This window comes from Coffea arabica, chromosome 9e (genome assembly GCF_036785885.1).
Source record: "Coffea arabica cultivar ET-39 chromosome 9e, Coffea Arabica ET-39 HiFi, whole genome shotgun sequence".
In the NCBI taxonomy this organism is placed as follows: domain Eukaryota; kingdom Viridiplantae; phylum Streptophyta; class Magnoliopsida; order Gentianales; family Rubiaceae; genus Coffea; species Coffea arabica.
In genome coordinates, this window is record NC_092327.1 from 28,792,207 (window position 1) to 28,864,295 (window position 72,089).

Sequence of the window (72,089 nt, forward strand, 5' to 3'; positions counted from 1 at the left end):
ATCCTTATCAAGAAGGTTTTATCAAAGAGTAGTCCACCAACTCAGGTCGTGGTGAATCTACAAAGGGTGGCTCCACCTCATGAGCCTTTTAACCATATGATTTGAGATTTGGAGTTGGCTTACCAATCTGAAGTGTTTCATAGATATTACCTTGCATTAGCAACATTCGAGAGCTTATTAAAGGATCCTCCGTATAGCTTTCTTGGGCAATAATATCCTTAGAACCTATACTTTCAACACACTCCTCAAGAGGGGTTAAATGTGAGCCGTTAATGCTTATCTCTTGAGGTTCAAAGTTAATTCTAAAAATATGATCATGTGAAATGGACATTTCCTCATTGAAACACAAATTAAGTTCATCATTTTCATCAAAATACAATCCACTTTCACATACAACATTTCCACCATTCACAATAGGGTCAATTTGCATGTCACTATTTGAAATAACTTCATACAAATCATGCAATTGGTAAAGTATTCTTTCAAAATGTGAAACTAATTCCTCTATTCTTCCTTCCACCCTATCAAAACGATTGAAAATTGCAATAGTTAGCCTTTCTATATCTATATTCACTCTTCTATGGCAAGCTCCCATTCATTCTTTTTCTCTTCTATGGCTAACTCCCAAGACAAAGGTACATTAGCTAACCTTTCAATAACTAACTCCCAAGATGGTTTAGACTCATAATGGACAAATTCGGGTTGGTAATCATAAAAATATGGAGAATGATTATAAACACCTTGATTATCACAACCATAGTTTGAAGAATTACCACAATTATGGCCATATTGATCAAAATAAGAATTGTAATGCCCAATGCATCAATTGTCCAATTTAGCATTTAGCATGATATAGTTAAATTTTGCATTCAAACTGCTCAGGCCATTATCAAAAGACTTACCTGCAACTCTTCCTTGATTGCCACAATTATACATTGCACATTGAGGAAACTGTGGATTATAGCCCCAACTTCTTTCTCTCAAACATTGTCTGCCCATTTGATCTATCATTCTCATGTTGAGTCCATTAGACTCATAATGGACAAATTCGGGTTGGTAATCATAAAAATATGGAGAATTATTGTAAGCACCTTGATTATCACAATCATAGTTTAAAGAATTACCACAATTATGGCCATATTGATCAAAATAAGAATTGTAATGCCCAAATTCATCACAATAATCCACATGTTGTACTTGTATACATTGATAATTAGAATGGCGGCCTCCACACAAGTCACAAACCACATGATTGGAATTCAAAGCATCACACTCCTATATAATTCAATCAAATGCATCAATTGTCCAATTTAGCATTTAGCATGATATAGTTAAATTTTGCATTCAAACTCCTCAGGCCATCATCAAAAGACTTACCTGCAACTCTTCCTTGATTGCCACCATTATACATTGCACATTGAGGAAACTGTGGATTATAGCCCCAGCTTCTTTCTCTCAAACATTATCTGCCCATTTGATCTATCCTTCTCATGTCCTAAAAATGGCTTTTAAACAACTGAAGAGTAAGATTAGTCAAGGAGAATAGATGATAAAACATATAAACAAACTAAACATAAAAATAAAAGACTATAACATATAAGACTCACAAGACTCAACACACAAAACAACTAGACTCAACACACTTGCAAAAGACTACACTGAGACAAAATATCAAACACAATGCATGCAATAAATATAACTAAAATGTCTAAACTAATAAAGTTGCTCTTCACGCTAATATTGCCACAAATCTTCCCCAGCAACGGCGCCAAAAACTTGACGAGTACAGGGTATGTATATAACAATTAAGCTCAATCCATAGTCAAGTTTTACATTTATAAATTTCTAAATATCCCACATGCGATTTTTCGCAAATATACGAGTATTGAGCGAGTATAGGGTATTAAGGGTGATTCCTCAAGGAAGACGAGCAACTACCGATACTACTAAAGTTTCTCTATTATTTAGACTATCAACAAATTAAAACAAATAAACTAAACTATAAATGGATAGATAAATGCAAATAAAAGCTCCTTGGATAATGGAATTCCTACCTATTCGTGCTAGTGCAACTCCCTAACCAAATGAGTACCAAAATTTCGACAAAATTGTGGCGTAATTTCCTAATATACGTGATACTTGCTTTAGCCAGCGTACCAACTATACCTATAGTTAATTTATACCTACTTTTGCGGTTATAAAATCAACTACAAGTTCATTAATTTTTATGAAATCACATGGTAAAAGTCATAAAAGCCACAAAGGTATACCTCTACTTTCGTGAATGTACTCCCTAGGTTTAACATTTCTATGAATTAGTGTCAAATTCTAACACCTTTAGATGATCATAATCAATGTCAGTTAATCATGATTATAAAAGCAAAAGTGCTATAAAACTCAATCAAGATAATAGCATCAATTAGCCAAGAAATCAATACCAAACAATCATAGAAAGTTCAATCAAATACCAAGGCATATACTTTAAAATAACATCACAAACACAAACTACAAATCTTGCATTAACAAACTTGGAGTTCAATACAAAGATAAAGATATGGAAAGAAGGCAACCCTTGTCACTAGAGCTTCTTGGATCACTCCTTCTTCATCTTCCTTGACCTCCTTGTTGAGCCAATACAAACATGGATATACCACAATTAACTTACAATACTACACTAACCTACACTAAATCAAGAGAACATAAAGAGAGTCACATTTGTTAAGGCCTTGTGTTTTGCCTCAAAGGGCAAGATACAACCCTTTGGTTATTCTTCTTCTTTCTCAAAACTCTTTCTCTTCTCTCAAGCTAACTTGAACTTTCTCCCCTCAAACAAGAAGAACTATGTAGTATATATTCTTGGTTTTCAAGAGCTAATCTCTCTCCTCAATAATGTGTTTCTTTGTTGTTAAGAGTCAACAAAAGAAGCTCCTAGATCCTCCAAAAGTTGGTACAAATTGTCCTTTTGTGTCTTGTCCAAGATAAAAAACGAAGCATGCAAGTTGGACTTGCAACTGCCAGGAATCCCTTGGACGAATCAATGGAGGGATTCTCCTAGGGATTGTGCAGAGCATCTATGAAACGACTTCACTGCCTACAAACCGTGGAAGAAACCGCGGGCAGTTTCTTGATGATTTCTTCTTTTTTTCTTTTTTTTTTCTTTTTCTTTGCACCACTTCTTTTAGCCATTGTTGCGACGTCTCAATCTTATAATCTTCACTCATTTTTGCTTCCAATTGAGCTTAATCATTTCATCTACAAAAATAAAGAAATTTTGCAATTAAAATGATAAAAATCACAGATAATTCATTTATCAACTTAAATTGCAAATTAGTGACATAAAATGGACAATTTATACCAAATAATCTTACAAATCAACTCAAAAACAATATGAAACACATTCAAAAGGATAACAAATTTGACCATTATCACTTCTTTCATGGCAAATTTTAGTTAATGTATGATTTTTCCTTTCAATTTGCATTAACTTTTATCATTATCATTGTCATTATTGTATAAGAAAAAGTATGTTGAATCTAAGCATTAGCCCAAGATTTTAGTTGGGAGGGGAGGAGAATGATCAATGGTATAATAGCAAAAATATTCTATAGCACATAAAACATATTAAATATAAAATGAAAGTTCAATAGACTATAATTAGGAACAAGAAATTTTTAAAAAATAAAGAAAAAATACATTAAAAAATGTGAAGGAATAGACTCTATGCTTTTTTATTCACTATTAATGTGAGGCATTCAAAACCATAGTTGAAACTTCTTGAATTTGTATGATACTTGAATATATATATAATCTTTGATTTCCTGTATAACATGTACAATGTTACCTTAGTTGCTATTTCAAAGTTATAGTAATCAAAGAAACGAAGAGTTGGTTTGTTATAAGAAATTTAGTTAAAAGAAAACTCAATATTTTTGTAATTGTTATTCAAAAGTAGTACTAATATATTATAAAATAGATATTAATGGTATACTTTTATAAGAAAACTAATTGTTAGTTTGGTGTAAGATGCTTCATTAAGATAATTTAGACAAAATAATGACAAGAATTACTGGTAAATGTTTAGAGGGCAAAATAATATAATTTTAAGTGACAACTAAAATTATAGGGAGAATTTTAAACTTCTGAAAATTTTTAGGGAGGTGGCTGCCCCTGCCTATCCCCTTGTGTCTATCCTTGAGTGTAAACACTCTGTGATTTTAATTTTTATTATACCTATAGTACTGATGAGTGTGGGGTATACATATAACAATTAGCTTATCCACAGTCAAGTTTTACATATATAAAATCCTAATACCCTACACGCGATTTTTCGCAAGTATACGAGTCGTTTATTGAGCGTAAGGGTATTAGGTGTTGATCCCATGAGGAAGATTGTCAATTATCGATGATTTTAGAACTCCTTTATCATTTAGACTATCACAAGCACAAGAAATTAAGTCTAACTATAAAAGTAACAAAAAATACAATAAAAAACTCCTAGAAGTATCAAATTCCTTACCATTCTTGTAAGTGACGTTACCGGTTAATTGAATGCTATTATCTTGGTTAGTTGTGGCGTAATTTCCTCATGTATGTGAAACCTACTCTCGTAGTGAATCAACTATACTTGTAATTAAGTCATACTTACTCTCGTGGTTATGAATTAATTACAAGTTCATTTCTTCTATGAAATTACATGAAACAAGTCACTAAAGCTACAAAGGTACTCCTCTACTCTCATGAGTGAACTCTCTAGGTTTATCATCTCCTTGAATTAGTGTTAAATTCAAATTCTTATTGCAAACTTAACACATTAAGATTATCACAATTAATGACCGGTTAATCATGATTAGAAAAGCAAAAGTGATAAATAACTTGCTCAAAATAATATCATCAAACAACCAAGTAAACATCACTAACAAGATATAGAAAGTTTATCCATAACTCTAGGCATAAACTTTAGCAAAACATGAAAACAAACACCAAACTTGTATTATAGCTAAACATGAAATCAAATACAAAAGAGAAAGTGATAGGAGAGAAGTCACTCTTGTCATATGAGATCCAACTCTCCATCTTTGCTCCTCAAATCTTTATCCAAATCTAACTACAAGTACAAGATGGAAAACTACTCTAACTATACTATACTAATGAATTAAGAAAAACTAGTGAAGACTACATTTTTTTTGAGTTTCTCTAGCCTTCCAAAGTTGTGAAAGTGTCCTCCAAGGCCTATATTTATAGAGGAATTCAAGAGCCAAAGAAGTTGTTTCTAATTGTCATTTTTTACTCTTGAAACTCTCAAAGATTGCTTCTCAATGTTTCCATGCTCATCTGATCATTTCCAGTCGGAATCTTTGCAGAAAAAGTGGTAAAAAAGGGTGTGTGAAAAGAGCACAAGTTGCAAAGCAAGTTGCAACCAAAATCCACTAAAACGCGGGTAGAAAATGCGGCCTGTGCCTGCATTTTGACCCCCCGTTTTACTCTTTTGCAGGTTTGCACTTTTCTGGGTAGAATTCTTCCTTGCTCTGTTTTTGGTCCAAATTCAACTAATATTTTCTCGATGTTGGAGGCTGAACTAGCTCTTGTGTAAAACATGAAAGTTGTAACCCTTTGAACTAGTTTTCCAATGCATAAGAAGCATCCAATTTGGAGCTTTTTGGGCTAAGAAATGATCAAAATACCCTCGACTAGTCAGAACTCTTTTTCAACTTTCGACCATGAAAATGCACTTCTGTATTTCGACTTTTTGACAAGGAAAACGATTGAACTGGACTTTGATGTCTATACCAAATGTAGATCTATCTCTTAGTTTCAAAATAGTACAAGAATCACCTCAATCCAATGCATGTAGCTCAAGGCATAACCAAAATATCACAAGGTGTCAAAAATGGAAAACTTGCATTTCATCCTTTGAGTATTTGCACTTCATGTTCTCTTTTTATCACTTCAAACCCTCATCAATCATCCAATTATCTTCTCAAATCACTCCATTTGATGATTGAATCCTTAAACCTATAAAAACATGAAGTTTGTACCATTAAAATCCATATAAATGCAATTTTTACCACTTAAACCATAAAATATATATTTTCACTAGAATCCTAGTTAATTAGCTATAAAAGTAGTTAAAACACACCAAAACTAACTAATAAAACAACTAAAAAAATATGTAAAATATGCATTTATCAATTACCCTTATGTATTGTTTATTAAAAAACAAATTTCATTAATGAGATTGTTACAAATCGTCTAGCATGATTTAGTTTATATCACAGAAATATGCACTAACTAGAAATAACAAATCTACAATTTAACAAATATAATACATTTGAAAAATTATGATCAAATCTGAAATATACAAAGAAATTCCAAAATGTCTTGTAATAAGATAAATTGATGCAACTCACTTCTGTATATGTTACAGTTGTCAAATCTAACTAATCAATTGCTTTAAACTCCAATAATGAAAATGAGATATGTCAAGATAAACCTAAGATCGGATCTAACAAGCCTATTTGAAATAAGTTCAGATCTAACACCAAAATACATAAGAGAACAAAAAAGAAACTACACAAAAATCTCACTATAAACTCTTAAGAGAATAGAAATTTCTCACTAGGAATCTCTAGTAGAAACAGAAATCTCTTGCTAAAAAATCGTAGGAGAGACTTTATTAGTAATACAAAGTAAAAACTGAGTCCATAGGAGAAAGGTCTTCTAAAAAAAAAGAGAAGAAGTAGAAAAATGTTAGACAAAAAGAGAGGTAGAGAGGGAGAGAGTAGCCTACCCTCATGTTTTCTAATTAAAGTTATTGTATTTTAACTATGGTACTAATTAAAAAATGAAACATTTCACTTGATTATATCTCAATAATATTGGTAATTAAAATTGAAACTCTCCCTTTAAAGTTATTTACAACCCTCTATTTCCATTTATTATGTGTCAAAATATCTCACTCAAAGCCTTCATAAAAAATTTTCGTTAGCACAATTTGAGATTGCAAAGAATATCAAATAAAAAATAGATGCTCTTAGGAACAAAGAGAAACGTATGAAAAGAAAAGAGTTCATATTCATCTATATTTTTTCATATAAAAGTCATGAGCCAATTGTACAATTATGTACCTTTTATCTTTATTAGAAAAAACAAAAACAAAAGCAAAAAGAAAAAACCCAACTATTCTACCAATCTAGTTTCAATTGATAGCTAAACAACCAGCCTAAGATAATTGAACATTATGAATTACTTGCACTCTCATTAACAAGCACAACATTTAGATAAATTGCAAATGGTTTAAATTCAATGAACATTGCACTTCACTTTATCCGATTCAAATTCATAACAAAACTAAAAAGTTGAACAACTAGTAGGAGATAAAAGAGAGCACTTAAATGTTAATGCAACCAATGAACATACCAACAATTTAGTTAATTTGAAATGACAATTGATCTCACCCAAATTCAAGAAACATTTCATATACTTCACCTGTAAACAACCATTTGATTCTAGTTTTTCAAACTTTAGTTTATTCTTTTCTATAAGATTAATAGGAAAATTGAGTCCTTGTTGTTTGTGCTTTATGTGGCATTATCTTCAAACAAAATTATAGGAACAATAAAAGATAAATAAAAAAGGAAAAATCCAGACATCTTTGCCAATGAAATTTCAATTGATGACAAAGAATAGCCATATAGATATAATTACAGTTAAATATGATAGATTACAAGTATCCTAATTAAGTAAACACAATTTTGACAAAAAGAAAATAAGTAAACACCAAGGACACATATACAAAAAAGTATATATTTATATGAAATAAAAAATGGTGCAAAAAAATAGTGTAGCTCACTTCATAATAAAGAATTTTAGCATAATGCTAACAAATTCAACTCAGATAATATTAACAATTAAGGGTAAGAACAGCCACATTAGTAAAAACATGAGAATATTAATAAGGGATAATTTTAGTAACCTCCCTCGAAGTTTCTAAAAATTTCACATAAATACCTTTGAATATTGAAAACTATACTTGCCTCCCCTTAATTGACATGTTTGTTATTAAAGTCAACCCCTGTCATAAAAATGACTTCAAAGTGAAGCAAAAGTACTTTACACGTAATTTTCTTCCAAATTTACCCTCCTTGTCTCTAGAAAAAAAGTAATTACACTTTTTGGTGAGAAAATGCCAATAAAATAAAAAGGAAAAAGATTGCACCAGTTTGATCCTCTCACGACTATAAAAAAGTAAAAAAAACATAATAATCTATACTTTTAATTGTTATGCCCAAGAAGATCCATTGCCAGAGCTATTGGTAATGGAATGGATTTCTCATGCCAGCACATAAGCCTTGTGAAGGTGCCAAAAAAATTCATGCAATTTTTAAATGAAGGTATTTATAAAAAAAGTCATCTCTAACCATCATCAAGTAGCATAGAGGCACATTCACAAGCACAACATATGATCTTCTATGAAATTTAAATCTTACCCATTGCAAGAATTAACATGATAAATAACAATCAATACTTAGAAAACTTGTAAATAGGTTTAATAAACCAAAAAAGTTTTGATCTTTTACTTCTAATGATTTCAGTGGAGCCTAAATTGTGGTATATTAGTCACCTTTTTGCACAAATTCTTCACCAGATGAAGAATCACAAACAGCTGAGCCTCTAGTTCTTAAGTTTTTTTTTTTTTCTAAAAAGCTATTTTAGTTTTCTTAGATAATGCTATTACAAGCGCTACTTGGCACATTAAGCATATATACCTCCAGTTATTTCGTGCCAAGTAGCAAAGAAAGATATTTTCAAGCAATTTCTTTTTCTCATATTTTCAATATTTTTTGGCACAAAGTTTTGAGGGTAATTTGGTCATTTGAAGGCTCCTGATGGAGACATTTGGTCACATCCACATGAAAGGGACGGTCAATGCAATATTAAAAGGTGTTTCTATGAAATTATCAGAAATCTTGAGGGAGGTTTCTAAAATTATCCCTATGAACAATTTTGACATAGTTCGATCCGTAATGCATCAAAAAAGTCTCAAGAAAAGCTCAAAAAAGTAGATCAAAGAGTTCAAGTATAAATAATATTTGTAATAACAATCAGTTAAAGCAGCTAAAATTCATAAAGATATTGTATTACAAGGTGAACAATCAAAATTTCATAACGAATTTTAGTATCAAAAAGATGTTATATTTGGGTTATTAGAAGTATTACTTGTGGGGCAAAATGTGCATGGTGTATCTATTAGTCGAAAGTAGAATAAGTTGGTTTAGTTGATAAAATCGAGCCACTTCTTTAACAAAGATTGTATATTCTAGTCCTACTGTCAAAGTAAGGAGACGTGAATAATATCTTGGTAGATAATATATATGTAAAAATATCTATAAGCGACTTATAGTCTTGAGAGCATAGTGGTGACTAATCGAACCGCTTAAATTTTTTTTTTCTACCCAAAAAGTTATTTTAGAAAAAAACCTACTAGTCAAAATGGCAAAGGGGAGAAATAAGATATCAAGGAAGAAGACAGTCTACAAAACAAAAAAGACAGATCATGTTAAATTTCTTTAGGAGGAAGGAATGAACTCAAACTTGGGTGTAAATGAAATTCTGATTAAGATTATATCATAATCGTTCTAATGAAGGTGAAGTTGATAAATCAATCTACTTTTCTATACGAAATTAGAAGGCATACAAAAAGTAGTCTAGAATGAGTAAAAATTCCACCACTCACTAGAACTTAACTCACTACATGGATTTGGTTGTGACTGTCTCTTGTCGTTGGATGAACTTCTGGTGGCTCCGCTCCTGCTGTATGTACAACGCTATCGCTAATCCAATCATGATGACGACAAATGCAACATTGTGTGCTCTAGAAGTGAAAAGCAAGTCCAAATTCACAAATGCAGCCTCATCAGAGTAGGGATCTATTACTGGATCTCTTACAGAGTCATAAAGATGTGTAACAACCCTCGTCAGAGTAAATCCAATGTAGTAAAGTTTCCGCAGGGGTCTAAAAGGAGAATGGGATATCACGTTTTCAACAATTTGAGGAAGCAGAAATAGATCTTGAATGAAGCCCATGAATTCCTGTGTTTTGTATGTCCAAATTTTCTCCAGTTGTGCATCTCCAATTCTGCTCATGTCCTCGTTCTCAAAGATACTCCTATAGAGAAGGCAATAACTCAGCAACCCAAGTTTAAGAATTACTGCAATAATTTGGCAAACTCTTTTATCCTGAGGAACTCCTATGGGTTTGAAAGGGGAACCAGGATGAGGTTGTTTACGAAATTTTGTCACCTTACGCATAAGAGTTGCGGTTATCACCAATGCAGTTAAAACAAGAAGCTTGGCAGTGTAATCAAGGAGAGTCAACAGTTGGTCATATTCAAGGAGGCCATATGGGAATTGGCATTCTTTTTCTTGCAACAGAAATTTGGTGTTGAAGAGCACTGGGTATAGGTAGCCAAGACATTGCAAGGAAAGAATGATAACAGATGTATAAGGAATGCCATCCACATTTTTCTTCAAGTAAAGCAGCTGGCTTGAAATAAGTGCAATAGATGCTATGATCATCAGATTCCGCAGGATCTCTTCAAAAACTTTTCTAAAGACTGCATCTTCTTGGTGTTCGTTATGCGGAAGCATAGAGGTCTGGAGTTCTAATGGATGAAAATACTGTTGGGGAAACCGGATAATTTCTCACTCAAAAATTCAACTAGTGATTTAAACCGATTCAGTAATTCTCAGGAAAGATCGTCAAAATAATCTCCTTAGACAGAATTACCATTCCAAGTAAATTCTCAGGAAAGGTTGGAAGGGTCATAAGTGGTCCCACTTAAAACCCAGTCTCCAAAACTGAATTTACGTGCACGGTGTATTATCACAACTAGACCCGTGTATATATAAATATTACATACACACGAATAAGAAAATACAGCCAAATGAATCGTATAAAACACTACAAATAAACCCGATAAATATATTGAATACTATATTACAATTGAAAGGAAACTACCAAATAAATGTGAAATAAATAAAAGAGATAAGGAAAGAATGCACTCGAAAAATTGATAATGGAGTTTGGCCAATTTTGCCTAATCTCCGAACACCGCTCAAACAGCCTGCTCTTATAATTTAGGAGAAAAAAGAATTACAAAAGAATTCCTTTTGTTGGTGTGTCTAATTTGGGTTGCTTGAGAGTTATTTTACAGCTCTCAAGCAACCTCTCAAATGTTAACCTAACCGATGTGGGATTAGAATTGTGCCAAAAAATACAACTTTTTTTGCTTGGAAAAGTTATCAATTGAGGCTTCAAAATCAACAAATCTCCACATTGGTATAATTTCTAATCCCACCCAAAAATACAAATCTTCTCACCCAAACAATAACAAATGGTTCTTGCGGTGCTTCCAAATTTACGCCCTCAGGCGCCAAATTAAACGTGCAGGATATTAACCAAGTGTAGACAATGTTCAAATTTGGACCTTGTAACCACCTTGGTCAGTATATCTGCAGGATTCTCCGTAGTTTGAATCTTCTGGAGAAAAATCTCCTCTTCTTCGAGAATTTCCCGTACAAAGTGATAGCGAACATCAATGTGCTTCGTTCTTGCATGCAAGACTTGGTTCTTCGCTGAGTGAATAGCACTCTGACTGTCACAAAACACGTAAATGTGTTTTTAACCAACTCCTAAGTTTTCAAGCAATCCTTGAAGCCAAATTGCCTCCTTCACAGCTTCTGTAATCGTCATATACTCTGCCTACGTTGTAGACAAAATCACCGTTGATTACAAAATAGATTTCCAACTAACTGGCGCCTTAGCAAACGTGAACAAGTAGAACGTCGCTTATCCAAGTCACCGTATAGTCAGAATCACAATATCCAACTACACATTTACCAAGTGATTCATCCTGCTCAAATACTAATCCAACATCTACAGTATTTTGGATATACCGTAAAATTCATTTCACAGCTTGCCAATGACCCTTGCCCGGATCATGCATAAACCATACCACACTAATTGCCTATGAAATGTCGGGTCTCATACACACCATTGCATACATCAAGCTACAAACTGCATTAGCATATGGGACTTTCGCCATGTATGCTCGCTCTTCATCCGTCTTTGGAGATAATAGACTACTAAGTTTTAAATGAGGAGCAAGCGGAGTACTTACAGGTTTTGAATCTCCATTCATACCAAAACGTTGTAGTACCTTATTCAAATACTGCTTTTGTGTCAGACAAAGCTTGCCTCTCGTTCTATCCCTGCTTATCTCCATGTCGAGAATCTTCTTGGTTTCTCTCAAATCCTTCATCTCGAACTCTTTATTCAATTGAGCCTTCAATTTTTCAATTTCAACTTGGCTCTTTGACGCTATCAGCATATCATCAACATATAAGAGTAAGTAGATGTAGGACTCATCTCTAACTTGTGCAAATACATACAATGATCGTATTTGTTTCTTGTGTACTTCTGACCCATCATGAACTGATCAAATCGTTTGTACCATTGCCTCGGTGATTGTTTCAATCCATACAACGATTTGCTCAGCTTACAAACCCAATCTTCTTTACCAGCAACTTTGAATCCATCTGGTTGAGATATATAGATTTCCTCCTTCAAGTCACCGTGAAGGAACGCGGTCTTCACATCAAATTGAACTAGCTCCAAATTCAATTGTGCTACCAAGGTCAACAAAATTCTAATAGAGGAATGTTTAACAACTGGAGAAAATATTTCATTATAATCAATTCTCTCCTTCTGAGCGTAGTCTTTAGCCACCAATCTTGCCTTGTAGCGAACATCATTCTTATCAGGAAATCCTTCTTTCTTTGCAAATATCCATTTGCATTCAATTGCCTTCTTGCCCTTCGATAGTTGTGTCAATTTTCACGTCTTGTTCTTCTGAAGAGATTGCATCTCTTCTTCCATTGCATCTTTTCATCTATCATTTTCTATATTTTGAACTGCTTTAGAAAAGGTAGATGGAATATCATCAACAACTGGAAGTGCATAGGCCACCATGTCAACAAAACGAGTAGGTTTTTGAATTTCTCGTCTTGGCCTATTGACGGCAACTGACTCTTACTGCTATTGAGGTTCTTGGTTCTTAGGTTAAAACTTCTTCCTCATCTGACTCTTCTTCTGTCATAGGAGAGTCATTGATGGTGCTGTTTGCTGGACTCACCATTATTTGCTCAAACTCCATTTGGTTGGACGTACATTTCACCTGTTGTGGAGTACCACTGGTCCCATCTTGTGCTACCTTATTCAACATGGCAGATTCATCAAAGGTAATATCCCTGCTGATAATGGTCTTCTTTGATTCTAGACACCACAACCGGTATCCCTTAACTCCAGCATTAAAGTCCATAAAGAGAGACTTCTTTGCTCGCGAATCCAATTTTGATTCATTTACATGATAATATGCAGTAGAATAAAAAATACGCAAAAAATTATAATCTGTTGCAACTTTTTCAGACCATATCTCTAATGGAGTCTGGCAAGCGATTAACGAGATGTTGAGCGTATGTTACAGTCTCAGCCCAAAACTTTCTGCCTAACCCAGCATTAGACAGCATACAACGTACTTTCTCCACTAGTGTCTTGTTAATAAGTTCTAACACCCCATTCTACTGCTGTGTTCTTCTAACTGTGAAGTGCCGAACTATACCACACTCTTGGCATATCTCTTGGAAGGGATCACTCTTGTATTCTCTACCGTTGTCTGTTCGGAGAACCTTGATCTTTCTTCCCGTCTGGTTTTCAACCTGAGCTTTTCATTTAAGGAAAACCCCTAACACATCATCCTTGTTCTTTATAGTAAATACCCAAACTCTTCTGAAAAAATCATCAACAAAAGTAACAAAATAGCACCTGCCTCCAAGGGATGGAGTCTTAGCAGGTTCTCACACATCTAAATGTACATAATCCAAAATACCCTTGGTATTATGGATGCCAGTGCCAAATTTCACTCTTCTTTATTTTTTCAGAACACAATGCTCACAAAATTCTAATTTGCAACCTTTCGTACCTTTCAAAAATCCTTGTTTGGCAAGATTTTGCAAGAATTTTTCACCAGCATGTCCCAATCGCATGTGCCACAACTTTGTTGCCTCCGCATCCTTCTTGCTACTGAAAGATATTGCTGTTGCTGCTATCCCAACAACTGTACTATCTTGGTAGTAATACAGATTATTCTTTCTCACACCTTTTAACATCACAAGTGTTCCCGAAGTTATTTTAAGAATTCCATCTCACATCTTCACTTTCAGGCTTTTTGACTCCAAGAGTCCCAAGGAGATGAGATTTCTCTTTAAATTCGGCACGTACCGAACATCTTTCAAGATTCTAGTGGATCCATCATGATTATGCAGCTTGATTGAACCTATCTCACCTGTTTTACATGGATTGTCATTTTCCATGTAAACAACTCCACCATCAAGTTCTTCAAATTCAAAGAACCACTTTCGCATGGGAGACATATGGTAGGTACAAGTTGAATCCAAAATCCACTCATCTGGATTGGATGTTAAAGGTGATACAGTCAAAGAGAAATCTGATTCCGCATCACTTTTGCATTCTGCAACATTTATGTTTTGCGGAGCTTTCCCTTTCTTCTTTAACTTTAGACAGTCGTTTTTCCAGTGCCCTTTCTCACGACAGAAAGCGCACTCATCTTTGGTAACTCTGCTTTTCGATTTGGACCTTTCTCTTCTCCCCTTTGATTGGCTTTGTTGACGACCTCTTGCCACTAACGCTTCATCTGCTGTAGCTACTTTCTTTTTCATTTTATCCTACTTTCTTAATTCATTACTATACAAAATTCGAACATATAGCATCTAAAGACACATTCTCCTTCCCATGAAATAACGTAGTTTCCAAATGTTCAAATTCATTAGGAAGGGATGACAACAACAACAAAGTCAAATCTTCATTTTCAAATTTCACATCTAAATTTAGCAGATCTGCTACTAGCTGATTAAACATAGTGATGTGTTCATTCATAGTAGTACCTGGTTGATAATCGAATCGGAACAATCTCTTCTTCATAAGGAGTTTATTCTGACCACTCTTCTTCAAAAATTTCTCCTCCAATGCCCTCCACAATTTTCATGCAGAGGTCTCATTTTTTAAAGCATACTTTTGCTCTCTAGACAAACACGATCAAATAGTTCCGCATGTCAACCGATTTATGATATTCCACTCCTTCTTTTCTATGTCATCTGGTTTCTTTTCTTCAATGGCAATGTCAAGACCCTGTTGGAAAAGGGAGTCTATGACCTCGCCTTGCCACATGCCGAAATGGCTAGTACCGTCAAATATCTCCACCGCCAGCTTCGAACTTGACATTGGAGTCCTCGACCATGTGGACGAGGAAGCCGATGCTCCAGATGTAATTCTTGACGTGAAATTGTCTGATGCCATTACAGACTCAAATAATAGTATTCAATATAAAAAAATTACAAACAGGTCAAAAGACGAACCTTCGGCTCTGATACCACTTGTTGGGAAAATCGGATAATTTTTCACTAAAAAATTCAACTAGTGATTTAAATCGATTCAGTAATTTTCAGGAAAGATCGTCAAAACAATCTCTTTAGATAGAATTACCATTCCAAATAAATTTTCAGGAAAGGTTGGAGGGGTCACAAGCGATCCCACTTAAAATCCAGTCTCCTAAACAGAATTTACATGCACGGTGTATTATCACAACTAGACTCGTATATACATAAATATTACATACACACGAATAAGAAAATACACCCAAATGAATCGTATAAAACACTACAAATAAACCCGATAAATATATTGCACACTATATTACAATTGAAAGGAAACTACCAAATAAATGCTGAATAAATAAAAGAGATAAGGAAAGAACGCACCCGAAAAATTGATAACGGAGTACGGCCAATTTTGCCTAATCTCCGAGTACCGCTTAAGCAGCCTGCTCTTATAATTTAGGAGAAGAAAGAATTACAAAAGAATTCCTTTTGTTGGTGTGTCTAATTTGGGTTGCTTGAGAGTTATTTTATAACTCTCAAGCAGCCTCTCAAATGTTAAGCTAATCGATGTGGGATTAGAATTGTGCCAAAAAGTTCAACAATTTTGGCTTGGAAAAGTCATCAATTGAGGCTTTGAATTCAACAAATACAAGGACTAATCTTCATTCCTCAGGCTTGTGATGGTAATTTCTACTTCAGGATTGACCAACCACCTCAGTGCTTCAGCTGGGTACCGAATTTTTACCCCAATCAAACAGTCAAAGCCCCTCTCAAGGTTCAATGTACTAGTTTGAACTGTGACCCTCCTGCAACCAATTAAGTACATCTCACCTGCAAGTGCATCATATACGCCTTCCAAAAACAACTTTGATACATTCTTGTAATTCTTCTCCGTGAATTTGAGAGGGTCTTGTGTGAACATGAGAGAAAGTGAAACATTCAGGACTTCAGACTTGAGACTTTGACATGATTATCCGAAAAAGCAGTATCTTCGTGCAACCAGGGACTACGGGGACCCATGGCTAGAGGACCCAAAGCAAGGATCTCAAGTTCAATGAAAACGTTAGGCTTATGGCTGTTATACGAAGATACAGGAGTTCCATAGCATGAAATACGAAGGTCATAAAAGAGAGAATTTATCTCATAATGAGCAAATACATCTTTGGCTTTCCACAAAGCTGAATACCTCAGGACCAAGTGGTTCAAAGACTCGGACTCGGCCGAGTCATCACCATCTCAGGCCCTTCCGATACGATACCGCGACGATACGATTTCGAGATACTTGACTCGCCGAAAAATTGGTCGAAACATCACCGTGAAGGGTTGAAATGGCCGAGTCATTTTGAGTCATCCCGAGTCAACTCGAATCCAACAAAAAACCTTTAGAAAAAAAAAAAAAGAAAACCCGTGGCTTTACAAAAAAAAACCCTTTAGACTCTGAACATGAGGATGAATCCTTATTGCTTGAATCAAGTAAATGCCCTGTATATTCTTCCTTTCTTTGGACAAATGCGAAATGCTTTCATTTCATGCATTTAGTTCTGATGCGATATCTTCCTTTCGGCAGTGAAAACTATTGAGTTTCTTAATTGTCCACAAAATTTGTAAAACGTCAAGTTGAGAAGACCCATGGCTTAATGGTTGGAATCAGAATTTGGGTGTAAACCTGTTGTATATTCCAATTTCTTTGGTGGTAAGCAGGAAGAAGGTCTGGCAACTGCCATTGAAGGCCTGCTCAAAAAGACAAATGCTTGTGAACTGGCTGCAATTCATGCAATTGCTGTTGGTGGTCAGTCTTTAGTTATTGTCATTGGAATCTTTTGTGGTAGACTGAATATTGATAAAGCCATTGAGGTTATTAGACTAGAAAAAGATTTACAGGTTCTAGTTTATGTTGTTTTGTTTTGTCCTCTTGCATCCTTTCCAAATATTCATAGTACCTCAAGTTGTTGCTTTATGGTGTTTCTGAAGGTAGACAGCTGGGGTCTAGTTGAAGGTGGATATGATGTTGATATTGCAGATCTTATAGTTTAAGTTGCATCCGCTGCTGCTGTTTTCCTTGGACTTTCTACGAGAAAATGACTTCGGTATGCTTTTTCTCTTCTAAGTAAGCGTATATATTCTTTTATTACTTTTGCTTTTCTTGCGTTGTTTCATCAACACTGCCCCACACCGCCCCTCGCTCCCTACCCACCCACTGATGGAGCCAAGGGGGCTAAGAGAGTGAGGGGGCATGATCCTCTTAAGTTTTGAAAATTTTAATTCAAAGTACGTGAATATATGTATAAAATAAAGTTGATTTTTTCTAATTTTTTCTAATTTTAATTTATATAATGAAAGTTTATATATATGTATGTATGAATTAGTCACCTTTGAATTATTTTTTCTTCAAAAAAAAGTTGTTTATTTTTTATTGTGCTAATAATTTAACTTTCAACAAATTAAACATATAATTTGACGATCCATAATAAATTGATCCAATTTGATATATTATAATAAAAAGACCCAATTCATAATTATCGATGGATTAAAACAAAAATAATTACTTTATTGGCACATATACAAATGTGCAACTTAGCCCTATTGATTAAATTTGTTCTCAATCTTCTTCCTGTATCAACTGCAACAGCAAAAGGGGCATTGCCGATTATGAAGTTAATCAAGACAAAACTCCGATACAAAATGAAAGATAATTTCATGAATGATTGTTTAACTGTGTACATAGAAAAGGAAGTTACTAGACAATTTAGTACTAATTCAATCATAGATGAATTTAGTTCTATGAAAGAACGTAAAATTCATTTTAGTTTTAAGAAATGAGGTTGGCATTTCAAGGTATGTTAATATAACATTTATCTTTTTTTCAAATTGAAAATACTTATATTTATATCACACATATATATATATTGCATAAATGACATATTGGAGCATCTTCTCATAATGTGCAACTTGGGTGGTTGGTGATGTTATAAATTATTTAATCAAAGGTTATTTCTTATCTTGGTTTTCATTATTACTATGATGCATATTTATAAAATAAATATACCTTTATAATTAAAGTTAATATTTAATATTTTTAGATGTCATATATTTCTTTTTAGATGCCATTGTATTAAATGATTAAAAGTACTTATTGTGTTTAATATGTATAAAAATAGTACATTTTACAAATTTTCTTTTGCTTTTTTTTATTATTTTTGTTTAGCTTACTTTTTTAATATTATTAACAACTTTTAGAATATTAAATGCTTCAAAATTTGCGTCTCATCAAGATCGTGACCAATATATCGAGACCGATGTGGAACGTTTCAGGCCGCAACCGCGGCTGCAACTTTGAACCATGGGACCAGCCTTTTGACATCAGCTACCAATCTTGGAAGCTGGATTATTTTCGCAGGATAGGACAGGAAAAATGGTTTGATAAGATTGACCAATCCAACACTTTGAAGGAATCTGGAATAGTTTAACCTATTGATCGGCATAGAATCAGGAATAGACATTGAAGAACATGGTTGTAACTAGCAAGTATTTTATATGGTTGCCTGCTGGAAGAACTGAATGGTTCATTGTTCATTCCTATGTTTGACTTAAGGAAGCATTTGGTAATTAAACTCAAATTTTCTTTGCATGATTTAAATTGTTATTCACTTTTTTCAGTGAGCCACTACTCTACCCTTGAACGTTATTGATTGTTAAAATCTTGAATACTTCGCAATTTGATTTCTCATATTTAGTTGAAGGCCCAAAGTCCAAACCGACTCTAGTTGTGAAATTTGAGTATGCAACATAAGAGTGGCGGAGCCACATTTACCTAACTGCACCCTCTCAATTTTTTGAAAACTCTAATTTGCCTATAAAAATTTTAAAAATTTAGTATTATCCTGCTCTCTTTCCTCCTAATTTTTGTACTAGGAGGGGTTCACCGCGCAAGTGCGCGGTGGGAAAATTTGAAAATGTATATGCCCAGGTAGATTCTATTAACGGAGATAATCGAGAAAGGCAAGACGGTGGAATGAAATCAGACAATAATACATAGAGCATATAAATTGCTGTAATGTAGTTGCAATAACTCATAACAGATGGATGGGGGAATAATTAAAAAAAGTTCAAAGTCTAGTAGCCATCTGGCTAGAAATAGCTTAAAAATTAAAGGCAAGCCAAGAAAAGCCTAGTCGTTGATGTCAAGGCCATTGAAGTTGATGTGGTTGATGTTCATGGGTTCATCCACAGCGTATGAAGTAATTATTTCATAGGCTGCACATTTGATGCCAGCGAATCTGGAAGAGGAAGGTTTAACGTAGAACAGTTTTGTTCTTCCTTGCAGAGCACGCATGAGGTGTGAAGCTAGATCAATTTTCTGGTCCAAGAAAACGAAGGGAAGAAATTAGTGTAAAGAAAACATAAAGGGAAGAAAGCACTCGTGACTGGATAGGGATGAATAGGTACCTGTTCGTATAAATAATGGAGTTGAGCAGTTGAGTAGTTAATTAGCTTTTCAGCTTCAGTTCCCATAGCAGTAGCAGCCAATGATCCGCTTGAATCAGCAATGAAAATGGTAATACAAGCTCTGTAAGGGAGAAGATGGTATAACAGTTATGAAAAAGTATGCATGTCATGAATTGATTGAGTAAAGGGATTGTATGCACTGAAGAGCTCTAAAAACCTTGGCAAGAGTTCAATGTTAGCCTGACAGTATTCGCATTGAACTATCAACGTGCCTGCAAAGCTGTTTGGTTGATGACATTGGGGGCATGCCATATAGAATAATTTTTGGGGTCTAAAGGAAATTTCAATGATTCCTCTAATCCATGCAGTAGTGGTTCTCTGTAAAATAATAATAATAAGGATAGAAGGGAGGTAAACATGATTTATAAAATATAAATAGCAACAAGACAGTGACCTGTTGAAGTGCAGCACTAATATGAAGAATTCTATTATTGGCAACAGGAGGGAGAAGAATTCGTGGATCAGTGTAACTTCCATTATCGATTAACTTGTCTATTGCAAGTGCATGACTATGGTACCTGATATATATAAAATGGGAGAAATGGTCTTTAAGTGGCTCAGTGTAAATGGGAAAGCGGTGTATCATATATTTAATAGTTCTGACCAGAGATCAAGATTCATTGTTTGTTGCGAAAATGGAGCCACCGTAATGGCTGAACAATAAGAAGTCGAGAAGCTCAAGTCTGGTATTGAAATAAAAGAAGTGTTAAGACCAACAGCTTTCTAAGAAACAGATGCATGTAACGTTCTTGAAGAAAAAGAGAGCAGTATATAGCTACAATTGTTTGTTGTCACCCTGACTCTTGTCGCAATAATGATGGGAAAATGGCGCTCAGGAGCTCTAATGATGGGACCATCCAGTTCTTCGAATTCTTTCCAAAGGGTTAGAATCATCGGTTTCATACTGGGAAGAAAAAGAGAGCATAAAGTTTACTGATAAAGGCATTCTGATTTTATAAATGATGATAGGAAAAGAACCAGATGACTTAGCAAGGGTTTACCTCTGATCAATAATCACATAATCTCGAGAAATGGAAGGCGATCCGTGACAGGGTGTTGTTTTAGGAGGTAAAATATGGACAACAACTCCCATGACATCTGATATATATTATTTAAAAGAAAATATTAGAATATGCTTGGTAAACTTTGGCGGGAGCGGAAGAAATGGATTGTCAAAGCTGCAACTTACTCAGCAAATGATGGGTATCAGCATAGATATCTAGCATAGAAAAAGGGTTTAGGTGAAAATAAAAAGGAAATGAAGGAACAGGTTCCTGTATTTCATGTATGACGGTGTTTGGAGTGACGAGCCAACAAAATGGATATTCATCAGTATTGGCACATGCTCGTGGTTGGCAAACAGCAGCTCTAGATATGTAGTATTTTTTGAAAGGGACAAGCAAGTTGGCAAGCTGTTCAAGCATATCTTCAGCAGCATAGACGGTAACTCGAAGACCCTGGAATAAGGGAAAAAGTTATGCTTCGATGAAATAAAATAGCCATAACGGAAAAGAAATATCTAGATCAATGTCACCTGATCATCTGCTAACACAAACGTGCGGAGTATTCGATGAGAGGAGGAATTACTTTTGGTATGAGTGACTTCAATTGCTCGGAGATAAACACTCCAATTCAGTAGAGATGGATCAATAGCAGATAAGGGAATGTCATTTGGTTCCATGGTCAGACCCTCTGTAATGAAATAGAAGGTAGTGGCGCTCAAGTTTAAAGAAAGGACTGAAGTATTAAAGGTGGAGAACTTATAGTTGTGTTTATGGAAGACACAAATGGAACTGAAATAAATTAAAAAACATGAGGCGAAGATAAAATACGCAATGGGAAAGAAAAAGCAGAGGAGCAAGTAAAAGGAACTTTGTTTTATTTGTACGGTAAAAAAGTCATGTTAAGCAGATGTCATATCCATCACTAGGGATGAAGTATGAATTGCAGAGCTTAGGTTGCGCTGTCAATAAATTATAAGAGAAGTAGGACTGAATCTATAAATTAAAGCTGATACATAGTATCAGATCGAAAAGACGCTTGAAAGTAAAGAACATAGAATAGATGTCTGTGTTCATTTTTTACTTACGGTTGCTCATATTACATGATGAACATATTTGTATAGTATTTGCAAAAAGGGTGTGTTCCTCTGTTCAGAGATGCAATAGTGAAAAGCAATTTTGAATTGATGGATTCAGGAAAAGACGTTTGAAAGCAAAGAACATAGAATAGATGTCTGTGTTCATTTTTTATTTACGGTTGCTGATATTACATGATGAACATATTTGTATAGTATTTGTAAAAAGGGTGTATCCCTCTGTCCAGAGATGCAATAGTGAAAAGCAATTTTGAATTGATGGATTTAGTTTTAAAGTTCGAAAGAAAAGTATTGAGCATGACTTGTGGAGTCCTGCAAAGAGCAGGAAATATTTAGTAGCTTGAAAAGATGTCTGGAACGAGGTGCAGGTTTCAATGTAATGTCTAATCGTTTGTTTATAAACTGCTAAGTTGTTTAAAAGATGTGGAAGCCGTTAAGCCTATTTTAATTATAATAGTTCATTGTTGTGAACAAGTCGAAAGAAGCTAACAAACACAGGAAGATGGAATTGCAATTGTAATAAACTTAATTTTAAAGATGATCAATAGACAGAAGGAAAATTTTATTTCTTTAAAGTCTATTAAAAGGTACAAGGCTGTGATTAAATATGAAAAAGTTCAGTAAATGAGCATGGCAATAGTCTAATGTCCATACAGATCAGGCCAACTGGAAACGATACACCAGGCATTGAAACTGCAACTTTGATCATTTGATTATATAGAGATTGTGTGGTACCATGGAAATATTTTCTCAGTTCCATCGTAATCAAAAATTAAAACTGCAAATGTAGTCTGTGATTCTGGAACAAATACAAGAACATCGTTATGCTGCAATTGGTGCTGAAGAACGAAGGATCTCCAATTTTTTTTGAGCTTGTTGCGCTTAACTCCAATTTCTGCAATGCTATGTCCTGTCTTGATGAGAATACTGGGAGTCTTTACACCATTCAAGAAGTGATCAGTGAATTTTGGAATTTTCTGGTAATGATCGGTGAGAGTTAAGATGGAAAGCTGAACATGTAAACATGGGTGAAATCAAACGAAAGAAAACGAACATAAAAATAGCTCACCAGTGTGTTTGGAGTAGATGCGCTAAAAATTTGGTAAAAACAATATGAATCAGCCATGCATTGACAGAAATCTGGTTTCAATGATGAAGTCACTCGATGCTGGCTAATCAGTGAGGATGTATCATCTAAGTACATTAAGTATATAATGAGTAAGAAGTAAAACAGCGCAAAGTGCTATATAAGTGAAACTGAGATATGTACTGGCCTTGTTGATGACAAGCAGTATTTTGCAAAAGACTTGGTAATGGAACTGTCCAAGGCAGGTAAACCTGTTGTTGGAGTTCACAGAAATGAAGAACATCGAAAATAAGGCCACCGGTATGTCGAAGCATCAGCATATCATGGGTTTTAACGATATTGTCACGACAATATTCATCCCATCCATTCTGAAATGAATTGTTATTAACTGTGACAGGCCAAGTTCGTATTCCATATCTGAGAACGATGACATTTTTCTGGTGATGATTAAGCAGAGATGTAAACCTGGAAGGTAAAACCTGAATTCCGCAGATTCAGAACATAAAGTCAGGCAAGCCGATTTAAGCAATCTACATATAGAGAGACTGAGAGGTACGCTTGCAAAAGGAAAAAAGGTGTACCTGTCCTCTATGGCTACATCTAAATAAAAAACAGTAGGGCCTGGAATAAGCGTTAGGTAGTTCAAAATCTGCCGGAGAAACGGGAAGGCCTTCTGCCATTAAACTAACAGAAGAAGGTTAGACAAGAGAAACAGGAGTGAGAAGGAATAGATACAAAACGAGCAAGTGAATGAATGAGTTGAAAATACAAATAGCCAAGAGTACTTGTTTGTATAGAGCTGCAGTTTTTTGTTTGAGTTGTATGCTACATAAGTGTTGTACATGACACAGTTAATAAAGTAGGCATGATATATGAAGAGCCGATGTGTTGTTAGGTCAAGTATTTTATTGATATCAGTTTTAGCCTGTCATACTTGTGATAATTTATAAGGCGCAGAAATGAGCAATTCTGAAAGAGGGAAAAAGCTGAACAAGAAGAACAACTTTGAAAGAGGGAAAAAGTTGAACAAGAAGAATCGAATAAGATCTGTATATAAACCAGCATGTATTTGTTAAACACAGTGAATCATGAACAAAAGAAGCCAGTACAATTTTCAGAGGCGCATCAGTAAAGAGGATAATAAAAAGTAGATGAGGTACTTTTGCTTGAAGTGACACGAGACCATAAGAAATGCAGACAATGTAAATATTTATAGGTTTCGATGGCACATGAAGTAACTGTAGTTAGTATCAGTAGCATTAAAACAATAATGTATTTGCTTTGCAAAAGCGAAGGTTGCATTAAATTATGGTATAATTAGGAATGAAAGAAAGTAAATTGATTGAGGAAGAATAATAACAGAGAATACGACAATTCACAGGTAGTCAAAAGGATAATCTGACATAAAAGATGGAAATGGTTCAAAGGGATGTTTCATTTACATTTGCAAACAAAAGAAGAAAGTGCAAGGAGACAGTTGTAATTTCTGCAATGAAGTGAGCAAAAGATAACAGTTTGGCTCATTCAGAAATAGCATCTGTTCCAGCAGAAGAAAAACGAGCAGCCATGATTGACAAAAAACAAAAAAGATAGGCTATCTGTTGAACATTGGAACGGTTATTCCAATCTTGCTTTCTTTGCTGAGTTGTTATCAGTATATTCTGGCTGAATCGATTGCAAGGCTGCTGAATCATCTGTCTCAGTATCATTAAATCTGTCAAGGAGGCAAAGCTTTCTTTTTGATGAAGAAGTTCCTGCATCTTGAAAGAAATCTTGAAATTTAAATCTGGGAGAATGTAAGAATTTGGAGGAAAAAAGTATAATGATAAAGAATCAAAGCATACCTTCAACAATAGTTTCAGCAGATTCAATGTTTGTGCAAGTCAGTGGAACCATACCGCTTCCCTCAGTAATAAGATTCTGGTCGGTTTGGTATTGAGACTCTTCACAACAATATATAATAGTATACCGCTGCTTTGCATCTGCAATTTGACTCTGAACAGGTTTTATATGCGCAACAAACCACTTTGTTTTTAGAGATTCATGGACATGATCAAGCTGCAGCTCTATGTCCTGAAAAATTGCATAAATAGAATAGGGAACAAGGTGACGCGAAGAAAATTTTAAAAAGTGCATTGATTCATCACTAATGCAATGTAGAGATAATAGAGGTACCTGGCTAAAATGATCCATTGCTTGAGCCGCGCTGAAGGTAAGCAGCTTTTCAGCCAGTTCTCCAAATATGGAAGCTGTTACTGTGCCAGTTTCATCTGTTAAATCAACGTCAAAGCGGCATCTACATAGAAACATCAGTCATATACGCAGCGTTGCAACTCAAACAGAAAAAAAATAGATGCTATTGACAAAACAGACTCAGCCATATAAAAGGCTGCAGGTAAATTGAGGTAAAGGCTTGTTATTGTGTAATAAGTTACCTTGGTTGAGCTGAGTGTTTTTCTTTACATGAATTACAGAGGAAAATAAATCCATGCATTGCCGATGTAGACCGAAAGCACTCACTACAAGCCATGTACCAGTATCGTTGAAAAATGTCTTCGAAAGAGAATCGAACTTTGACCCATGCTGCCTGAAAGAGTCAGGTGAGCTATTATTACATCGAGAACCATACGGATAAATAATCATACAAGGGAAATACATGTATTATACCTTTTGCATTCCTGTCAGATTGCAAACCTGAGTAAATTTCTGGTTTGGCTGAAACGAGAGCTCTGGATTATAGTTCTCGTATACTTTGTCGTTAACTATATCCAAAAGAAGGTTTTCATTTCTCATTGCCCTGTTGCAAAAAATGACAGGTTACATGCAAACAGGGAACTAAAAATGAAACCTGAACACCGAAACTAAGAAGTATATGTTTGCGAGATTACCAATTTTTCAGTTCTCTTGCTTCTTGGACAGGTGGATCAACAAGAATGACAGAGTCAAACCATGTAGATAAAGCTACACCTAAAAGAAAATAGCATGTATGACTTAGGGAAAAAGCACTACGAGGGAAAAAATGTAACAGTTAACTGTCGACAAAGTGTTTGCAGGTAACCATTATAACAGCCAACTCTGACTCTTCTGCATACAACGACCGGAAATCTGTGCATGTTCTGTAAAATTTTCTGGCCTTCATCATCGACAAAAGCATCCCACATGGACAGTTTGACAGTTTGAAAGCTGTTTTTTAGAGAAAAGAATGAATATCATAGTGGAAACTCTAAAAAGTGAATGTAAGAAATGATTATAAGCGAGAGAAACTCATACTCTTCGTTAACAAGGACAAACTTTTGCACGCTGGATTCTTTACCATCTTTGGTAATTTGTTTCCGGTCCAGCGCAGATATAACAACAGCTAAGATGTCTATATAAAAAAATATATATTGTGATCAGATTCCCTGTGAGAAAAGAAAGAACGTATATGGATATATTTTTAATCAAACAAGCTTACCCACAGATTGATCTTTAATATCCATGTATTTGATTAGGTCGGTAAACTTGGTATAGGCGAGCTTCACAGGCAAAACATCTTCATCATCACTAACCTCTTCAACAAGTGTCCTAGTGGATATAACCCACTGTGTTTGCAGACCGTTAGACTGAAATTTTGGAGGAATTGGTCTCACAACTGCATTTGTGATAAGATATTTCTTATACACTTGGAGAAGAGGACTCATTTTAGGGATGTCATTATTGAAAATGATCCCTTCAACCAAAGATCCCTATAAAAAATAAAATGAGGTGACAACGCTGTTCAAAGCAATAAACTTTTTTAAGGCAGTACAAAATGGAACGGGAAAGTCTTTGAAAGTCGCAGTTGATAAATTTAAACATAAGCATTACAGCTTTTTAAAGCTCTAGTTATTCAGTTTTGAGCATAGAATTGAGATAGTAAAATGGCTAGCTACGCACCTCTGAGTCCAAGAAAATGAATTTCTGTTTTTTTGTTAGAGTAGCAAGTGACGATGTGACATGTTGTTTTTCCTGAACTGTGACCTTACATGTCCAATTTTTTGTGCCAGGAAGAATCTCTTTCATTGGAAGAATCTGTGACATCCTGAAGTAAAAAAACAAGAATGAAGGTGAAGGAATGAAGATGAAACTGAGGGGAATAACAATAATAAATGGCAAACATTTTATATAAACTGACCTTGACAGAGCATTGTTACATTGTAGCTAAATGAAACACTTCACTAAAAACAACATTTCTTGTTTTGTTATCAATTTTGATATCGTCAAAAGTTCCAGGAACAATCAAGATTTTAACTGTATCAGGAGTCTTGGCTCTAGACAGTGCAACGTAAAGTTGGCCATGAGAAAACACAGGCTCACGCAGATAAACTCCAACATAATCCAAAGTCTGTCCCTGAGACTTGTTAATCGTCATAGCGAAACATAGACGGATGGGGAACTGCGTTCTTATGAAAGGAATACCATTTTTTTCATTTTCAGGGGTTTGCAGAGGAATTCTGGGAATGAAAACTCGCTTGCCTCTGTGCTGACCAAATACAATCTCAGCACAGATGGTATGCTGGCGTAACTCTCTACATATGAGCCTTGTGCCGTTGCATAGGCCTTCAGCCGGGTTCAGATTCCTGAGAAGCATGATAGGACAGTTTACTTTGAGGAGCAGCTTATGTGGAGGAAGTCCTTTTGGATTCTGACTATTTAGAAAGTCTTCATAATCTCCCTGAAACCTCTGGTTAACAGTTTTATCTGAACTTATATAGGTATAAAGCTCTCCTGAAAATTTCTCAATCATCATATCGTTAAGCTCATCAACAGAGCTATTTCTAGGAGAAAGGATGCATCTATTGATCATTTGATAAGGATCGGTTGAATAGAGATTCAGATCAGGGAAAACACAATGCATTAATCTGCATTTAATTTTCAGAAATTTGGAGTCAAAAAAAGTCTAACATAGGAGTTAAACAGCCATTCAAAGGATAACATGAATGATAGACACTGAAATCACCTGTCCAAGGACTCGTGTTTGTCATGATAGGGAATTACCAAGTCAGAAGGGAGCGTTACATCACCATTTTCATCAACAGGCTCCCGTCCTTCACCAATTCGTAACAAAAAGTCAGAAAAGCCTGGATTTAAAAGAGCTCGCATATTTGTCTTTAATGTCAACTTATGCATACACAACCACAACGGGGAACTAAGAAGGCTCGATTCAATTAAATCCTGTTCACAAGCATGTTCAATAACTGGTAGGGTCTGTCGAAAATCTCCACCAAAAACAACAACATGTCCACCAAAAGGGAGATCAGAATCTTTCAAGTCCTGCAGTAAACTGTTAAAAGCCTCAATCGCTTGCCTCTTAGCCATAGACGCTTCATCCCAAAGAATCAATTTAGACTCACAAATTAACTTAGCTGTGCTGCTCTGTTTGCTAAGCTGACAAGTTTTATTGGTTGAGAAATCTAAAGGAATTTTAAACCGAGAGTGCGCAGTTCTTCCTCCAGGAAGAATGGATGCTGCAACACCAGAAGTAGCAACAGCGATAGCAATGTAACCTTGAGACCGCAGAGCAGACAGAAGCGACCTATATAGGAAAGTTTTCCCAGTTCCGCCAGGACCATCAATAAAAAAAACTTTACCTTCTGAAGAGAAGACTGATTGTAAAATTAAGTCAAAAGCGTATCGCTGTTCAGGATTCAACTTCGAAGGCAACAACTCATCCTCAGGATCAACCACAATGCTTCTCTCACTCTCCATTTCTCTGGTACTCCGTTCAGGCATATCAAAGGAATTAGCAACTAAGTGAAACTCACCTATATTCTTCCCCATTTGTACTAATGACCTATTAATGTCCTCCAAAACGCGTTTTTTAATATCACTATCAGAATAATGAGTAAACTTCTGAGCATGCACATAATCTGATGAGAGATCCTTTTCAAATCTAGTCCACAAGAGTTTAGGATCAGCAGGAGAACAGTAGAATAGAAGAGTAGCAAATAGTAACCGCAGAGATGATGGCATTTGAAAAGCTACAGCTTCTTCTAGAGTTTCTTCAATATAGTTATCAGATTCCAATAAACCCATCTTAAGAGCAGCTTCTCTAAAAGAGCTCATTAGTTCACCATTAACAGTCAAAAGATCATCAAATGACGTGGGACCACGAACATGGCATAATAAGAGCCTCAAAAAATATCGCTCACCCTCTTTTGGATTTGCTGTGACTAATCTCCCTATTACTCGCCGGCGCGCCCTTTCAGACCAAGTTTTTGTTTTAGGAGTCCATACAAAATGTTCAGGGAACTCCCTATATAAACACCTTAAGTTCTGCGCTTTTGCATTTGACTTGTTTGTCTTAAAAAATTCAGTCAGCATGGTCCTAGAGAAATCAATTTTTTTCAGCAAGTAATTCAAATCTGAATTTCTGTCAAAAGAAATGGATTGCTGATCAGGAAGATGGACTTGAAGAGTATAAACGGACGGAGTCATTTCACTTAGCCGAAACTCATAGATTCGCCATAATGCTTCAGGTGGAGATATCCACCTGCCTTTCTGAAAGTTACTGATCTCGTCGACGTCACTACAAGAAGCCTGGTCAATGACCTGAAAGCTGATAAGATCAGGCCCTTTAAAGACATATTTGTAAAGGTATTTGACAAGCTTCACTGTGGAACAGATTTCCACATTTATATGGCAATCGATCAAAGCAAGCAGGTATCGGTTATGAGGAATAACCCATCTATTATCCAACTCATGTCGCCGAACTTTTACTTTTCGACCATCATTCCTCCTTCTATAACATGGATATGAATCTTCAGCATGAATGGTATGATCTGAAAAGTTTTTTGGATAATGACTTTTACAAGAACCATTTTTCATGCAAGGACAACTTTTATCCATATCTCCACAGGGACCGTGAATCATATGCTTAACTACAAGAGAGTATAAGTGCTGGTGTTCTTTTGGGTCAGGAAGTTCAGCGCAAACAATTTTATCATATGATTCAGCATTTAACAACTTGAACTCTGCCTTAAGAATTAATAAGATATGAGCATGAGGAAAGCCGCGTTTCTGAAATTCGATAGCACAGACGCACGCTGCAACCTCTCCAAAAATGTGTTTATGCAGAAGTTCAGACTTAAGGACTTCAAATTTAGCTCTAAAAACTCTAGACAATAAATCTGGCCTATCCTGTGGCTTTTCTGTATATCTCAGACCCCCTTGAATCTCCTTCCACATAGGATTGCATGTCATGGTCAAAAAAATGTCAGGTTTTCCATATTTTTGAACCAAAGACATGGCATCCAAATATCTGCGTTTCATATCCCTCGGACCCCCAATAAAAGATGCTGGTAAAATGGTCCGTCGACCAACTCTAGAACCCTGTGTCTGACCAATAGCAATGCTATCTAGAACTCCTTGGAGCACCTCTGTGCGTATCTCATTCTGTTTTTTTCTGTGGAAGTCAAGCCTGGACGTCTCAATCTTAATGTAGGAACCCACGACAAACTGCTGAAACAATCTAAGACTGTGCAGCAACATAGACGCATCATCATCTCTGACTTGGAACTTGTAGCAATAATATTCTCTAGCAGACACAAAATAGTCTTCAGTCGAAGCCTTGTCAGCAACTAAAAAGGATAGACATATAGACATAATAAGGGAAAAATGTACAGCTGATGACTAAACGAAGTCAGAAAAAAGCAACGGGGGAAAAACCTGCCTCTTTGTTCTAACTCCAACAATTGTGATGGAGTATGTATGGAAGAAAGATCAACAGATGGGTCCACCTCAGAGAAAGTTTCATTTTTTCCCTTTTTATGAAATCGCTTAATTCCATAATGCCACCCAGATTCACCTCTAGGAAAGAGAAGAGGATACTGTAAAGAATCACAGCATCCATAATAAGGCTGGACTCTATAACTCGTGCTAGAGTGACTATAAACTTGAATGTGAGGATGCATATCAATTGAATGATTGTCAGTTTCAGTCCAAATAGCAGCAACCTGGGACGTAGTAGGAAGGTTATACACTCGCTGGTCGAGTCCAGGGTTACAATTGAGAATAATTCTATGATCCTCAAGGTTTGGAACATCCCTTAAGCTTTTAAAAAATCTTGCATAAGGATTATCTTGGAGGAGATTCATAAGCAGCTTCAAAGTATCCTCACGAAGCTTATCAGAGTTCTGAGCTGCCTTTTTTAATGCTTCATCAGTATCATAATAATATAATTGAATTCCACTAACCTGATCACTGTTTGCTAGCAAAGAGTTCAAAAAGTGATAAATCTGACCCTGAACTCGAAAGGTATAGACTCCATGTTTATTCTTTGTTAATTCCCTGTCATATTTTGCAGCATATGATGTAAAAGCTACATTGTTATTATAAGTGCGAGCCTTTCTTCGAAAATCCTCACACTCCTCATCAGAACCAGTAAATAAACGCTTCAAACTGTAAGGCATGGGAGGACAGACAATCTTAACCTCGCCTCCACGACAGCAGAAAGAAGGAGGTTCCATGTGAAACCTCTTGGCACCACAATGTTCACAATCCGGAACACTGGGAAGGATAAGAGATTCCTCAGGGATTCTTTCAAGCCTAGAAAGTTTCGAGCGGCCACGCCGGGAAGAGACAGCTGTAAGTCCGCAGCGAAAAGGCGTCATGCTAGAGAAACGAGACTAATTCTAATAGTTTTGAAAAAGAAAGGAGCTCGTGACCATATAAATCGATGCATAAGCTGGTACGAAGCAGCAGCATCAAAAGCTAAATAACAGGTTTAATTTTGTAAACAGCTACACTCGATAGATAAGAAGAAACTATGATCAGGAAAAGTGGCCAAATAATAGTATTACCCCCGGACAAAGAAGGCGTAGGCAGAGCCCTCGGGCGTATAGAAGGAGACAGTTGGCCGCCAGAACGCAGCTGAGCATTATTTGTATGCTGCACAGTACCATAAAGCTCATTCTGGCAACCAGTTTGCAGATAAGGATGAAGCATTTCAGTAAATGTGTGCGTATTTCCCCCCCTACAAATAGACGGCAGAACCATTTCATTGGTGGCAGACGCTGATTCCATGCGGGGCTCTGCAGCAGGAATCACCAACCGACACAGGAAGGTAGACAATAAAAAAATGCGAATCGGAAAGAATACAAAGCAGAGGTTTCAAAGAAGCAGAAACAATTGAACTTGTACCGCTAGAAGAAGAAAACAGAGGCAGACGGCAAAGACCAGTAGAGAAAGACGTTTGATTGTGAGGATCTAATGGAGTAAATGCAGAATTAAGATGGCAATCTGAGTGTTGAATAGTCCCAGTGTCGCGCCCATTAACTGCACTAACACTCAGATCACTAAGAGAGGTAGGCAAATGGGGAACCGACTCGTCATAACATCTACTATCGGCTCCCTGCGGAGCACTATGAAACACGCGAACAAGAGAGGCCTGACAATTATGCTGGCGACCCCCGCCCTGACCAAGGGGCGACCCATTTGCGCGGCTATTGCCAGGAACAGTAAGCCTCCTTTTCTTTGCAGCATTAGCATCACGGCGACGGCGCAAAAGCTTGGCCTTTTCTTGCTCTGGCATTTCGGCATAGCGTTTACGACGCCTCGAATTCCTATCCATGGTCTTAGACTGGAAGGCTAAAGAAGATAAACTAAGCCCAACAACCAAAGGAAAAATGACACAACAACACCCAGAGTGCAGAACAAGCAACAGAAGAAATGGAATAGATACAATCACACAGCGACAAACACAGATTTTCTACAACAGAGGCATAAGCAGAGGGCAAACATTTTTTTTGTAGCAAAAAATTCGAGCACAGGAGGACAATAATAAAAATATGCAGAGCAGAATGAAAGAGCACAAGGAAGAACGAATATGCTTAAAGGGAGGAACAGGAGATGAAAATAGCTAAAAAACCTCAACTGGCTCAAACAAGCACTGACTGGAAGCAGACGGCTCCAAAGCCAAAAGGTCACCAGGTGAAACAGAACTGGCGCAACACACTGCCACAGCTTCCAGAAAAAACAAGGAAAGGTTTAGCACGCACACATCAGCAGAAGCAACAATGAATAACACGGAGAAAGAAGATAAGAGCAAAGAAAATAGGCAAAAAAAGGCACAAACAAGCATTACAGCGAACAAACAGAGTGCAAAAAGGAGAAGGATGAAAGAAAACTGAGCAGGGAACAAGGCAAGGTCGAGAGAATGAAAGCGACTAACAAACAAACGAAGAGAGCTAAAAGGCGAGGGAAAAAGGTAAAAAAATGGTTGTAACGAAAACAAACGCGAACATGCACAGCATCGACGAAGGCAACAGAACAAACCCGCATTTTAAATAACCAGAGGAAGGAAAAGTAAGGAGCTAGAGCTGTGGTTGTGGAAGACAACAATGCAACAGTAGCCAGCTACAAGCAAAGGGAAAAGACCGGGAACATGCAGAGGAAATTTAAAAACAGAGAAAAAGCAGAAAATCTCTGGAAACAAAAGGAACATCACCATACACAGCATTAGTGCATCGTAAAAAAGCAAAAGGAAAAGGACTAAGAACCTGCAGCTGCGTTTATGGAAGGCGGCAATGCAACAATAACCAACTCCAGAGCTAACAGGCAGGAAACAAAAAGAATGTAAGACAAACAGAGCTGAAAGAGTACAGAAAAAAATTTTAAAAAGCAGAAGCAACGGTGAACACAGAATACACTCACCATAAGCACAGCAAACAAGCGATAGAAAAAAGCAGCGAACAGAAGACAGAGCAATCAAAAGCAAGCTAAATGGAAGCAAAAAAGAAAGATATCCAGCACAAACCGACCGAATTACCCAACGGTTACGAGGCTTCCTAGCATGGCCGTACAGGGATTAAATGCCTCGGCGGTAAAAGGCGAAGCAAGTTGAAGATTGGAAATTTGGCGGTAGAGGCCATTTGACACAGATGGGCACACCCCCAGAGATTATTACCAACAAATACAGAAGTAAAAAAACAGGGCAAAAAAACAAACTCTCAAGGAGCAAAACGTAATTTCACCTCTGACCAAGAGGCTATTCTGCCGCTAATGACTAATGATGACTATGACTAATGACTAATGACATCAGTACTTTTGTTTTGGGGGAAAATATCATATATATAAAAACCATGCAGAAATAAAAACCATGCAAAAACTACATGCCTTAAACAAGAAGAAGACCACCTGGTACGGGAAGCTGACATCATAACCAGCGGCCAATCCCTACAAGGCACATGGGCGGACGACCATCCAACGTGGCAGGGGGCGGTTCCCTCTTTATCTATATGGTTTTAAAAAGCAGAAGCAACGGTGAACACAGAATACACTCACCATAAGCAAAGCAAACAAGCGATAGAAAAAAGCAGCGAACAGAAGACAGAGCAATCAAAAGCAAGCTAAATGGAAGCAAAAAAGAAAGATATCCAGCACAAACCGACCGAATTACCCAACGGTTACGAGGCTTTCTAGCATGGCCGTACAGGGATTAAATGCCTCGGCGGTAAAAGGCGAAGCAAGTTGAAGATTGGAAATTTGGCGGTAGAGGCCATTTGACACAGATGGGCACACCCCCAGAGATTATTACCAACAAATACAGAAGTAAAAAAACAGGGCAAAAAAACAAACTCTCAAGGAGCAAAACGTAATTTCACCTCTGACCAAGAGGCTATTCTGCCGCTAATGACTAATGATGACTATGACTAATGACTAATGACATCAGTACTTTTGTTTTGGGGGAAAATATCATATATATAAAAACCATGCAGAAATAAAAACCATGCAAAAACTACATGCCTTAAACAAGAAGAAGACCACCTGGTACGGGAAGCTGACATCATAACCAGCGGCCAATCCCTACAAGGCACATGGGCGGACGACCATCCAACGTGGCAGGGGGCGGTTCCCTCTTTATCTATATGGTTAAAAAGTACATTTTTTTTAAGTGGGATGTCTTGTTCCTCCTACTAAATCTACGAGCCTACTTTTTCTAAGTACATTATATGTTATCATAACGCCCTCACTTTTCCTCCTCTCGAGCCCCATCCAAAACCTTCCCTCTCTATACCGGCTTCCCAACAACAACAACAATCCCCGCCACAACCCTCAATTTACCAAATTCCTCACCGCCCAGCCCAGATGCTAAAACCATCTCTTCTTCCTCAAAAAGCTATATCTGGGTCAACCCCCAATAGCTCCAGGGCATCAAAGCTCAGGCGCAATTCCTACGATTTCAGGTGTGCTTCTTTAGTCCAAGCTTCCCAACAACTGGACTCGTGTGACCCTGTAGAAGCTGACGTTATTAGTATTTTGGGTAATTTGGGTGGCAAAGTTGTAGAACAAGATGCTGCCGTTGTGCTCAATAACATGTCCAACTCTGAAACTGCGCCTTTGGTGTTCAGATACTTTCTGGAAAGGCTTAAGTTGAAGAAAGAAGTGATTTTGTATAATGTTACCTTCAAGGTGTAACTGCGCCTTTGGTGTTCAGAGTGTTCTGTTGTCGATGTCTGCTGATGTGCGATTTACTGATGAAGCTGTTGAAATTTTTGAAGCTATATGAAAGGTTCTGAGAGCTGGGCGTATTCTTCCATGATCACAATATATATATATATATTCCTGCAGCGGCAAAGTCTAAGAGGCTGAATCCACATTAAATGAGATGTTTGAAGCAGGCTTTGAGCCTAATATCTATGTCTTGACTTCACTGATGCAGTGTTATGGGAAGGCCAACCGCATATATTCTATGTAGATGATGGGGTTATTAGGACTCTTGATCGACTGCTGGGTTTAGGCATAACGCCTGATGAGAGATTCTGTGGTTGTCTTCTTAACGTAATGATTCTCAATTGCACCAATTCAAGAACTTGATAAGTTGACCAGATGCATCGAGGAGAACAATACATCGAAGGTGACAATCTTTTTTTTTTTTTTTAAATAGAGTTAAATAGAAAAAGTATATAAGCTCAAGGTATCATAATAATTGTCATTAATATTAGAATCAATCTTTCCTACACTGACAGTGTATTCACTATCAACGTTGGATGAATGACAAGTATATAAGATTTACTCTATTAGTTAATATGTGCACATCGTGATTACACCGCGTGCATAACAACATTTTTGGCCTAGTCTTTTAATTTATGGGATTGATGGCTCTGTACAGTAGTATGGTAGCTAACAAGGCCGTGTTACCTAGTGTTGTTTTTTAATCGGTGATAAAAGCAGTTAATTAATTAGCAGGGTTCTCACCACTGCTCTATCAATTCTTTTCAATTTTTGCTCCCCTTCCCCCCCCCACACACACACACAAAACAAACCTCCAAAAAAAAGGGGGTTTATGACAGTGGTTATGGTAAATGGTCCCCCACACACACACACAAAACAAACCTCCAAAAAAAAGGGGGTTTATGACAGTGGTTATGGTAAATGGTCTTGAAAAGCTATTTGTTCAATTTTGCTCATAATATTTGTAATCTTTTAGTACATAATAACCAAAAGAATTCTTTTTCTTTCTATATATATATATATATATACATTTTTATCTTTCCACTCTATTCTATACTCTTTCCATCCCAACATAATTAATATAGCATGGAGAACTCTAGAAGTACTCCCCACTCACCAAAAAAATATGGAGCTTTATGTGAGCAGCTATCATTATTGGTCATAGTTTTGATTGTGAGCAGCTGTCTTTCCTCGGCCTTCCTCATTTGCTTTTGGCTTTCTTTCATACTTTTCACGATTTACCTTTTTTTTTTCTTTTGGCTGCCGGTAAAGGTAAATGAAATTTTAGAAGCATATCAGGAAAAATACAAGCAAAAAGCCTTTGGAGCCAGCTAGCTAACTCATACATTGTCTACTTAAAATAAGAATTAATATTTTATACATTAAAAATGTAGTGATTTTTTATATTAATAACTTTATATAGGATAGGGCGTCACTCCTCCGCACGACTCAAAGCCACCATATATTAATACACCCACCTTACCTTATCTTACCTTACCTTATATTATACTACTATAAAGCAGACAATCTTGATGATGGCATCGAAATTCAACGCCCCTTTCATTTCATTTCCACCCTCCTTCTGTGCCAGTTGGGATCCTCTGTGCCACTATTCGGTACCAAATCCAGTGCCAATTCCACTTATCACATGATGGTAGAAGAAATTTAAATAAACAGCACATGACAAATTAAATAAACAGGACACTTGGCATAAATATAGAAGTGGCACTGAGGATCCTGTGTGCTTCCGTACTATTACTGCATGCTATCCGGTTGCAATTGACTCCTACTATCTAATTCAGCCATTTATCAAGCATCGAGTTTAGTATATTGCCGCCTACATCCCTTCCCCACTCCCCTACTCTTCCTTCCCTCCACCACCCCCCCTCTCCCCACTCCCCTACATCGCCACTGACTGCCTCCCTCATCAACCATGGCTGAGAAGGTAAGCCAATTCTCTTGCTAGCTTTCCAAACCATCCCTCAAATGTTCTTTTTTAGTGTTTGTTCAATCAGAAAATTTTAATTGCAAGTCTATGACAGTACATACAACGTGAGATATGCTTCTCTTTATGTCAAGATCTCTAGCCACATCTCTCAGCTAAACTAGCAGTACCATATAATTGTGCATCTTAATTTTACATTTCTTGATTGTCATATATATACATATATGGATCGAGTTTGATTATTTTGCTCCGATAATATGCAACCATACAGGTCACTGAAATGAGACTCAAGGTTGATCTTCAATGCCCCTGCTGCTGCAAGAAGGTCAAGAAAATCCTCTGCAAATTTCCTCGTGAGTCGCTTATAATTACCAATTCTGTCTCTTATGTTTTCATTACCAGTATACTAGCAGTAGTTCTTTCACTTCTTTGGAGCAAGTACAGTTGGTTGGAGGACATCCACCGTTCCACCGACTATGAACATGGGCATGTGCACCACCATGAGCTACAAATTCTTTCCCCCGTTCTCCATAATTATTAAGCGACTTTTCTTTTTGCCGGCAACGATAATGTTTGTATAATCTAATCTATCCTATTCTAGAGAAGGGGAGCCTAAAGAGGGTATGTAAGGGATTAGCAAGTATACAAACTAAACTACATCAAAGAGATGTTCTGGCACCACCTTTGAATTTTTTTCACTTCAGATAGAGTTTGAACCCTTGACCTACAGTCTAAAGAGGGACTTTTTTGGTGGCCACTGAGCCATAATTATTAAGCAAGTTGAACAACAAAAGTTAGGTAGTGTGGCTTATGAAACTACTAGTGATCAGTTAGTGGCTTTAATTTGTATGGACAAGAATTTGAGTTTTTTTTTTTTTTTTTTTTTGTGGGTGAAGCTCAATTTTTTTGGACAAGAGAAATCAAAGACCAGGTATATGATGAGAAGCATAATCTGGTGACCATCACCGTGGTGTGCTGTAGCCCGAAGAAAATCCGCGACAAATTATGTTATAAGGGTGGCGAAAGTCATTAAGAGCATTGAGATCGTGGAGCTACAAAAGCCCACTTTTTTGGTGGCCACTGAGCCATAATTATTAAGCAAGTTGAACAACAAAAGTTAGGTAGTGTGGCTTATGAAACTACTAGTGATCAGTTAGTGGCTTTAATTTGTATGGACAAGAATTTGAGTTTTTTTTTTTTTTTTTTTTTGTGGGTGAAGCTCAATTTTTTTGGACAAGAGAAATCAAAGACCAGGTATATGATGAGAAGCATAATCTGGTGACCATCACCGTGGTGTGCTGTAGCCCGAAGAAAATCCGCGACAAATTATGTTATAAGGGTGGCGAAAGTCATTAAGAGCATTGAGATCGTGGAGCTACAAAAGCCCAAGCAACCCGACAAACCTAAGGAGCCAGAGAAGCCTAAAGAGCCTGAGCAGGCCCGAGTGGCTGTGGTTGACAAACCAAAACAACCCGAAAAACCCAAAGGTATAGTACTTGAAAAGCCGAAGGCACCTGCACCACTACCACCAGCACCAGCAGCACCGGTTCCACCTGAACCGTGCTTACACCAAGAAGTTCCAGTGGGGTTCTACTGTGTCCCATGTTCGGAAGGGTACAACGGGGGACCATGCTACTATGCGTACAGGCAGCCCATGCCCCCGCCGCCTTGTTATGATAGCTATGGTTACGGGTATGGGAAGGGGTGCCCATATAGCCGCTGCGATTATTTCAGTGAGGAGAACACTGGGAGCTGTGCGATTATGTGAGAGGAGAAGAGTAGAGAATTTGATGGGGTGACCTTAGTGTGATTCTACTACTATATAGTATGATATGATATGAAAACTGAAAAGCGTCCAAATTAATCAATTAATATTGTTTGGTGGGTGGTACATGCAATGAATGCGTCTAAGCAAAATAATAGTACAATGTAGTTAGGAACTTAGGCCCCTCGTAAGACCTATAAAAGGAAGAAGAAAATAATAATGTTTATATGATTATGGACTATGGAGGGAAGGAAAGAGAGAGAGAAAGATGTGCAGGCTTATTCAAGTTAGAAGTCAATTACAATAAGCTTTCGTAGTCATCTGGCATCCTCATGTTCTTGGAGAAAAACAATGTAGTCATCTAGCACTGCACTTCTCCTTTATGTAGTGGATCTTCTTAATGGCACTAATTCTTGGAGAGGAAGAGTTTGTTATTTTATAACAGTTTGTTCTTCGACATTGTCTTGATTTGTTATGTCATGATCTTGTTCAGGAATAGGATCCAGAACAAGATCAATGACACCTGTGAAAATATTAATATATTTCTCTTTAAAAACAATGTCCCCTGCTGTATTTTCACCCCCAAACTCGACATCCTCAAAGAACCGGACATTTCCTGTCTCAAAAATTGATTTAGTTGTAGGATCATAAAACTTGTAACGTCTGGATCTTTCAGAGTATCCAATAAAATAACAACTAACTGTTTTTGAGTCCAGTTTCTTTTCATTTGGCCTGTAAGGCCTTGCCTCAACTGGACATCCCCAAACATGCATATGCTTTAAACTGGGTTTTTTTCCTGTCCAAAACTCATAAGGGGTTTTGATAGTTGCTTTAGTTGAAACTCTATTAAGGATATATGCTGCAGTCTTAAGTGCTTCACCCCAGAGTGATTCTGGTAAGGTAGAATGACATATCATACTCCTTACCATGTCTTTAAGCGTTCTATTTCGTCTTTCAGTTACACCATTCATAGTGGGTGAACCCGGCATAGTGTACTGTGAGACGATACCGCACTTCTCTAGATATTTAGCAAATGGTCCTGCACGTTGTTCACCTGAACCGTCATATCTACCATAGTACTCACCACCACGGTCAGATCTGATGCTTTTAATTCTTTTGTTGAGTTGATTCTCAACTTCAACCTTAGAAGTTTTGAACACGTCCAGTGACTGTGACTTTTCAGAAATGAGATATATGTAGCCATATCTTGAAAAATCGTCTATGAACGTTATAAAATATTGTTGACCATTCCAAGCAGATGTATGTATAAGTTCTAAGACGTTTGAGGATCTATTGGTTTCAAATCTCCTTTGATTGGTTTGTTTCCCCTTTATACAGTTAATGCAATCATCAAAATCTGTGAAGTTTAAGGGGTCGAGAATTTCATTTGACACAAGTCTTTCCATTCTCCGTTTGGAGATATGTCCCAATCTCTTATGCCATAATGCAACTGAATTTTCATTGGTTAATTTTCTCTTTACTCCTCTAGTACTCAAATGCAGAGATTCATTAAATGAGACAATCGTATCAATTAAATATAGATTATCGTAATGCATTAAAGAACCAGAACCAACCAATTTTGAATCATGAAACAATTCAAATTTTTCATTTCCAAATGAACAAAAAATAACTAAATTTGTCCAAAGCAGAAATAGAAATTAAATTCCGTCTAAAAGACGGTATAACAAATGTCTCATAGAGATCCAAATAAAATTTGATTTTTAACAATAATCTAAAAACTCCAATTGTCTCAACTTGAACTGTTTTGCCATCGCCCACGTAGATATATCTTTCATTATCATTAGGCTTTCGGCAATTCAGGCAATCCTGCATAGACACACTGATGTGAGTTGTTGCACTAGAATCTAACCACCATGTGTGTCTAGGTACCGAAGTTAAATTAACCTCAGAACAAATCAAATTAAGAAACATACCTTTCTTAGCACGCCAAGCGTGATAGTTGGTGCAATGCTTCTTTTGATGCCCTTCATCTCCATAGAAGAAACAACTATCTTTCCCTGATCATTTGATTTCTTTTATTGTTTCTTTTGTGGCGCTGTACCTGCAGCTCCTTTTTCTCTCTTTCTCTTAAATCCCTTACTTTTATTATTAGTGGTTGACACCATATGGACACTTTCTGTCTGCTCTTACTTCAACCTTTCCTCTTCCTCTACACAGTGTGAGATGAGTTCATTTAAAGACCAAGTCTCCTTTTGACAGTTATAACTCGCCTTAAACTGGTTGTGTAGGAAGAGATATTAAAATCAAATGCATTAGTAACTCTTCAGAGAGTTTCAACTTAAGTGCATTTAATTTCGAAACAAGATGAGACATTTCCATGATGTATTCTCTGATATTACCTTTATCACTATATTTCATTGAAACTAAATGTGTCAAGAGCGTACTAACTTCAGCCTTTTCGTTCTTGACAAACCTTTTTTCAATGTTCTGAAGGAACTCTTTAGCGGTTACAGTCGTTTCTGACATTGTTCCCCTGAATGCTTCTGGAACGGCCTTTTTAATGATCATCAGACACAAGCGATTTGATCTCTCCCACCTTTCATTATTTCTCTTTTCATCAGAGGTACTCTGATCTGTAAGAGGTGGAGAAGAATCAATCCTTAACGCAAGGTCAAGATCTATTACTCCAAGTACTATCAAGAGATTTTCTTTCCAAGACTTGAAGTTTGTGCCATTCAACATAGGAATATTATTGATGTTGGAAGTAATATTTGTAAGATCATTCGCAACTGAACAAAAAACATAATATAATTAAAACTATGCTCACATAAATCAAAATAATAATAAATTTAAATAAAGGTAACCCCATCTCAAGATATCGATATTCCATTAATATTTTGTTTTTGGACAAAAATATTAATTTATAAGTGATATCTTGGTGCAGTAATAAATACTGATAATAATAACATGTCGAAAAATAAATTTTCCTTTGGGCCAATTTATAAATCACATGTAAAATCCAAATAATTATCACGTATTTATTACCACAAGTGCACATGTAATTTATTAAATATGAACCTTCCTTTGGGCCGATCAATATTCATAAAATAACAAGTACCCAACTAGTTATATTTTAAAATAAATTAATTTCCATAATAGAGGTCACTTTGGTGGAATATTATTTCAATTAATTTATTCCAAAATATATATATATAAACATACCAATATTCAAATTTAAAATTATCCAAATTAAATAAAAATTTTGATCAAAGTCAACTTTGGTTAACTCTGGTCAAAACGTGGTCAAATCTAATCAATTGAATCAAGACTTATTGGACCAAAAGTCCATACCCATAATTTGACCCAAGTTATTATTCAAGCCCAAAATTTTCTTAATGTCCATAATGTCTTATAAAACTATATATTTAGTGGGCCAAACATATGGACTTTATAGGCTTGAATGTCTTATTTAACTTTATTAGGGTTCATTTAAATTAAATAAATCCTAATTTCCTTAACATAAATATAAATATCGATGAGTAAGGAAACCAGCCAAAGAATCCAATTATAAATAATTGAGCTACAAGGGATCATATTGAATATCAATCTGGATTCATAGACAATGAATCGGTCAACTAAACATCACAGCAAATAACCAAAGACGTAATGGAAAGTCACAGCAAAAGAAACTATTCTAGCTTTCGGCTTTTAGCATAGCAAGACAATGGCCCACTAGAAAGTCATGGTCTTGCATGTTTTTGCTTTCTGTTTCGGCTTTCTATTTGAGATAAGAAAAGGGCAACTACTACACAATTAATTAAGATCCCGAAATATGTGCCAAGTAGTCATAGTATGCTAAGTCAAATACTCCAGATGTAAAGGTCAATTGGCCATTATATCAAACAAACCTACTGGATACAAATAAACCTAAGAATCACAACAATTGGCCAATTCTTTTGGAACAAGCAAACCCCCTTTTTTTTTTTTTTTTTTTTCTCTGACCGATTCTTTACAACAGAAACAGGAGTAGGACATCATTCATAATTTACAATCTTTAAGATAAAACTATCAAAGACTATAAATTATTTCCTAATAATCAACCATATAGGCTCTGATACCACTTGTTAGGGTGGTTATCTAAATTTAATCACTGGTGAAAACCATCACCTGTTAAACCCAAGATCTGTATGGCGATTATTAAGAAATACATAAACGATAAAATAGCGGAAGCGTACCTGAATCCATATTAATGAACTTGATACTTGAATCCCTAGAGATTTGGGGTGGCCTTCCAGGTCAACAGGTATTCACCGATCCTTTGAGAGAGGCCTTTAGTTTCTCTCTGGTATCTTTCCTGACGATGGGATATCAGGGAAAAGCTATTTTGTGGTATTAGGAAATACGACAACTAAAACGATACCTGTGACCTGGGAACCATAACCCTATTTATAGGTAACATTTTGTTACCTTTTGGAGCCCTATTTCAACCCATCATAGAAATAGGAGTCCTTAAATCTCTACACATTAATTAAAGACCCACATCCTATTAGATAATTAAGCCCAAACTATATTTGATCACTTTAATTGGGTTTAACATTAATTGACAGTTTGCAATATATAATTATTCACATATAAGTCCAATGTTGGATTAAGGATCCAACAAATATAATATATTTTGGAAGGTGAGGTGGGCTTATCAATTCAAAGGCAGCAACCGAGTATGGATGTTGATGGAGGGGAGGACAGAGCGTCACCCTTCCGCACAACTCGCATTAAAATTCAATGCCCCTTTCATTTCATTTCCACCCTCCTTCCTTCCATACTTGTAGTTAGTACTGCATGCTGCCCGGTTGCTATCTTTCTGCATAAAGTCCTCACACTTTTTTCTACCTAATTGCCTTCTACTGTCTAATTCTTCAACCATTTATTAGCATCAGTTTAGTATATTGCTGCCTACATCCCTTCCCCACTCCTCTGCTCTTCCTCTCCCCCACACCCCACAAAAAAAAAAAAGAGAAAAAAATTTGAGTTTTTTTTTTTTGGACAAGAGAAATCAGGGACCAGGTACACGATGGGAAGCAAAATCTAGTGACCACCACCGTGGTGTGCTGTAGCCTGTAGAAAATCTGCGACAAATTGCGGTGCAAGGGTGGCAAAGTCATTAAGAGCATTAAGATCATGGCGCCGCCCAAGGAACCTAAGCCGCCCAAGGAACCTAAGCCGCCTGAGGAACCTAAGCCCCCAGTGGTTGTGGTTCCGAAACCAAAAGGACCCAGTAAATGAGAAGTCCGAGAAGCCCAGGAAGCCCGAGCCGCCGAAGAAGCCTAAAGAGCACGAGCAGCCCCCAGTGGCTCTGGTTGAGAAACCAAAACAAGCCAAAAACCACATAAGAGTAGCTGAAAGGCTGAAGATTCCGGCGCCCGAAGAACCTCCCAAGGCACCTGAACTGGCCCCGGTAATCCCACCACCACTACCATCAACACCGGTTCTGCCTGCATCGTGCTCGCACCAAGATCTTTTTCATCTCTCTCATGGGAGAGAGACCAAATCTGGGAAGTGCTTTTTATAGTTTTTAATTTCTTTTATTTGAATAAATTCTCTTCTAAGATTTCCTAATGAATAATTTTCTCTCCTAGAATGTTCTAGTGAGAGTTTCTTCACTTCTAAATTGTTCTAGTGAGAGTTTTATTCTCTTATAAGTTCTTCCTGACGAGAGTTCTTTAGATTTTTATCTTTATGAAATTTGAAATTTTGTAAATTTAGAAACGAGTTTCTCAATTTTGTAATTTTTTTATTATTATCAGATCTAAATTTCTCTTTGGATTTGATCAATTTTAATTAGATCTGATTATCAACAAACATGAACTGATGTATTGGGCTACACTAATTCATCCGGATTGAAGATATATAGGACTATCAATTTTTTTTTAATAAAAGGAGCATCAATGTCACAGCTCAAAGAGCCTGAAAAACATTTCTTAATATATATATATGGATCGAGTTTGATTATTTTGCTCCGATAATATGCAACCATAGAGGTCACTGTAATGAGACTCAAGCTTGATCTTCAATGCCCTTGCTGCTACAAGAAGGTCAAGAAAATCCTCTGCAAATTTCCTCGTGAGTCTCTTATAATATGCAACCATAGACTATTATTGAATTAAGCGTCCTCTTTGAATGTTTGCTTATATTACAGGCGTCCCAATTAAATTCCGCAGCGCCTTGCTTTTGGTGGTGGGGATATTGTTAACACTAACCGAGTGCCTTTTTAAAAAAAAAAAAAAATGTGTTGTTAACAGTCTACTTAACAAATATGCAGAGTAAGAAATTAAATCATTTGCACAATTTACCACACCCCAAAAAAACAAAAAATATAGTGATAGCACCATGTGGATGGTTGGCCCATGTGGGGGAGATGCATGGATAAGCTCGCTCATAATGTCCATCAGTAAATCATATCAGTCGAAAATAATAAGCACCTCACCTTCATTACTATAAGACCTTACGTGATTAGAGTCGTGCTTTTGTGGGAATTGGGAGAATATGTGAATGATGAGGTAATTTTTGCAAGGTGAGGAGGTGGGCTTACCAAAGCCAGCAATGGAGTATGGATGTTGATGGACGGGGAGGATACAATTGTCATTCCTCCGCACAATTCAGCAATTCAAAGCAACCATATGGCTAATTCTTTAGATCGTAGCTGAAAAAAAAAAAGTCGATCAAATGTTGAAGAAGAGAGTCAAATGCATATATCAATAACTATGTGCCCAGTAAATTACACCTTGTACTCATGCACCCGCATCCACTTTGCTGATGACCACTTATTCCCTCTAATAACACGGCAACCGCCTACAGAAGCACACCAGAAGATTCATAAACAATTTACTCATCTAATAACTCATGAGAATGATGTTAAAAATGGCAATCATTCAATGTAGTACACGGAGAAGGAAAAAAAAGAAAAAAGACGAGCACTTGAAAATCAGTTGAGTCCTACTGCGCCATCAGAACTACAGTTCAATACATACTGGAATAACCTCCAAAACTGTTTCTCCACCCTCTTCAACATCTGACCTGCTCATGATAATTTAAAAAAACACCCTTGTCATGCTGAGTCAGCACGGCAGAGTACAACTTTTTTTTGTTAAAAAAATCCCGTCAAAAGCTGTACAACTGTGACAGCCTCTGCCAGAAAAGAATCCGTCAAGCCGATGCTACTGTGTTGACTAAGCACAATATTGTCAGTCATTTTTAAAATATATATATATATATATATTGCCTTGCCATGCTTCATCAGTATGGCAAGTATAATTTGGTACATCATCCTTGTCAGAGTAATATTTGACCGATTCTTTTTTTTTTTTTCAACTATAATCTAAGCAATTAGCCCCACAATATATACCTAGTGCTATTAATTAAATCGAGTCGACCTGAGTACTTGATTGTTGAACTCGACTCGTGCTTAGCTCGAGCTCGAGCTCGACTCAGTTAAGAGGACAAGTCTTGAAGTGTGCTAGAATTCGACTCGCCAAATATGATAAATGACTCGAGTTCGAGCTCATGCTTGACTCATTTATCACAAACGAGCTGAGCTTACACGAGTTCGAGCTTGAACTCATGCGAATTGATCACAATAAAAATCTGTAATTTTCAGTTTCTATTCTTTTGACTTGTGAAATGACATATATATCCTTTTTTTATTGAGCCCAAACAATCTACTCAAATAACAAATGATTCAAGCTTACTCACCTCATTAATTAACCAAGTAAATTTCTAGATCGAACTTGACTAGTTTACTAAAATTGATAAGCCGAGTTCGAATCTTATCGAATCGAGTTCCATCGAGTCTGCTCATTCTGTTTAACAACACTATATATACCTACCTTACCTTACGTTATACTACTAGAAAGCAGACAATCTTGATGATGGCATCAAAATTCAACGCCCCATTTCCACCCTGCTTCCATACTAGCACTGCATGCTATCCGGTTGCTATCTTTCTGCATGAAGTCCTCACACTTTTTTCTACCTAATAGGCTCCTACTATCTGATTCAGCCATTTATTAGCATCGAGTTTAGTATACTGCTGTCTACATCCCTTCCCCACTTCCCTACTCTTCCTTCTACGATAACCCCCCCCCCCCCTCCCCCCAAAAAAAAAAAAAAACAAAAAAGCAAAAAAAAAAATCTCATTTCCAACATTTATCATTTGGGCTGTGGGTTCTTGATCAGATCCACCCACCGCCACTGACTGCCTCCCTCATCAACCATGGCTGAGAAGGTAAGCCGATTCTCTTGATAGCTTTCCAAACCATCCCTCAAATGTTCGTGATATTGTTTTGCATCTTTTTTTTCCCCCTTTTTTAGTGTTTGCTCAATCTGGAAATTTTACTTGCGAGTCTATAACAGCACATACAACGTCAGATATGCTTCGTTTTATGTTAAGATCTCTAGCCACATCTCTAAGCGTAAACTAGTAGTACCATATAATTGTGCATCTTAATTTTACATTTCTTGATTGTTTTATATATATATACATATATATATGTATATATACAGTGACGGAGCCAGGATTTTTTTTTCTCGAGGGTCAAAATTTTTCATAACAAAATTATCTCAATATGTTATGTTTAAAATGATTTTCAAACACACATATATAAGCTCTCATAATATAAACTAAAATTATAAAAAAGCAGATGGGCCAACTTTAATTTTAAACATATATTTACACACTATGAATTAAAAATTTCAAAAGTTAAGGTCATGGCCCATCAGCCCTTGGCTCCGTCATTGTATATACATATGGATCGAGTTTGATTATTTTGCTCCAATAATAGGCAACCATACAGGTGACTAAAATGAGACTCAAGGTTGATCTTCAATGCCCCAGCTGCTACAAGAAGCTCAAGAAAATCCTCTGCAAATTTCCTCGTGAGTCTCTTATAACTATCATTCTGTCTCTCATGTTTTCATTGCCAGTATACCAGTAGTTCTTTAGTGCAATTACAGTTGGTCGGAGGACATCCGCCGTTCCGCTGACTACGTACATAGGCATGTGTACCACCATGAGTTACAGCTTTTTTTACCCCTTTTTGGGGTCATTTTTTGAACAGAAGTTAGGTAGTGTGGCCTATGAAACCACTAGTGATCAGTTGGTGGCTTTATTTTGTATAGACAAGAATTTGAGTTTTTTTTTTTTTTTTTTTTGGGATGCTCAATTTTTTGGACAAGAGAAATCCGAGACCAGGTATATGATGAGAAGCAAAATCTGGTGACCATCACCGTGGTGTGCTGTAGCTCGGAGAAAATCCGCGACAAATTATGTTGCAAGGGTGGCAAAGTCATCAAGAGCATTGAGATCGTGGAGCCCCGGAAGTCCCAGGAGCCTAAACACGACAAGAAGCCCCCAGTGCCGGAAAAGCCCAAGCCATGCTCGCACCCGCCAATTCCAGTGGTGTCCTGCTGTGTCCCATGTTTGGAAGGGTACGGAGGGGGAGCATGCTACTGTGGGTACTGGCGACCCGTGCCCCTGCCACGCTATTATGGTAGTTGCGGGTGCGGGTGCAGGTACGCGTATGGGAAGGGATACTGGTACAGCTGCTGTGATTATTTCAGTGAGTAAAACACTGGGAGCTGTAAGATTATGTGAGAGGAGAGGAGGGGAGAATTTGATATCGGGTATGATATGATATGAAAAGCATCCAAATTAATCAATTAATTTTGTTTGGTGGGCGGTACTTGCAAATGCATTGAAGCAAAATAATACTAGTCGTATTGTGTCGTTAGGGCCTTAGGCCCCTCATAGGACCTATAATATAAAAGGAAGAAGCAAATAAAGCTAATGTGTATATGATCATGGAGTATGGAGAGAGAGACGTGGTGGCTTGTTCAAGTTGGAAGTCATTTAGAATAAGCATTTGTATGTATCCAAATGAATAAGTTTTCTTAAGCGTTAAGGTACATTTTTATAAAAATGCTTGAGCCATTGTTCAAATATTGTATAGTTTTGACATATCAATAAAAAATTTTATCGTTTTGAAAAAGAAGAAAAAGGAATGTCATTATATCAAATTTTCTTTTCATTGTTTATAATAATAATAATAATAACAATAAAGTCCTTTTTGACCATCATTGATATGCATGCATTGAAAGTGCATGTACTCTCTTCTTCTTTTTTTTGGATTTTATTTACACGCTTTGCACTCTAGTAGTAGCAGTAGTTAAAGTTTGATGTTCGTGCAATAATAAATGTTAAAGTTTGGTCAACAAAAGAACAACCAACGTTAGTATGATCATCAATTTTTTAAGAGCGAATTGGAGTTTTGGTCCCCAATTTATCACCAACGCGCGAAACTAGTCCCCAATCGATTGCACATAACAAATGTAGTCCCTAATCTATTCAATTTTGCTCAAAAGTGGACAATTGACGGGTTTTCATCATTTTTTGACGGAAATAAGTCACGTGAGAGCATGTGCCCGTACTTAAAATCCTTTTTCCATTTTGTGAAGCGGGAAAACTCATAAAAAACTATTTCCTGCTTCCTAGTGCCCCCATTCCTAATTAGCAAAGACAAAACTCAATTAGCAAATGGAGTTAATTATATTAATTAGTATTAGTCTACTATATAATTGAGCAATTGGTAAAATTTTTGATTAACAAAACAAAACCCAATCTATCCCTGTCTTTCTTTTTGTCGTGCTCTGTATTTTTCCCCAACTGAAGATGACACCCTTGTAGCCAAATTCAATTACCGAGAAGTGACAAAGACTTGTACAGATTGGGATTGAAGTGCTTGAGCCTCGGATTTCGTCATCCGTTCGCAGATTTGTCTTGTCTTCGTATCTGGTCGTATCTTGTAATGATACCAGAAAAGCTTTGTCACTGTAAGTTACAATAAAAAATGATGACCTCTTGGACACACAGCAACCCTGGAAGAAGGTATTTCAGCTGCGGCATGAAGAAGGTATGGGCAATCTCAAATTCTTGCTTCAGATTCTGAATTTTACTTTTTTTCTGAAGCAATATTTTTTTGACCGTGAAGGGCAAAAGAGATGAAAATGGTTGCAACTATTTCGAGTGGTATGATCCGATAATGTGCCAAAGATCCACTGCTTTGATACCTGGTTTGCTGCGGAGCATGAATGCCAAGGATGCCACAATTGAAAAACTAAGAGCAAGGGAAAGGAAATTAGTCTCTGCAATTGTGTTGTTGGCACTGTTGTTGTTGTTTGTTTTGCTAGTGTAAAAGGCCAGGATCTATTGCTGTTGTTGTTTGTTTTAGCGGATTATGACAGGCTACTAGTAATCAGCAATGGGTGAATATGTAGGTTGGGATGTATTGTATTGCTAGTAAGATATCAGTAGTGTATTCAATGCTACTGTAAGGCATTTAAAGGCCAAATGAATGCATTATTTGGAAATTATCCCTGTAAAAATTTAGATAGTTGAACTTCAAAAACAGATTTGTAATCTAAAAACATATGATGGCCATCCGAAATTCACCCAAAAAAAGGAAACTACAACAAGCTTTTCTGTACACTGGTCTTGGGAAGATGAAATGCAACAAGCTTTTCTGTACACTGTACCAATGAAATTCACCCAAAAAAAGGAAAAAGAAACAAAAACAAACATCAGCCACAACCATTGCTGATGTTCCTGTAATCCCAAGGGAAAATGAAACCTCAACTACACCTTTGCATCATCCAGCAACACAGGTGTAAGTTTGACAGCAGCATTTTGCAATATAAGCACATTTACAAATTATCCCTGTAAAACACAATGACGCTAAGATATTCACAACTGAAGTAATGAAGGAAACTGCAACAATTCTCCCATAAATCCAGCAATAATAATCAGATTTCTCCCATAAAAGGGACCTCCAATTCTCCCTTACAAAATATACATTCTTGACATCATCATACAAGATGACAAAAGAAGTACAAAATAAGCAGAATTACAACATCTACATTACTTCCAACATAGCAAAAGAAGTACCAAGTCTGATCATCAACAAATGAAATACATAATTACTTCACTTTCAGTTTTCCTTGAACATTAGACTAGTCACCACATTCATTGGTCTTGAGGAGTTGGACATGAATGTGAACATCCCTAATTCTAAATGGTGCAGAAGCAATGGGAGCAGCTGGTTGGCTGATATGTGCCATATGTGGATCCTCAATTCCAAAAATCTCATGTAAGTTAGGTTCAGCAACAGGGGCAGAAGAAATTAAGCAACTCTCAGTAGCTTGTTGGCTATTTTGTGATGAAGTCCATTTCTTTCCTACACGTCTAGTGCCTTTTCCCTGCACAACAATAGTACGAGTAATGAGTATGTGCAGTAGTTATGTTGGTAAGAATATAAAATCAAATTGAAGTTATAAGAAAACTGTACAGCTTTTTTCACTGCTCTTCTTGTGGTCTTCTTAGCAGTGGGGCCAACACCTTCAACCTAGAACATGAGATTAAAACCATTATCCTGCAGCAAATACAAAATCACAGAACTTGAATTCATATATATCATGACTTATCACTCACAGAGATGACATGGTTTGTATCTATTTGGGACAAGTTTGTTTCACATTGTGCTTCATGCAATCCAGCAGATGACATCTGTGATAGACTTACATCTTCATCACCACATTTTTGTTGCCTAAGCTTGCATGTCCTTGTGTTATGACCCTTTTCCCCACAGTAAGTACATTTACAGATTTGTCCAAAACGTCTTACTTTAACTCTTTTATCTTTCATTTCCTGCACCTCATCAGTAGACTTTCTCCTTTGTTTTTTGGGTCTTCCTGGTGCTCTTCCATATGTTGGGGGGAGTGGGGGCTCGACATTCACATCTGCCCAATCTTGCTCTCCATGAAGAGGTAATATGCAAGGCTCATAACACTTGAGATAAGTTTTCACTCTGTAGCAGTCATCAACATACTCCATTGGATCCTTCATTGCAATCCAAAGTGCTGAAATTGCATGAGAGCAAGGTATCCCTGTCAAGTCTCATTTCCTACAAGAGCATGTCTTCTCTTCAATGTTAACTGCATACTTTTGACCATAGGGATCAGCAACTTCATAATTAACTTCATTGGATTTGTAAGGCACACAGTAAGTTGCCTTATTTATGTTCTCTATCATTCTTTTCCTGATTTTTGGGCAGACTGCATATTTGCTCCATTTTTCTCTGGCTCTGTCTCTGTTCTCTTGCATTCTTGACATCATAAAATATCTCAATGCCTCCATCATTGCAACAATTGACTCCTCTCTAGCATCTAAGATCTTGTTGTTGAAGGATTCACATATGTTATTCAACAACATATCACACTTCGGGTAAGTGCTAAAGTGTGATCTACTCCACTCAGACGGATTCTTGTCATCCAACCACTTAACTGCTTCAACATCAAGTTCAGCAATTGCCTCCATTCTTCTTCTGAATTGAATTGGAGTAGTTGCCTTGGCTGCTTTCCATAGAGCTTTCCTCATTGCTGCCCCTTTGAACCCAGCAGATGACATGTTACTATGCATATGTTTAACACAGAATCTGTGGGTTGCATTCGAAAAAACTGTTTCACATGCTTGGATTATTCCCTTTTGCTTATCACTCATTATTGTCCACTCATAGTCCCTTTCAATTTTCAAATCTTCCTTGAGTAATGTCAGAAACCAAATCCAAGAATCTTTGGTTTCTCCCTCAGTTGCTGCATAAGCTATAGGATACATTCCATTATTTGGATCAACTCCAACTGCTGTCAATAATACACCCCCTGCTGAACCTTTGAGAAAAGTTCCATCCAATCCAAACACAGGCCTACAAGCTGCTAAGAACCCCTGTTTTACCCCAGCAAAGCACATGTATAATCTCTGAAATTTGCCCTGTCCTGTTACTGCATCACAATAGTCATCTACCAGCTTCATAATTACTGTGCTACCTGGATTACTTCTCTCGATTTCATTAATATAATGAGGCAGTTTATTAAACTGGTCCATCTCACTGCCTTTGGCCAAATTCTCTGCAATTTTCTTAGCTCTATAGCCTTGATGTCTACTAAGATGACATTTGTGCTCCTTCATTACCATCTTTTTGAAACTAACATAGTCTAGCCTTGGGTTCTCCTTAAATACACCAACATACCTTCTTCCTACCCACCCAGATTTCACACTCTTGTTGTGGTATGAAAATCCACATTTGTGTTTCTTTTGAAATGTTCTAACCTCCAATCTGCCATCCCCTTTCATCCTCCTAGCATATATGCACCAATCACAGCCATCTTTAGGACATATTGCTCTAACTCTTATGTTATCACTCTTGATAAATTTAAATGATCTCCCTCTCCTGATGTTCCAGGTTCTAATTGCTTCTTTCAACTCCTTGAAAGAAGAAAATATTTGTCTAAGTTTAATTTTGGGATCATTTTCATCCTTGGGATCAAACACAGGGGGTCTCAAGCTTTTCTCTTCATCCGACCCTCTATCACTACCAATATCAGTATCTGAATCTGGGGCAGCATCAACATCAGAATTGTCATTATCACTTTCAGTATCACTAGACATTTGTTTCCTAGGCTTGTTATTCATCCTAGCATCTGTACACTTGTTTTTTAGATGCACATTCAGCTGCTCTTGTTTTCTATTTTCTACTCCTAACCATTCAGAATCTTCATCAATATTTTCATCATAATCATTATCATCTGAATTTTGATCATAATCCGTGTCTTTTCCTGAGAACTCCCCCAAATCAGAGCCTAAACTAGGCATATATTCATCATCACTTTCATCCTCTTCATCTTCTAACACAAAGTGCCTATCCTCAATGTCAGACCCCCATTGTGATGATAGTAGATCATTAAGGGAAACCTCTACATACAAATCAACCACCCTACCACAGTCAAAATGATCAGTACAATATGCATGCAATTCTCTATCATGTCTTAACAAATGAAATCCGTGTTCCTCGATTAGGATATGGTACTTTTTGTCACCAACAACTTGAAGTTGATTTTCTAGCATTCTATCCATTTCAAATAGACTAATGCCTGTGGCCTCTACATGATCAAAAATCCATAATTCTCCTCCCTCATAATGCACATCAGGTTCGGTTTCAATTTTTCCCCATATATAACACTTCATAGTCACTTCAGTGCTTTCACTATCTGAATTTAGGGACAACAAAATAAAACAAACACAATAAACAACTACCATAAGTGACAAATTAGATTATATAAGCAGGTAATTTGCACTCAATCTGCTTCAAGACACTTCAATAATACATCTCCTGCCATATAAAAGCAGGGAGACTTACAGACATAAAAGCACCACAAAAGCATGTTACGAAATCAGATTCAAACCAACATTGTCTATCATGACAACCCACACCAGAGAGACATACGGAACCCCATTAAATGGTAGACAAGTTTTTTTATGGCTTTGCCAGATTACTTAAAAATCCAAAATTGAAGACATTCTTGTCTCCCAAGTGAAAATATTGTCTCCTAAGTGAAAATATCACCTTTGATAATCACATTCTTACAATATAAGCATAAATCAGTTGCATGCATAATGCTACCAGAGTCACACAACACATACCGTAATCTGGTGGTGGTGCTCCATTCATTTCTTTTGGTCTTAGAACCATTTCCTTCCAGATTCACAAACAACTCCACTATCACCGAGTTCTTCGAGATTTTTCTTCCGATCTGCTGGTTTTATGCACAAAACTTAATCTGGTTTTTTGTTCTCATTTCTAGAGCCTGAAGAGAAGAAGGGGGACAATTAGTGTGTTTTGTCTTTGCTAATTAGGAATGGGAGCACCAGGAAGCAGGAAATAGTTTTTTATGAGTTTTCCCGCTTCAAAAAATGGAAAAAGGATTTTAAGTACGGGCACATGCTCTCACGTGACTTATTTCCGTCAAAAAATGATGAAAACCCGTCAATTGTCCACTTTTGAGCAAAATTGAATAGATTGGGGACTACATTTGTTATGTGCAATCGATTGGGGACTAGTTTCGCGCGTTGGTGATAAATTGGGGACCAAAACTCCAATTCGCCCATTTTTTAATTCATCAACCAACAACCTTCCAGAACACCATGGCACGGCAGTAAATGTAGTAGTAAAACAAGACAAGAGACAGACTCACTCACTCACATTGTAGTTAGATTGATTAATTAATTTAGGATTGGTTTGGTTGTCTGTAATAAATTGTCACTCAGGGCTCCCGCCTGTCGTCCTGTTGGATTATTACAAAATAATTGAGGTCCGTGCGACGTGGAGTGAGCAAGTCGTTGTCCTTCCAATTTCAAATCCTTTCTTTCAGTGGATCCATTCATTGTGGTCTAAAGTAAGAAGACTTCTACTTTTTTGAAAAAAAAATGGTAACGTCTCTATAATCTAATATAACCTAGTCTAATAGGAGGGAAAGTTGACGGAAGTTAAATCATCATCAAAAGAAACCACTGAAAGTGACAGCCACATTTAGTGATAAATTAGTAGGAAGTAAAAATTGAACTCTTCACATTTCACACCACCAAGAAACTCTTGACCTTGCACACCACTAAGACTTAAGTTCTCGATGGTTTATATTCCGAAATTGTATTTTGAACTACTAAAAAGGATTTTACTCTCTAATTCTCAAAAAAAAAAAAAAGCGTCTTTGTGGGTGGGGATTTTGGTTGGGTGTGGCACGAAAGTGACCACTGGACTTGCAATCAATTAGTGATGTACGACTACCGTAACTTGCTTTGCAAGTCTCTCAAAGTCCTGCTATTTATTTGCATTTGCAGCCGGCAAAGAAAGAAGAGAGTGGTTGCGGTGATTAGTCATAATAAGTAATCGTTTTGAGGGTAGGAAAGGAAGGAACAAAGTTGCAAAATTACAACCTAACACCCCCGAAAATTATGAAAATGCAGAATCTTTTCCTAGAATTTGGCTCCGTTTGAATTAACTGTTTTTTGAGGTATTTTTAAAATATTTTACGGTAGCAATGTAGGTGAAAAACTTTTACTATAAATGTTTTTAATGGTGTTTTTGGGATGTTTTTGAAAATATATTTTGGGATATTTTTAAAATTTAAATTTTTTAATGGTATATTTTTAAAATTTTATAAAATCTTACAACCACCCACCACTACCCCACCCCTCCCTCCCCTCCTCCCTCCTCCCCACCCGCTCCCGCCACCCCCCTCCCGTTATGATAACATAATGTACTTTATAATGTTCTAGATTTTATAAAACTTTTTTAAGTGTATGGCCCCGTTTGGCAAGTGAATTTTTTTGTTATTTGTCTAAAATTTTACTGTAACTTACTGTAGAAGTTCTTAAAAAATTTTTTTGCCAAGTTTGTCTGCTACAAGTTTTTTAAAAACTTTAGCTACAACAAACTTTTTTTTTTCGTAATTGACCTTTCAATTCGCAAGATTCTGTCTTACGCTTCTTCATCGATTTCAACCATAAATACCTACATAGGGGGGCTTACCAAAATACAACATGCACTTGAATTTCTTATTTTATATTAAAAATTGATGCAACTACTACTCATGAAAAGAGCAGAGTTATCGAAGTCAAATTTTGGACGATCGATTCGAAAGTATATTACTTGACTCTCGGGCGAAATCCTCAAATGTATTACAAAAATTTGCCCCAGTGTGGGCCTATTTTGCGAAATGTCACAAATAAAAAATTGCCCCAATGTGGGCCCATTTGGTTGCAAAAATTTTGTTCAGATGGCTCTCCATTTATTTGAACAAAGTAAGAAACTGCGTTTCCTAAAATTTAGAAAATAATCGCATACTAACATATAATGTGAATAAATTTAAACGTCGTGTTTAAAGTCATGCAGAAGATTTCATGATAAATCTCTCAAAACAATACTAAATTACAAAAGATTTCTTTCTCACTTTAGTATCGGTGCTTTGGGGGAATGATCACTCATCTCATTAGCTCATCCTTCAGGACCAAACAAGTAGGTATTATTCATGATTTTGAGCTGGTTTAGGGAAATGGTATGTCAGGATCTATCTTGTTTTTGTGTCCAAATTGTATCTAACCCATTTAATATCACATCTTAGTGAAAGCAAATAGTTTGTCACCCTTTTTTCTTGAGAAAACTCAGTCAACATATAAGCTCTATAAGCTTGTAATATATGGGTAGAAGTGATAGCTAAACATATGAAAATAGGTTATGGCCTTATGATTACAAGTGATTGGTAGATTCCTTAGGAGCATGATCCTTACTTCGAGTTCTCATGAAAGATAAGTCAACGATGGACTTTATGAGTTCGTAATGTGGCATGAAAATGATAGTTAAAGAAATAAGATTTTCAAGAACATTGCACTGAAGATCGCATTTCTTCCCAAAACTTGCTCCAATTTTGGACTCAAAGATCTTGGACTTTATTTGACTTTCATTATCACTCACTAGGGGATTCAGCATTGAATCTCTTTGCATTTTTTTTTTATTTTCTTTACTCTCTTTTTTTTTCACATTTTCCTTTTTTTTCTTCTTTTTTTTTTTCAATACCGAAATACCAAAAATGATGGAATTGAGAATCCCCTAACTTTTTAGATTATAGATGCCCCCTCTCTTCTTTTTTTTTTAAATTGGACCCCAAATATTAATGATAGAATCAAATTTCCCCAACTTGTGGTTCCCTCTCTTCTTTTTAATTTTAGCATTTTTGCTTTTTTTTCTTTTTTCTTTTTAAAAAATTCTCCAATCTCCTTCCCCAATATGGGTGGGATCATAAGTGCTTTTGAAAAGAACCATCCATTTTAGCTTAAATGAGGATGCAAGGGACAAATAGTGTTTATATTGTGGAAACGATGGCCAAAGCATCATTCTTACGCCTCATGACAACCAAAGTAAAGAATAGCTCATTGAGAATCCGTTCCCTTTTGATATTTGAAAATTTTCCCAATGTAGGGTAATGATCATTAAGGCTCTTATTTGAAACGAAATTATTCCTTTAAAGGCTCAAATGGGAGAGCAAATGATAAAATCTGTATGATAGAAAAACGAACACCTAAAGTATCATTCCAAATTCTTAAAACAAACAAGAATAATGTATATTTTTGCTTTCACTTAGATGTGGATTGAACCTGGTTAGATACAGTGGGCATTTTTTAAGCAAAGATTGCCCCAATTTGCAATTTGTCAATCAATGTGATTAATTTTTTGGGGGTTAATAGAAGTGGGCAAAATATGAAGAATGAAAGGGAAAAAGATATCTAGTTGTCTTTTGAGACAAACCCTTATATTTGAGTGACCCTTTTTGATTTCGAGTGCTCTAATTGAATAATCTGGATCGCAAATCTAGTGTATGCAAAGATTTTAGAAAATTAAGCATACATTTATGAATTTTCAGACAAGAAGTTGAAAAATCTCAATTTAATCTTATTTCTTAAAGTCTATCGTGAAATCTCCCAATGAGTAAATAAAGAATGAGATGTACTTGAATATACATAAAACAATAATTATTTAAATGAAACACTTTATTGTTGTAAATGTTTGAAACGAATTTTTTTCTGTACACCTATAATACAAATGAGAAAAGAGAAAATTCTAAAGAAGTCCTTTACACACGTATACACACTTTTCTCTCTCTCAATATTTTTTTTTGTTTTGAACAACTAGATCATGAAATCTCTTAGATGCTTTAAACTAGTGTTTCCAGATAGATTCTTCAAATTTACATTGTAGGGTTTACCCAAGAATCAAGTAATACTTGTAAATTTCAAGATTTATTAGACAAAAATCGTTATCAAAAATAGAAAAAATGTTTTCATCTTATTGAAACATCTTTTATAAATGCAGGGGAGGGGGAAAAAAGAAAAATACCCAGAGTTAGTAAGCAAAATTGTAAAATCGGTATGCATGTCCTATGGGGGAGCCCTTTTATGCCAAGAGTTGGCTTAGAATGAAAATGCAATCCTCTAGGGTAGGCACCATACAATACCTGATGGATCCGATCAATTTATTGATATTCAAGTGAAAAATAATTTGAAAATTTTGGCCAATTGGAGTGACAAGAGACATTTGTCCTAACAAAATGAGGACAAACTCCAAATGGATTGATTACTTTGATTGATACATAAAGTGATGTTAAAAAATCAATTTAGTGTAAAAGAACCTACTTTTGAAAGGATTGCAATATCTTGATTAGGTTTTCAGTGAACCATAGGTCGAAACCTTAAAAGAGAATAAATTGATTAAATGAATCTGATGAAATTGATGGTTTATTCAAAAAATTGACTGGATTGCCCTAAAAATGGATAACTTGATCGAATGGATTGGATGAAATTGATGATTTGTTCAAAAGTGAAAAAATTGGTCGAATGGATTTGATGGAATTGATGATTTATTCAAAATTGATTGAATTGTTTTAGAAGTGAATAAATTGGTCAAATAGATTAGATGGAATTGATTCAAAAGTGAAAAATTGGTCAAATAGATTAGATGAAATTGATGATTTATTCAAAAATTGATTGAATTGTTCTACAAGTGAATAAATTGCTCGAGTGGATTGGATATAATTGATGATTTATTCAAAATTGACTTGATTGTCCTAAAAATGAATGAACTGGTAAAATGGATTGGATGGAATTGACAGTTTATTCGAAAATCAACTGGATTGTCCTAAAATGAATAAATTAGTCAAATGGATTAGATTAGATTGTCCTAAACATGAATAATCGGTTCAAATGGATTGAATGGAATTGATGGTTTATTCAAAAATCGATTGAATTGTCTGCCCATTGGTGGTCTCAAAATTTTACAAATTTCGTTGCAATGCATTAGTCTATGAGCCTTCTAAAATCAGGATTTAGCCTCGATATATTTATCATTTCAACAATGAGGAATCATTTGTAAATTTCTTCAACTTAATGTCCTTTATGCCAGGGATTTTGCCAACTATGATAAAATGGCCAAAAGATGATTGTTAGATGCTCATATTCTAATGTGCAAAAGTTGCTCTATCATCTTCGATGCAAATATCATGGAAGGAATCGAATCTTACCTTACCTTGTGCATTACCCTTTCGGATAGTACAAAAAATATAAACGTGCAAGTCTCATTGGATTACACATCTGAGACACAGGATGGTTTATTCCTAACATGGGATCCCCTATGCGGCATTCTCTCTATGGCTGATGAATGATGACAGTTTATTAAAACAAGTAAATATGTGATAATAGGAATTAAATATGACCTACAGGAACCCTTTTTATATGCCAGGGTAGGTCTAAAAATGAAGTGCAATATTAAAATGCAATAACTCGTAATTTAAACGTGTGAGAATCTATTTACTAAGGTGGGTTCTAAAAAGAGTACCATGCTAGGACTCTTATTTTCTAAAGTTGGTGAATGCAAGAGAAGAAGAAATAAAGAGAGGTTAGTTCAATAAATAACACATAACACGTTAGAGCAAGAAAATGATACAAAAAATGTAAAGTAAATAAAGAGGGGTAGAATCACTCCCCTCGTGTCTAGTGCTCCTGTTCGGATGAGGTTGACTCTATCCTAGGTGATTTCTAACATGGATGCATGAGGTAAGGCTCATTAATGCATCTAGATTCGATAGGGTTTCGGGTTCCCAAGCCTTCAGACCAAGAGGCGAAGGGTCATCAATCCCAAAACCTTCAGTCAATGGCTCGAGTGATCCTTTAGGCATCGCTATGGGCGTAGAGTACACCATCTGCCTACCTAAGGAAATCGGTCCTAATCTTACAATGAATTGTGGGATGGCGCCCACGAGAAAAAATAAAATAGGGCAAAAGTAACGCATGCACGTATGAAGTGTTTCTTTGAGAGGAGGGATTAAATACCATTAAATACGAGTGAAGGCTCTAGAGTGATATTTCCCACCCCAAATGCAAAAGCGCGATGGCATAAATGAAGGTTAATCATTCATCACATGTACGGCAAGTGAGAGGCGATTGCGCGTGTGAGATGCAATAATCCTAAAAAGGAAAAGTGAAAGAAAAAGAAAAATGCAACCTAAAACATTCCAATGTGATATGTAAAAAAGTTACAAAAAAGAAAAGAGTCGACTAAATCAAGTGTTCGGACTCTCTAAACATCCCCAGTGGAGTCGCCAGCTGTCACGCACCTTTTTTGAAAAATAAAAATCTAAGTGTTTAGGTGTTAGAAAAATGAATTTTTTATTTGGAAAATGAGTTTTTTTATTTTAGAGAATAAATAAGGAAAAAGGGCCTAAAATGGGACTTAAAAGTGCGACGGTTTTGACCCAAAATAATAGTCTAAAAAGGGTTTTTAGGAAAAAATAGGAGTCGCCACTTGGTATTGAGTTAAAGTATACCAAGTCACCCAAAAATATTTTTTTAATAAAAAATAGATAAAACCCTTTTTAGACGACTCCAGATTTTCGAAAACAAGATAAAAGAGTTAGGGAGTCGCGGTTAAAGAAAGGGAAGGCAAAGATTTGATAGAATCAAACATAAGGCACCCTTTCAACCTAAACCATAACTAGTTGCGAGATTTAATCGAAAATTTTCTTAATCAAACCTATAAAACTTATCACATTAGGACGCTTCTATATGGATTCAAATCTAGACCTAATGGATATCGAGACGGTCGAAATATCTCTTCACAGTTTAATCACATTAATTGTGATGCCTAAAAGTGATTCTTAAAAGAGGTCACGAATATGCAAAATGAGACTTAAAGAAAAGAAGAATTAAAATATAAAAATATACGTGACCTAAATAAGAGGAATGTAATATAACGGGTACGGGGGACTAAAATTCCTGACTAAATTTTTCTTTTTATAGAGGGGATACGAGCGTGCTAAGGTTAAGAAGCCATACTCGTCCATTTCCCATATTTGAAGGGTGACCCCTAACCTAATCAAGCAAATGCACTAACCTATTTCTAATTTTCTTAAATGGAATGCAAGTATAAATGTCATGCTTAGCACATAGGGATAAGGGATATACATATAGAGGAAATATCATGCAAAATGGTAAAGATCCTAAAAAGTAGAAAATATGCATGAAATATAGTGATTGTCACACAAACATGATCTAACGCGTGAACGGTCCCCCTAAGGGTCTAGCATTGGACTAACCCATGTCTATAAGTTCTCACTAGCGTTGGACTAGCGAGAAATCGAAAAAATAGACCACAACTAGCGTTGGACTAGTGTGGTGACGTCATGCATTTATTATAACATAAGAAATCATACAAATATAGTTAAAGCAAGTAAACAGGTAGGCACATAGAGCACATAGCACGTCAGCATAATATATAGATACAAATCTCCTAAGAAAACGAGTAAACACGTAAGCACATAGGCATACAAGCACACAAGCAAATAAATACACATGAGGACCTAACTATTACATTTGGGACCCTAACTACAATCTAAAGGGGAAAGTTAAAAATAATAACCTAACTATTACATTTATCTAACTAATTACATTTTTGGCAAAATTGGAACCTATCTATTACATATTCTAACTAAATACATGTCTTGAGCACCTAGCTATTATAATTTGACATTCTAATGCCCCTCAAATAATCACCAAAAATTAAATAAATGAAACTTAAAGTGAATAATAATAAATAAAAGAAAAACACTCAAAACATGCAATTACACATAAAACACGTTGGAGCACATAAATGGATTTAAAATGATAAAAGAAGTTACATCCCTTGAAGTGGTGGTTAAATGGGTGAAATTTGCCCTATTTATACTCCAAAATCAACAAAATAATCAAGGCACCAATTTAATCATAAAGAAATGAAAATAATCATGAAATCTACTGATTAAAGCACTTAAATGAAGTATAATTAACAATTAAAGAAGAAAACCAACTTGTATTTAAGAAATCAAAACTATTAGGGATCTAATTGCAAAAAATTGAGAAAGTTTTGGGGTCAAATTAGTATTATTAAAAAGATTAGGGGTCAAATTCAAAGAAAAATAAATTATAGGGACCAAATTGAAATTAAAATAAAGGACCTTGTTGAAAGAGATCTAAAGTTTTTAGGGCTACAATACAAATACTCAAAAGTACAGGAACTGATATGAAATTAATGTTGGGGCTGAACTACCTTGACCCAATCGAAAGTCCAAGAAACAAATTCGGGCCTACCTATCTTTTGACCCAGAAAAAAAACCCAACCAACAGTGTTGGATTTTATCCTCCTGAGCCCGAGTCAAAACTCAGAAAATAAGGCAATAACCCGTTAGCCAAACCCAACCAAATGATCCTAAACCAAATCTCATCTTATTTTATTAGAACCCAACAAGATAAAAAATCAATTAAAAATTATTAAACTCTGATTATGTCCCAAAGCCTAGAAATATTTTGCTTAAAAGCATGTTTAAAATATGAAAAGAGGATTAAAAATCAAAAGGGAAAAAATGGTTCATTTGTAGAAGTGTTTGGGCCGTAGTGTAATTATTTAGAAAGTCAGGGATCAAAATACAGTTTTTAAAAGTTTTGCATGCAAAGCTTCAAAGAAGCTTTCTTCTTCATTTTATGTTCTGTAACTTTGTTGGGTTTCTCAAACTTGCAGCATATCAGACCAAATACGCAACTTTGAGCAAAACTTTTTCAACCAAACCTCAACCATCAAATTTCATTTTCTCAGGACAAGATCAATCAGCAAATTATGCAACAAAAACCCAAACCATTGGGCGGTTATAAGGTGAAGAAAACAGCAAAGTAGAATAAAAACTGACGAATGCAGCAAAAATTTTCTTTTTAACAAATCTGGTGCGGATTTCGATCCTTAGGAAGGTAGGGGATGAAATAAATTATCTTGGATGCTCTGTGGAGTCAGGTAAACGCGGGAAATCTCAGAGAAAATGCCTCCAAATGATAGAAGATGAAGTTAATAGATTATGCACAGGTTCAAGAGCCACCAACACAGCAAGTTCAGGCCCAAATTTGATGATGTTGTAACCTTTTTCTCCAGAAATTTTCAACACAAAAATTTCCTCTTAACCATCATAGAATACCCAGAAACTAATATCTTCTCTAGAGGGGCTCTACATAGATCGAAAGATGGCCACCAAATCCCCCCAACAGTCAACCCTGACTCACTATTTTTCCCAGAAAATTCCTGCACTTTTTCTCTTCTTTCTCTGTCGATTTTCTCTCCTTTTTTGCTGTTTTTTCCTTCCTCTTTCTTTGGCCGCCGCCTCTCTCTTGTCCTCTTGGTTTCTAGGGCTGCAAATCCAACCTCCAAACCCTCATCTCAAGGATTGGTATGAAACCCATTTTGCTGCATTTTTTGAAAGCCATTTGATCAAACTTCCAAGTGTCAAAACCCAAGATTAGATGTTTAGTACTTGTTTAAACGTGTAGGGCAATGAAATTAGGAGCGAAAAGGACCCAAAAATTGCAGAAAAAATCTTTGGCAAGCTCTTGTACTGTTACTCCTCTTCTTCGTATAAAGAAGAGGAGGAATCCAACGCGTGCACGTGGGTCTTCCTCTTTTTTTTTTTCAAAACAGATTTTGATTTTTGTTTTCTTCTGTGTTTTCAAACTCGGATCGGACCGGCCGGTCCGACCGGTTGAACCGGGAACCGGCCAAGTGTCCGGTCCGAGTTGGTCATCAGAACCGGGAGATTTAAAACCCGATCAACTCCGGTCAAAAACTGGGTTTGACCGGTACAGAACCGGAAAAACCGGTCCAACAGGAGATTTTGTAAAAAAAGTTCAAATTTTTTTAATATTATGTTTTGACCCCCTAAATTGTGAAAACTTATTAATATACATCAAATATTTCATACTTTATAAATATTGTCCTAAAATTTGATGTTATTTTTCAATTAAATCCATAATTTTAATTCTAAACTTGTTAATGTTTATTAAATAATATAAATTGTTACTTGATTGTTCTAATTTCTTTGTATTTTCTTGTTAAATATATTTGAAACATCAAATATATATAAATACACCTTTATTAATATCAATATGTTATTGGATATTTTATATACAATAATTTAATTTTAAATAATTTTTATTTATGACGTCATCCGGTTCGACCCCTATCGACCCCCGGTCGAACCCATTGACCCCTGACCCCTGACCTCGGCCGAGTCGATATCCGGTCCGGTTCTGAAAACATAGGTTTTCTTTTCTTGTCTGCTTTTCTTTTCTTTTTCTTTTTCCTTTTATTTTTTTTATTTTTCTAAAAAGAGTGATTTTTATCAAGAAATAGAAGTGAAACAAAATAAATAAAATTTAACTAAAATGAACAAAAAATAGGAACAAAAATGAAGAAAAAAATGGTAAAATTTTGGTGTCTACACACATGATTGGAATTCAAAACATCAACACTCCTATATGGCTCAATCAAATGCATCAAATTGTTCAATTTAGCATTTAGCATGATATAGTTAAATTTAGCATTTAAACTCCTCAAGCCATCATCAAAAGACTTACCTGTGGCTCTTCCTTGATTGCCACCACTATACATTGCACATTGAGGAAACTATGGATTATAGCCCCAACTTCTTTCTCTGAAACATTGTCCGTCCATTTGATCTATCCTTCTCATGTCCTAAAAATTGCTTTTAAACAATTTAAGAGCAAGATTAGTCAAAAAGAATAGATGATAAAACATATACACAAACTAAACATAAAAATAAAAGACTATAACATATAAGACTCACAAGACTAAACACACAAAAACAGTTAGACTCGACACACTCGCAAAAGACTAAACTGAGACAAAATAACAAACACAATGCATGCAATAAATATAAGTCAAATGTCTAAACTAATAAAGTTGGTCTTCACGCCGATATTGCCACAAATCTTCCCTAGCAATGGCGCAAAAAACTTAACGAGTACGGGGTATGCATATAATAATTAATCTCAATCCACAGTCAAATTTTACATTTATAAATTCTTAAACACCCATGCGCAATTTTCCACAAGTATACGAGTCGTGAGCGAGTATAAGACATTAAGGGTCAATCCTTCAAGGAAGATGAGCAACTACCGGCACTACTAAAGTTTCTCTTTTATTTAGACTATCAACAAATTAAAAGAAATAAACTAAGCTATAAATGGATAGATAAATGCAAATAAAAGCTCCTTGCATAATGGAATTCCTACCTATTCATGCTAGTGCAACTCCCTAATCAAATGAGTACCAAAATCTCGGCTAAGTTATGATGTAATTTCTTAATATACGTAACACCCGCTTTTGCCGATGTATCAACTATACCTATAGTTAATTCATACCTACTTTTGTGGTTATAAAATCAACTACAAGTTCATTAATTTCTATGAAATCACATGGAACAAAGTCACAAAAGCCACAAAGGTGTACCTCTACTTTCGTGAGTGTACTTCCTAGATTTTACACTTCTATGAACTAGTGTCAAATTCCAATTCTCATTGTAAATCTAACACATTTAGATGATCATAATCAATGGTCAGTTAATCATGATTATTAGAGCAAAAGTGCTAAATAAATCAATCAAGATAATAGCATAATTAGTCAAGAAATCAACATCAAACAATCATAGAAAGTTCAACCAAATATCCAAGGCATATACTTTAAAATAATATCACAAACACAAAATCCAAATCTTGCATTAACAAACTTGGAGTTCAATACAAAGATAAAGATATGGAAAGAAGAGAACCCTTGTCACCGGTGCTTCTTTGATCGCTCCTTCTTCATCTCCCTTGACTTCCTTGTTGAGCCAATACAAACATGGATATACCACAACTTAATTACAATACTACACTAACCTACACTAAATCAAGAGAAAATAAAGAGAGTTACATTTGTTAAGGGCTTATGTCTTGTCTCAAAAGGCAAGACACAACCCTTTGGTTGTTCTTCTTCTTTCTCCAAACTCTCTCTCTCTCTCTCAAGCTAACTTGAACTTTCTCCCCTCAAACTTGAAGAACTTTGTAGTATATATTCTTAGTTTTCAAAAGCTAATCTCTCTCCTCAATAATGTGTTTTTTTGTTGTTAAGAGTCAACAAAAGAAGTTTCTAGATCCTCCAAAAGTTGGTACAAATTGTCCTTTTCTGTCTTGTCCAAGATAAAGAAAGAAGCAAGAAGCATGCAAGTTGGCAACTTGCAGCTGCCAGGAATCCCTTGGACGAATCCTTGGAGGGATTCTCCCAGGGATTGTGTAGAGCATCTACAAAACGACTTCACTGGACACAAACTGTGGGAGAAACCGCGGGCGGTTTCTTCTTTTTTCCTTTTTTTTCTTTTTCTTTGCACCACTTCTTTTAGCCATTATTACGACGTCTCAATCTAATTATAATCTTCACTCATTTTTACTTCCAATTGAGCTTGATCATTTTACCTACAAAAACAAAGAAATTTTGCAAGTAAAATGATAAAAATCACACATAATTCATTTATCAACTTAAGGTGCAAATTAGTGATATAAAATGGATAATTTATACCAAAATCTCACAAATCGACTCAAAAACAATATGAAACACATTGAAAAAGATCATAAACTTGACCATTATCACTTCTTTCATGGTAAATTTTAGTTAGTATGTGATTTTTCCTTTCCATTTGCATTAACTTTTATCATTGTCGTTGTCATTATTGTATAAGAAAAAGTATGTTGAGTCTAAGCATTAGCCCAAGCTTTTAGTTGGGAGGGGAGGTGAATGATCAATGATATAATAGCAAAAATATTCTGTAGCACATAAAACATATTAAATATAAAATGAAAGTTCAACAGACTATAATTAAGAACAAGAAATTTTTAAAAATGAAGAAAAAATACATTAAAAAATGTGAAGGAATGGACTCTATACTTTTTTATTCACTATTAATGTGAGGCATTCAAAACCGTAGTTGAAACTTTTTCAATTTGTATGATACTTGAATATATATATATATATATATATATATATATATATATATATATATATATATATAATCTTTGATTTCCTATATAACATGTACAATGTTACCTTAGTTGCTATTTCAAAGTTATAGTAACCAAAGAAACTAAGAGTTGCTTTGTTATAAGAAATTTGGTTAAAAGAAAACTCAATATTTTTGTAATTGTTATTCAAAAGTACTACTAAATATATTATAAAATAGATACTAATGGTATACTTTTATAAGAAAACTAATTGTTAGTTTGGTGTAAGACGCTTCATTAAGATAATTTAGACAAAATAATGAAAAGAATTATTGGTAATGATGTTTAGAGGGCAAAATAATATAATTTTAATTGACAACTAAAATTATAGGGAGAATTTTAAACTTTTGAAAATTTTTAGGGAGGTGGTTGCACCTGCCCGTCCCTTTGTGTCCATCCTTGAGTGTAAACACTCTGTGATTTTAATTTTTATTATACCTAAATTACCCTCATGTATTGTTTATTAAAAAGCAAAGTTTATTAATGAGATTGCTAAAAATTGTCTAGCATGATTTAGTTTATATCACAGGAATATGCACTCACTAGAAATAACAAATCTACAATTTAACAAATATAATACATTTGAAAAATTATGATCAAATCTGAAATATACAAAGAAATTCCAAAATGTCTTGTAATAAGATAAATAAATGCAACTCACTTCTGTACATGTTATAGTTGTCAAATCTAACTAATCAATTGCTTTAAACTCCAATAATGAAAATGAGATGTGTCAAGATAAACCTAAGATCGGATCTAACATGCCTATTTGAAATAAGTTTAGATCTAACAACAAAATATATAAGAGAACAAAAAAGAAACTACACAAAAATCTCACTAGGAACTCTTAAGAGAATAGAAATTTCTCACTAGAAATCTCTTGTAGAAACAAAGAGAGAGACGTTGGGGCTTATTCAAGTTGAAAGTCAATTAGAATAAACTTTGGTATGTACCCAAATGAATGTCATTACATCAAATTTTCTTTTCATTGTTTATAATAATAATAATATAATAAAAGTCCTTTTCGATCAATGATCATCATTGATATGCATGCGTTAAAAGTGCATGTAAGAGTCTTTCCTTGGCCTTCCTCATTTGCTTTTGGCTTTCTTTCGTACTTTGTACGATTTACATTTTTTTTTTCTTTTGGCTGCCAGTAAAGGTAAATGTAATTTTAGGAGCATATCAGGTAACATAGAAGCAAAAAGCCTTTGGAGCTAGCTAGCAAACTCATACATTGTCTACTTAAAATAAGGATTAATATTTTGTACACTGAAAATGTAGTAATTTTTTTATACTAACAACTAGAGGTGGCAATATGAATAAATGGTTTATAATTGGTTTTGACTTAATGGATGGTGGATGAAATTTATCCAATACATTTAGATCCATTTAATAAATGGATCTAAATGAATTAAATAAAAATCAATTATTCATTTATAATCCATTTAAATAATTCTATCAAGACCAAAGCAGTATCAAAATGAGCATGGTGAACACAAATTCCTACAAATCACTTGCTCACTAAAGTGCAAGTTAGATAGCTTCAGAATTCTGTTTTAAGAGTATTCTGCTTGATACTCTTGAGATCACACTGAACGCAACTAAAGAGCCAACCACTTAAAAAGGATTTACATATTTACACAGGGCCAAAAAAAAAACAAAACATAATTTTAGGCAAATAGGAGTCTAGCTCAAACCCAAATTCCAAATCCCAAAATCATTGGAGAAAATGATGATAGCCATGCACGATAGTAAATATTTCTCACTAGCTATTGCGTCTAAATAGAGTTAGCAGATGTTCGACAGACAGGACAAGAAGGCATCTGTAGCAACCACGAGTCTATGCACTGAACATGGAAGCTATGATTGCAAATGGGCAGCAATTTGCAAACTTCACCGATCTTGAAGCCCTCCAAGCACACAGGACATTCCTTGTGGGGGTCTTCTTCCTTGTACTGGAAGATGAGTATTTATAGAAATGTCACATGCGTATTAGCTGTTTGTGAGAATGACTGTTTGAAAGATGAGTTTTTATAGTTGGCTTCTCTGCCTGGGATTGAGTTGAAAAACATGCAACAAGAAATATATGGTTTTTAGTCATTTCCTTTCCGTTTCTTTTATTTGGTTTTTAAGTAAATGGCTATATATGATTTTTGTGGATAATCCATATAAATCCATTTAATTTAATGGTTTTACTTTGGTCAACCATTTAAAACTAATATTATAAATGGATAATCCAAATCCATTTAATTATGGATTATATGGATGGATAAATGGATCTCAATCCAAATTGCCACATCTACTAACAACTTTGAATGTATATCACATGTGTAAGATTTAAATTCATATTATGTAGTATAATTTAAATCTGTTAGTGCAGAAAAAATTACTTTAAAATAATAATAATTTTGTGACCATTAATTAAATCTCAGCATGATTAGCGTACTGACTCGTCCGACTATTATTGAATTACGCGTCCTCTTTGAATGTTTGCTTATATTACAAGCGTCCCAATTCAATTCCGCAGCGCCTTGCTTTTGGTGGTGGTGGGGGGGGGGGGGGGTGGGGGGGACGGTATTGTTAGCACTAACAGAGTGCCATTTTTTTTTTTTTTTTAAATGTGTTGTTAACAGTCTACTTAACACATATGCAGAGTAAGAAATTAAATCATTTGCACAATTTGCCACACCCCAAAAAACCAAAAAAAAAAAAAAAATAGTGATAGCACCATGTGGATGGTTGGCCCATGTGGGGGAGATGCATGGCTAAGCTCGCTCATAATTTCCATCAGTAAATCAATCAAACTACTTATCAGTAGAAAATAATAAGCCCCTCACCTTCATTACTCTAAGACCTTACGTGATTAGAGTCGTGCTTTGGGGGCAATACGTGAATGATAAGGTAATTTTTTGCAAGGTGAGGAGGTGGGCTTATCAAAGCCAGCAATGGAGTATGGATGTTGATGGAGGGGAGGATACGTTGTCACTCCTCCGCACAATTCAGCAATTCAAAGCAACCACATGGCTAATTCTTTAGATTGTAGCTGAAAAAAAAAAGTCGATCAAATGTTGAAGAAGAGAGTTAAATGCATATATCAATAACTATGTGCCCAGTAAATTACACCTAGTACTCATAAACAATTTACACATCTAATAACTCATGAGAATGATGTTAAAAATGGCAATCATTCAATGTAGTACAAGGAGAAGGAAAAGAAAAAGAAAAAAGACGAGCACTTGAAAATCAGTTGAGTCCTACTGCCATCAGAACTACAGTTCAATACATACTGGAATAACCTCCAAAACTGTTTCTCCACCATCTTCAACATCTGACCCGCTCATAATAATAAAAAAAACACCCCTGACTTAGCACGGCAAAGGACAATTTTTTTTTTTTTTGTAAATCCGATCAAAAGATGCACAATCGTGATATCCTCTACCAGAAAAGAATCTATCATGCCCTTTTTTTTTGCTTGACATGTGCTACCATGTTGACTAAGCAAGGTAGTGCCAGTCATTTTTTTTTGCTTTGCCGTATTTCGTTAACACGACAGGTATAGTTTGGTACATCATCCTTGTCAGAGCAATATTTGACCGACTTTTTTTTCAGATATAATCTAAGGAATTAGCCCCACTATATATAACTAGCGCTGTTAATTGAACCAAGCATTTGACCGCCGTACTCGACTCGTGCTTAACTCGAGCTCGCTTGACTAAATGAACGAGTCTTGGAATGCGTTTGAATTCGGCTCGCCAAATGGGATATGACTCGAGTTCGAACTCATGCTCGATTCGTTTACCACAAATGAACCGAACTCGCACAAGTTCGAGAAACCTATAATTTTCAGTT

The 72,089-nt window shown here is 35.8% G+C and overlaps 2 protein-coding genes and 1 long non-coding RNA gene across 3 annotated transcripts; 2 read left to right on the forward strand and 1 right to left on the reverse strand.

Annotated features, from left to right (window-relative positions):
• Positions 1–24,821: 24,821 nt before the first annotated feature.
• On the reverse strand, positions 24,822–31,834 carry LOC140014649 (uncharacterized). Its single transcript, XM_072065729.1, has 13 exons — positions 30,895–31,834; positions 28,183–30,802; positions 27,377–28,084; positions 27,120–27,264; positions 26,659–26,929; positions 26,475–26,571; positions 26,263–26,387; positions 26,093–26,171; positions 25,899–26,001; positions 25,640–25,791; positions 25,380–25,500; positions 25,049–25,277; positions 24,822–24,958 (listed from the first exon to the last, which is right to left on the reverse strand). The coding sequence occupies exons 1-13, from the start codon at positions 31,832–31,834 to the stop codon at positions 24,822–24,824; spliced, it is 5,727 nt and encodes a 1,908-aa protein (XP_071921830.1).
• A 5,774-nt stretch (positions 31,835–37,608) lies between these two features.
• On the forward strand, positions 37,609–39,388 carry LOC113709418 (uncharacterized). The gene is made up of 4 exons (XM_072065730.1): positions 37,609–37,620; positions 37,892–38,106; positions 38,222–38,241; positions 38,925–39,388. Exons 1-4 carry the CDS (start codon positions 37,609–37,611, stop codon positions 39,386–39,388), a joined length of 711 nt encoding a protein of 236 aa, XP_071921831.1.
• Positions 39,389–48,157: 8,769 nt separating this feature from the next.
• Positions 48,158–49,064, forward strand: LOC140004310 (uncharacterized). The gene is made up of 2 exons (XR_011821233.1): positions 48,158–48,277; positions 48,580–49,064. It is a non-coding gene; the product is annotated as an uncharacterized lncRNA (long non-coding RNA).
• The last annotated feature ends 23,025 nt before the right edge of the window (positions 49,065–72,089 follow it).

Excerpts from the sequence above, each read along its gene's own strand:
- LOC113709418 (XM_072065730.1), top strand. Across the intron at positions 38,107-38,221 it reads TCCACCGACTATGAACATGG|AGAAGGGGAGCCTAAAGAGG; the intron begins GCATGTGCACCA and ends ATCCTATTCTAG. Across the intron at positions 38,242-38,924 it reads AGAAGGGGAGCCTAAAGAGG|CCCGAAGAAAATCCGCGACA; the intron begins GTATGTAAGGGA and ends GGTGTGCTGTAG.
- LOC140014649 (XM_072065729.1), bottom strand. The coding sequence starts at position 31,834 with ATGACGCCTTTTCGCTGCGGACTTACAGCTGTCTCTTCCCGGCGTGGC. Across the intron at positions 28,085-28,182 it reads AAACACGAGTCCTTGGACAG|ATTAATGCATTGTGTTTTCC; the intron begins GTGATTTCAGTG and ends AATTAAATGCAG. Across the intron at positions 25,501-25,639 it reads AAACACTCAGCTCAACCAAG|ATGCCGCTTTGACGTTGATT; the intron begins GTAACTTATTAC and ends GTTTCTATGTAG.